The following is a 72,089-nucleotide window of genomic DNA, read 5'->3' as shown; positions in this document are numbered from 1 at the left end:
AGGAGACTAGACAGTCCTCTCACTGGGGTCACTTGACCCTAGTTGTCTTCCTGCCTAGAGTGGGGAGGGGGGCTGTTCCTAATGATTTGCGAGGTCTCTTCCAGCCCCTAACAATCTATGAATACAACATAAATATCCAAGACTGCAGGGGCCACGGTTATGACAATGGTGCAAATATGAAGGGGAAAAACATGGGTGTACAATCAAGAATCACTGGTCAAAACCCAAGAGCATTTTTCATTCTATGTGCATGCCACTCACTCAGTCTCATGGTAGCAGATGTTGCAACTTCTTCAACAGCATCTAAGTCCCTCTTCAGGATTCTGCAAAGGATCTATATTCTGTTTTCTGCCTCTATTCATCATTGACATCATCTGTGAAAATCTTACAATGTCATTGTTAAACCAGTATGCGAAATATGCTGGGAGTGCAGAATTGAAAGCATTAAAGCTGTTTCACACCAAACAGCCAAAATCCTTGATGCCGTCATTGCATTGGCTGAATCAGTGCACATCGATGCTGGTATCCATCATGAAGCATTCGCTCTGGCATGTTAGCTCACAGATGTTTTCAAGGGCACTGACAGAAAGCACCATGAGTTAGAGCACCCACCCCTCGACCCAAGTGACCTTCACTGTTTGGTTGTGGGGCCAGAAATGGAGCTCCACTTTGGAGCCATTCTGGGAGAGGTGCTGGGAGAACCACAGTCTCTCTCCCCTAGCCCCAACCCTGTCTTCCAGCTCTAGTGCTGACTGCAGGAAGGAGCGGGGGGGGCGGTGAGGGAAGGGGAATGTGCTGCAGGCTGGAGTTTACCCGGTCTGAGCTGGAGGAGGAGGGCCAGGGGGCTGGGGGGCACAAGATGGGGGGTCTCCAATCCACCCACTTTCCACTACAGGAAAGTCGGGTACAAAGGAGCTCTTACAACATCTAAGGAAATACTGAAAATCTTGGTGTTGATCTAGTGTTAAAACCAGCCCCCACATGTTCATCATAAAAAATGTCAGTTTGGCTAAGAATGTGAAGATGAAACCATTAAGAATCCAGAAGTCAAGTTCAAACTTACATTTTTCAACTGGCTTAGATGGAGTGAGAGTGTCCGTGAAAAAACAGTTCGAGTAAATGAATCAACATGTGAACCTTAGGGCCTTCTATATAATGTGAGGCAACTCCCTGACAAAGAAACTTTGAAGAAACATTGTAAGGACCTTCATTGTGCATTGACATATGGAAAGAGCTCTGACATGAATGGCATTGACCTCTGTGAAGGACTTGGCTATCTTTGTAGACTTCTTCCAATGGATAATAGTACTCCTCAAGAAGTTCTACAGTCTATTTAGAATAATGAACTTCATGATAACTTCCCAAACATGCACAACATTTAGGATCCTGTTAACCATGCCCATATCAGTGGTGAGCAGTGAACAGAGCTTCTCAAACTTGAAGCTCATCAGAACATAATAGTGATTGACCATGGGAGATGATAGATTATCTTTGGTGGTCATCCTGTCTATCAAGAATACTATGGCTCAAAGTATAGACCCATCACACACAGTATCAGAGCAGCACAGGCATGCAGAGTTGTCTTTTGAATCTTGAAATCTTGGTGTACAAAGTTTTTTTTATTTGTTGCTGTTTTATTAGTAATTATTTATTTGTTTAATGTTCAGTTTGTCACTTAGCTATAATATTATTTTATGACATTTATTATTTGAATAAAATTCAAAAAATAAATTGAATTTTGTGTCATTTCCTGTTTTGTATTTTTTTAGTAATTTATAAAAAACCTTTTGAGAGTACAACTTTATTTCTGAAACAAAGGTGGGGAGGAACGGGTGCTAAAACGCAAGTTTACCAAGGGCACCATTTTCTCTAAGGCCAGCTCTGCCAGGAGAGTGTAACAAGAACATAGTTTTCTTACCAAACTGGTACCAGTTGAAATCCAGACTAGAACAACTTCCCTGAGTAGTTTGGGGTTGTTATAACAGTTAGGTACTAGTTGCCAATAAGGTGATCATATGTCCATCCTGATCATGTGTCCATCCTGTTCATAAGCTTTCGGTTTTTAGCATGCTTTTTGTCATATGCTCAGGGCTACCATAAGGCTACAGTATGGCTTTGTTGCTTCATTTTCAGGAATTGGTATACACAAAGCAGGAGGAAATGGGTATGATGTCCCTCGCAGCAGCACTCTTGCCTGTAGCATGATGGCAGGGTAGACATATCTTATGTTTCATTGCTGTTGTGTCAGTCCCAAATACCTTTTAAAAAATGAACCTCTACCTTGGCCAGAGCCCAGTTCTGTAAGGTCCAAAGCGTTTCAGTAAACATCAAAGACTGATCATCACCTCAGTGGAGCAGAAGCGTGACAAATTACAGGTGGCAAAATTCAAATAAAAATTTTTAATCAGAAATGTTGTTTGCATTTTGAAAAATGAAATTTTGCAACTCCAGTTATGCCACCTTAGTTTTCTGGAATTATTTAAATTTAGACTAATGAAGCAAATCAGTGCCTTGCCCCTACTTAGAAATGCCACAGAGTCAGAGAAGAATATACTCCTCATAGCCATTTTCTGGCTGTCCATTTTGGACATTTGGGCCAAAAACAAGTTACACAAATATTTTCTTAAATTATTCCACTTTTTAGAAAAAATATGTAGGGAAAAATATGCAACCAAATATTTTAAAAAGGTAACTAATATTTCATTTAAAAAGTAAGTAATATTTAATTTTTACCATTTATTCTTACATTTTCAAAAGAAAACCAGTATTTCCCTTGTTTGTTTGAAAACAGCATTTTCTATGATGGCTTTTAGGGACAGGTAAAGATGCTCTTCTTTTGCCTGCCAGAGCAATTTGAATAAGATAGAAGTAAAAGCAAAGTAATAAAGAGACATGTTCACTGGTCTCTGGTCAAAACTGTTGGCAGACTGCCTAAAACATATTGTACCTGCACTTCTAGAGAAAGGTTTCCCTATAATCATTTCTATTTTAGTCTCTACATCATTCCAAGAATGTCGTCCCTGTTTGAGAGCACTGTACATCGTAAGTGATGCCCAAAACTCAAGTAACTGAAACTCAAAAGTTAATGGAGGTTTTATAAAGTTCAGTTCACCTTTCTCTGGTGCACTGTAACCACAAATACCACAGATTATTGGGAAAGGTTTGGATTCATTCTTAATGAATGAGTGGTGTGCAGTTGCTGTCCTAATAAGGGCATAACAGGACTTCCTTTTAAAGATGTGCTTCCAAATTTCACTTAAACTGTGATTGCAGGAGATGTAGGTTCTGTCCTGGGCTTTATGTTAGATCCATGATATGATGCTGATCAAGTCTTTTAAGCCACTGGTTTAGTAGGTAACCACCATTCAGAGGTTTGTGTAGAAAGCCTACCCATCCTTGTCAGATACAGAAAGAAGAATCAGCTGGTTCCAGCTGCTGGGGTGGTATTTGGAAACCAACATGCAATTCCCAGCTCACCTACAGGTCCCAACCAGGACACTTGGGGCCAAGGCACACAAGCAAGTTACTATGTCAGGTTCTTCTATCACTATTACCGATAGATTGATATACTGTGCCTAAGGACTTTTACTCATGGACTTGGATCTCATCCTGAGACACTGAACAAAACACAGATTTAAAAAAAGCTGGTCTCTACCCACAGGTCCTTATAATTTAAGTAGGAGACAGCAGCTGGATACAGTCTGATGGAGGAGCAGGGGTGGATCCATGGGAGGTGCAGCATAACCATTACACCCCTCTTTGGCTGTGTGCCACATGCACATTGAACTCTCTGAGGTCACCAGCATGTTTGCTCCTGCCAGGACACCGCTCACCGTGAGCTCTCTGAGATCACCAACTGGTGAGTGCAAGGTCAGCCCATTGTCCTGCAGACCTGGAGCCCGGGAAGTGGGCACTGCTACTGTTTTTCCTTCTCCTCCCCTATTCCCCAACTAAATTCAGCAGCAGGGGAAAAGAGGGGATAATCAGTAGTGGCCCTTGGGTTCTGGAGCTGCTTGAAAGCAGAGACTCTAGATAGGAGGTGTGCAAAGATTTTTGACACCCCAGGCAAATGAAATTCTGCCACTCCCTTTTCTCCCTCCCCCAACATACCCGGGACCTGGCGAGGCTGGGTAGCAGACAAAGCCCTGGAGTGATGGCTCAGCAGGGCCAAAACTGCTTGCTTTTAAACATGCCTGGACTCCCAAAGTGGCCCCCAGTAAGCATGTGCAAAGTGTGTACACACCATTTTTGCTTCAATATGTCACCCTGCACAGCTGCCTGTGCTGCTGGCCCTGACTCTGGACAGACCCTATGCCAACTAGCCGGTGAGCTTATCTAGCTCATGGCACATATGGCAGCCCTGAGCAGGAGCTACATGGATATGTCAGTAACCTCAGAGACATCAGTGCAAAGTGAGCTCCTCTGGATCTGCCTAGGTGAGGAAATACAAGGAAACAGTGAGACAGTACTGGTTAGCATGCTGTGTAAGGGACTCAGTATATCAGCAGCCTACTAGTTTTCAAGTTTTTGCAGACATCAAGACACAAGAATTTAAAGAGAACAAGAAATTAGCCTTGCATAGAGACATAACCAGGTTTTGTGCCCCGGGCAAACCTTGTGGGAGAGTGGGGGGGAGTGGGCTTGGGGAGGTGCTCCTGAGCACTGGAGGGGGGGGCATGGGAATCTTACCTATGTTGGGGACTCAAAAACAGTCTCCAGCTGCAGCTGCTGTCACAGCCACACCATGGTTTGCCCACCCCGATTGTTGCAACTATTTACCTGGATGCTGCTGCAAGAGCAATGCCATGGGGCTGCTCCTGCTTTCAGGGCACAGACTTCACAGGAGTTGGGGTGCAGTTTCAGGACCCTTACTAGTTGGCTTCTGTGGGTAGTGCCCCACCTTCCCATACCAAGTTATCCTGCTGGTTTTATGGTTACTTCATGGCACTGCTCCAAAACATGAGAAAAAATATGAAGACGATTGTTTGAAAATGTAACATATTTTAGCATATTGACTTCTATGTCAAGAGTAGACATCTCAACAGTGAATGAAAGGTGATGGGCAGGATGGAAAAGGCATGGAAAGTGAAACCAATTCACAATTTGAAATCATTCTACTGCTGGTTACCCATCTGTAATGTAGTTTGAAATGTTTTGCATACATACAGAAGCTAATAGATGAGGGAATGTTCTGTTGAGTGTTACATAAACTAGACAAAAAAAGTAAAAAAGCAGTGTATTCAAATGACATCTAAATCATTGTGAGTTCCCAGAGTTCAGACAACTTATTTTTTATTTTAGGAATGCTACCTGGGAAATCCCCCCTTTCCTACTTTTCAGCTTTATGAATAAAGACCTACCAAACTTGCAATTTTGTGGATTCTACAAAATCCAGCATTGCCTGTGAAATCCAGGCAATGCTTGCAAAATCCGTAGGAGGAAAAAAAACTTACAGAAAAGAAAATGCTAGCTCCTCAAATGATGGACAGCCCTTGCAGCCAATCAGCAATGAGGAGCAAGGCCACTGAGGCCCCTTGGCCAATCAGATGTTTGCTGTGCTCTGCCCTTGAAATGGCTGCCCGGCCTCCGCAAATTAGGTAGGTCACTATTTATGAATTTGGTTGTATTATACAATACAACTTAATATATATTAATAATAGCTACAGAAACAAAAGGTCTAACAGGGTATAATCCTGTTCTGTCTTCCACCTGTCTCAGAGACATCCTTCTTACCTGTATTAACCAGCTTCTTCATTTTGTTGGCCAGTGGTCCCCTATGTCGGAGTTCTCAATGGGTACTGGTCGGCTTTTCTCCCATAGCAGAGTTACAGCGAAGCATTGCTAGTTAATGGCAATTATTCTTTCAGAAGGACTCAGGAGCAGAGAGACTCCCTCTCTTCCTGCATTGGCAATAAGTCATAGAATTGGCTTGACTTCCCTCCTTTCCCTGGTACTAAAATTTTCAATTAAAACAAAAAAATGATTCTTAGAAAAGCTAAAATACAAAACTGTTTATTTTCTGGTCTGAGATTTTTTTCATTGAAATCCTGAACTTTTCTAATGAGTACAAGAGTCTTACACAAAAAAAGTAATTTAACTGATCATCACTTTTCAACAGCAAAATAATTTTGCTGGAAATCCTCCTAGTAAATAGTGCACAGTAATCTATAACAGGGGCTGGCAATCTTCTTCGAGCTGTGGGCTAAAACAACCTGTCTCTGGTTCGAGGCAGGGGGTGGCGGGGGAATGGAAGGATGCTGGGGAGCGAGCAGAAGCAGCACCAGTGTAGGCATAGCTTCCAGCTCCTCACTGATCAGTCCCAGCACAGGCAAAGCCCTGTGGCTCTGTAAGTTATTCTCTTCCTCAACTCTGAAATGAACCCTCTTGATCAGGTTAAGAAATGCTGCATTATTTCTACCCATATTCTGCCTCTTAAATGGCAGGATAAGGACCTTGGATCTTGAGGCTGGCCAAACCAACACATTTCACAAGCACTTACCATAGGTGAAGAGAGAAGAGAAAATAAATGCAATATGTTAATGTACATAGAATATAGCAGTGTAAGAGTTACTTGCTATAATATCTGAAATGAAATGGATGGAACGTTTACTGAAGGTGCAAAATAATATTCTCTGTATTGCAGTTTATGGAATGATAGAAACAGCATGTGCTCCAGTTTAGCTCTTTATTAAGAAGGGTTATAATTTATTGTGGCATGCTATGGCTAGACTTAAAGACTGCATTTTAATTTATGCTTATTAATTTTATATCTTGACATTGTACCCAGTTGTTCAGTTTATTATTAAGTTGTTATTATTGCTCAGTTTACTATTAAGTAATCTTGGAGGAACTTTTTTTTTACTGCTTGTTTGCTTTTTCATGTTTTATGTGGTTTGTGTGATTATCAGACTGAGCCTCTACTGCACCAAATAAGCTGCTTTTAATTTATCAAAAGCACATGTTTGGGTGGAAAGTTACATATGGCATTACATTAAATATTTATGTAGCATGTACTACAGTGTTTACAGTTAGACACAGATTCACAAAAGCCCATGTCATGTTATTAAAATATAAGTTTGGGGTAAAGACTGGAAATAGGTAAACTAATTCAAACCAAATAAGAATGTTGGTTTCCTGAAGTATCATCCAACTTTAAAAGTGAATATAAATTGGAACTTTCAGGTTCTGAAATGTTTAAATATTTAGGTTTAGGTCCACTAATCAGATTTAGGTCCACAATATGTAAAGAAGAAAATAAGAAGGAAAACAGCTTCCTAGGATTTTATTGAATATTAAAAGAATTCATTATATTGTATTTGAGGAAGTCAGTCTATTCTATGCAGAGTACCAAGTATAGAAGAAATAAATTATTGACATTTTCTAAGTTTCTGTATTCTTAACTGTCTCTAATTTTATGTGCAGAACACCTTGCAAATCAGTATAATTACATTTGTGCTGTTTGTGATTCATAATTATATGCTTCCCTATCTTACAATTATTTTTAAGATTGTGTCTACATGATGTAGTCCTTTTTTCCCTTTCTTCTAATCCAATCTGTGTGGTATAACATTTTTGTAAGCTAATTCTTTGAAAGGAAACAAACATCTTTCAGCAGCTGAACATGCTTATTTGTAATGAGTAATAGTAGAGAGGTTTTCACCAGCTGTTTAAATTACACACACACAGTTTAAAAAATGAGAGAGGTAAAATTTATTTGAATGAGCTTCCACCATCTGCAAATCACTAGCAATGAACAGTGATTTTTTACATCATCAGTCATTATGGGTCATCTAATTGATTAAAAACCACAAGAGTTTCTCAAGACTATTGTTTCCTGATTCTCCACCTGCATGCTTCCCCATGGACCTCATCACCCTTGACTTTGACAGACTTGGGAAATGCTAGGTAAGTATTAGTTAGATGCATCTTTGCTAAAAGACGACACATGCTTATAATGCAAGGTGGTAGTGTAATATGAAGTTGTGAAACATTTGCTCAGTCAAATGATGGTATCAGCAAATATGCCTCTTACAGGTTTTTTTTCCCATTCAGCTGTGAGAACTTGAACTGCTCACCAAATTATCTGAAACAGGAAGAGCAACAAGAATAAATACGTTGCTGGTAGACTCGGGGAAATTTGGTCTGTGAGTTACTCCAAGTAAAGCAAAATAATATAGTAACCAGCAGATTCTGTTCTACCTATTGGACCTCTGAGTGAACTTGCACTCCTGATCAGCATGTACCTGCAGAGGGGCACATTTCCTATGGGACAAATAGAAACATATATGTGCAGCTCCTACTTGTCTCCAGGCACACCCCTGCATGTGTGCTCCAGAGTGCTGCAAGATTGGAGTAGGGGAGGCTAGGGTCAGCTTTTGTGCTGGCCCCAGCAGCCTTACCTAGGGTCCTGGGGGCCTGCCAGGGCAGGAGCATCATGGAGCTGGCTGCTCAGGACTTGGCTGACAGCCAGAGCATGGCTCTGGCTAGCCAGGCTCCTTTTCTGGCTCCACACATTGATGCCACGTGTGCCGCACCACTTTTTTCAGTGGCAGGTATTTTTGACACTGGAATCTCTCTGATTTTTAGAGTGAATGGTGATACTTGAATTTCAAGCTTCAGAACCAAAGGCTGAATATTATGGGTGTTTATTCCCATGCCATATTGTATGTCTAAAAGAATAATCTAATTCAAAATTCTTAGATTTTTGAAATCTCTGTAGTCCTAACTCAGCAGTTGCTGCAAAGAAGATACATTTTAGAGATGTTAGCTAGAAATTCGCCTAGGAGGTTGAAAGCAAGTGGATAAATGTGAGGTTTACTTGCTTTTCAGCCTCACAAGACCTCTTATTTATTCCAGTTCATCTGCAGTATGATTGATTTGACATTTATTGTATTAGCATGTTTCTATTTTTAAGTATTTTTTCTGTCCTTGAGATTCCTGTGAAAATGAAATTTGTCATCTTCTTCATGCAGTCCTGGAGAGAATATTTTCATTGAAATGATTATCTTTTCATGTGATTAGCAGAGTACTGTTTTATCTTCTTTGAGAGCTGATGCCTTGTGCCAGTCTTTTTGTGCATATAGTACTGAGAAGTTTCTCCATTGAATTAATCCTTTCTTTTTTTTTTCTGGATAGTGATCGGAGAGTTCCTCTCTAGTTTCCCAGCCCTACAGTTGTTTATACAGTTGCTTAACTTTAAAACACTTACACAATTTCATTGACTTAGCAGGATTACTCAAATGAGTAAAACGATGTACATACATAAATGTTTACAGGATTGGGGCTACCTCCTTCTCTGCAGCCTGCTGCTTACCCTTGCTCTACTCAAGTAGGCTCTTGCCCAGCTCCAACCTGGGGCAAAGAGCATGATCTCAGACCAGCCTGGTAGCAGCAGCAGGGGGGGCCTTTGTTGGGTGGGGGAGGCAGAAGCATTGGGGGATCAGGCACAGGAGAGCAAGTAGTGCAGGAACAGGTGTCAGAGGACAAGGTATGGGGAGCAAGAGGCAGGAACCAATCCCCTTGACCTCCCCCTCTCCCCTACCACTGCCTGTCCCACCCACTGACGATCCCTTCACCGCTTCCTCTACCTCTTGCCCCTCTACTGCCTGGCCCACTGATTGCCCTCCTACTGTAGAGCATACCATCACCTGCCTCCCCCTTGCCACTGCTTTCCCTGCTAGAACAGAAAAGGGGATGAATTTAAGATGACCCTCCAATAATTAAATTCTATACATAGGAAAAAAATAAGAAATGTATAGATTTTCCATGTATAAAATCTAATTTCATTGGGGGGTCATTCAGGGTCATCTTGGATTCAGGTCATTATGGTAATAACAATATGACTGAAATCAGCTAATAGAGCCTTAGAGCAAGAACCTGGTTTTAGGAGTAGTGCACCCTGATGGACTTTGGACCATGCATGTAATAAAGTGCAGAACTGAGAAGGGAGCATCTTTGATCCTTTCTGTATTTTCCTATTATAGGTCATGCAAGTTAGCTTTGCAGATAAGAACATTAAATATCGATGAGCCAAAATCTGTGGTTATTTACAGCAATGTAACTCTGTGAGAGTGAGTCTCATTGGTGCAACTAGGAATGCAGGGCATTTATACACATGCTCTGGGAGTGGTTATGGCTGGGGGGAGTGCTTTAATTAAAGAGGATCTGAGAGCTGTTCTAATTAAAGCACCCTGAGCATCTTGTGTATCAGTATCCCTGCCATCAAACAAGTTTTAGATAATGCCCACTGGCATTTTGAAGCGTGGGGATGCTGATACACAAGACATGGGAGGCTTGTAGAATGCAGTAATTGCCACACTCCAGTAGACTCAATTAATCCAATCTGCTCTGATGTGCTGGAATTACAGTGTGTCAGAGCAGCCTCCATGCTCATGTATAGGCACCCTTAAGTTTTACTTCCACGGTTATTATTACACATAAACCATGTCCACATAATAGTTGGGTACTGTATTTACTCACATACTGCACATACCTTTTCCCCAAAAAATAGCCATCTCAAATTAATGTGCATTTGTTTTAAGTGAGAAAGCCGATTTGCACACTGGAACAGAGGCATGGGGATGCTAGAACGGTCGGCTTCTGTGCTGCCTTCCTCATGGCCACAGGCAGAAGAGGCAAAGCCTGATGATCTGACAAAAGCTTGGTTAGTTCAGCAGTGGCTGCTACAGGGTTTAACTTCCAGCTTTTGGCTGAGCAGTAAGGGGAGGGCAAGTGGCACTGGCAAAAGGACTCTATCCTTGCTCCAGGAGGCCAGTATGAAGCCGTGACTCTGGAAAAATATTTTTTTGTTATTTTGCCTTCCCAAAACTAGGTGTCACTAGGTATTTAGGGGCATGTGGTATATGGTAGATACCTGAATTTTTTTACACATTTTTTGTTTGTTTTACACAGTGCAAAGTTAATGCATACAGTGAGGAGCTAAAGATTGGTAAGCTAGGGCAGTGTATCACTGAAGAGGCATTGACTGATGAATTACAAGTGTTGAGGAACAACAGACTCCAACTTGAGCAGTGTAGTCAGGCCAAGGCAGCAGGAGTATGACAAACACTTAAAAATCAAATAATCAACAAGAAACAAGTGAAATTGTAAACACACACCCTAAAGCAATTTATTGAGATTGAAACCATACCCTGCAAGTCCCCGTTCTATCAATGTGTGGCAAAGTTTTTGTTTCAATGGTTTACACACACACAAGAAATCAAACATATAAATTAAATAACAAAGCAAATAAAATGAATAAAATATATAAAATAAACTAAGTACAGCCAGAGTTAAAAAGTTAAAAATGTCTCTTTCATGATAATGTGTAAAATATGTTGATGATTAACTGGTTTTGTTAGCGAGAAAGAGCCTGCATCTTATCTTCGTGATATACCAAAATTGAGTAAAGCAGAATAAAAGCCTTGAAAAACTGAAAGCAGCTTCTGTTGATGGTTGGTAAGCATGCAAAAGGAACATTATCAGGTATAACTGCTATACCCTTAAACATTATTTTTTATTGCAGCATTAGCAGTTTGTGATTTAGCTGTGGTATTACTATGTCCTGGCTCTGTTCACAAAGATATGTTATGCAGGAGAAAAAACCTCAGGTGTTGCTTTCATTAAATCTAGTAGAGTTATCTCATATACATATTTGTGTAAAACCAAGGATGTAAAATAACAATGATGCCCACTATGCATTTTTAATACATATTCTACAGAAGGAAAACATCTCAACCTGAACCTTGCCATCTAGTACCATTATTAGTTCAAATAGTGTGCTAAACTACAATCCACTTCTCCATTAATTTGTCATTTACTGTAATATTCAGTATCAAATTTGTGTTTTTCTAATTATTTAAGTTGGTCTAATAAAAGATATCAGATTCACCCGAAGAAGCTTGTGCATCAAATTTGTTGAATTTCAGTTTTAAATTAACATAATGAAAAAACTCAGTCTTTGGTATAAGTACATTAAACTAATTGTAGTTTATGCCAGGGGTGCATTTGGCCTGCTGCATTTAGATTTTCTTTCTAAACTGGTAGATAGCATATACTTAGCTGAAGTTATTCATACAGGGTTTTTAAAATATTTAATATCAAATTACAAGGGTACTACCTGAAACCACAAGGAAATCTGAATACAGGGCAGGCAGGTATCAGAGTCCTTTATTTTTCTGTAACATCAGCAGGACCTGGATAACCTTGCACTTCACATTAAGTGAAATCTTAAATTACTGTTAGGTGATCAGACTAAGAGTTTAACATCATAGGGAAGCAAGGCAACTTTCTAAGCATAGATTGAAATATGCAAATATATACCATATCTTTTTTTTTCCCTTTAATGATTTCAAAAAGCTTTTCAGCAATTTAAAAAAATATTTTTCATTAACTATTTTCCTTGTTGCTTTGGTTTTGTTGTTTACCATATTTTCTCACTTATAACATGCATCTCTGTCCCCAAAACCAGCTAGAGATGATTAGGAGTGAGCAAGAGGGGAGCGAGGAATAGAAGTTGGGGTAGTATTATTTGCTGTAGCTGTGGGAGCCATAGTGATTAATGCTGCTACCACTTGTAACCCAACCATCCCCTCCCCCTGCTACAAAACGTCCAGACTTTTGGGGAAACTCCCCCTGCAAAAAAAAAATTCTAGATTGTATCTGTGCACAGGCTTGGCCCTTGGCCAGAGTGATGGAACTCACCCAACACACAGTATTAGACCCAGGATGCTGGGTCCAGCCGTGCACACTGACCCAGCCACCTGCTGGGGTGGATCTAGCACACCAAGTCCAAGACCATGTGCTGACTCTGAGCCACCCCGTGAATTAAACCTGACATATGAATTCAGAGCCAGTACAGGATCCTAGACAGCCCTTCTTCTTGGGACCTTCCAAAAATAGTCTGCATGTTATATAACCATAGACAAGCTGCCTGCAGCTCCATCCCATGACCTGCCCTAGCCTGTCCCTGCCCCACTCCCTCCCTTACCATGGGGACCTTGGTCTGCCCCCCCACCTCTTCTGTTTCCTATCCACCTTTTCCCTCCACAGACTTACCTGCTGGGCACTGTTCTACATGCTGCCCAGCTGTGTTCCTGGCCACGTGTATGCTGCGACTGGTCGTGTGTCTGTGTCATTGTCCCGTCCCTGCCCTGGGCCTTCCTGTTGCAGCAGCCTGGAGCCCATGACTGAGCTTCCCTACAGTCCTTTGCACTGTCACTGCTGCCCCACTGGGCAGCCTGGAGGCAGCAGTGATGGCAGCAAAGTAGAGCCTGGGTACAGGCTCCAAATCCACATGTGCAATTAACATATTAAAAAATTAATGCAAGAACCAAGTAATGCATTAATCGTGTATGCTGATGGCGATTAACTGACAGCCCTAATAGCACCCTCAGTATATTAGACCAAATTCCTGTAGCAAGGGATGCTAGGAACTTACAGTCACTGAGCGAGTAGGGAAATTTAGTTCCCATTTCAAATTTTTATTACTTTAATTAATGTGCTCTCTGTCTGTCTGTCTCTCTGTGTGTCTTTCTCCTCCCTTTCCATAACACATGCAGGGATGGGGATTAAGTTAATGGGCTATCTGAAAAAAATGAGTTGTATGTAAGGATTTGAAAGATGGAGGAAACAGCACACTGGGTCAGACACTGAGTTATATGTGTAATGGAAGATAGCCAAAAGCAACAGAAGAAGATGATAGATAATTATGTAGTTAATTATGCATTTTGGCTGGCAACAAGATGAACGGAAAGAGAAAAGACCAGAGAGATTGGCAGGAACTGGCTTGCGCAGAACTTTGAACCACAGAGTAAACGGTTATATTTAACATTGAAAGTTAAGGAAGGTGGGGAAGGAATTTGAAGAATGGCTGGACATGATCTTGCCCCTACTTTCTTAATATTTCCACTTCTGCTCATCGAGAATATTAATTCTTGCCTTTTCTCTAGATACTCATGTTTTTCTCTGATCTCTACCAATTAGTTAAAACAGGAATGCAGGAAGGACTACATGGCTCTGGAGATTAGTAAGAGGATATATAGAACCTTTCAGTTCTGCAGTTAGACAACTTCATACCTAGGCCAGTTCAGCAGTGGTTGAAAATGTAACCATCTGACAGTTGTTTGGTGGGCTGTGCTAATTCAGTAGCCCAGTCCACATCACCATAAACATCACCACATTGGCCACAGGATGGCACTTTTGTGGCAGTTTCAGTGGCGACTAAAGGTGAAAACTTGTCATTTTAGTGAGGCTGGATTCCATCCCAAAGACAGCATAGGCTGGGAGACTGAATTACCCTTTCATCCCTAGAAGCAGGTCATTTGGCCAATTTCAAGGCATTGTTGGGTCTGTGCCACTATTTTGTTGTAATAGAGAACCTGAGTTTGTTAATCCAGAATTTTTCCTAAGAATCACATACATACTTATGCGAAATATAAGTGTAAACTTCTGATTTTTTTCTTTGACAAAAGGACTAAATAGAGACAATAAATTTCATTAAAAAAAGAAATAGATGAAATTCGAAATGTTTGGTTATTCCACATTCATTTTGGGTCTGTAGGTGCTGTGTGGAAAAGGAATTACACTTGATTAGTTAACAGGAATGGTAAAAGCTTTCTATTCATGATGCAGTGTTAATGATCACAACATCAATCACCTTATTGATGAGGAAGACATTTAAGCATTGGCTGTTTAAAAATGAAATGAAGCTAACTAAAGAAACAGAAGGCCACTGTCTTATAACTTTGCATCGTCAATGGATTTTGTATATATACATACAAAGGAGACAATGCCCAGTCTTTGGGGAACAAATAGACACTTTTTTACCCTGATCCTTAAAAATAAATAATATTCAAGCATATATTTCAAAGAGAACTGAAAATATTGCTAATCCCTGAAAAATAACACCCACAATGTTTCCCTTCAGTTTTATGACAGCGTAGATGCTGACAAGAGACATGAGACAAAATTCTCCTTTGATCTAAATTGAGTCTTTTAACCTCAGTATTCTACTAGAAGTGTAAAATATTGGAGAGAAGGCATTTCAGAAAAAGTGGACTGAAGTTTTTCCCAGTATGCCCCAAATACACGTCATCTAAACTGGATTTTAAAAATGGCACCTCATCAACCATTTTCTCAGAAATTTTATCAAAGTTAAAAGGAGTTTGAATAAAGACAACCAAATAGTATTGGGACTTGACAATGTAACTTATTATTTTAAAAGTTAAAGAAGGTTTAAAAGGTTAAAGAAGTTAAATGTAGTTACCTGTAGAAGATAAGTCCTGCATCTCTGACTCAGCTTTTATTCAGACGTCATTCAGGCAAACATTCATTACTTCAGTAGGAATTTGCATGAGTCAATAATGTGTAAAAACTAAGGATGAAATTATTGTGAACAAAAATAAAATGATGTTTACAGCTGGGTTGATTTTTTTTAAAGAGTTACAATTTTTTCAAATTCAAAGTGGGAATTTTTTAAATGTTCTTATGAGTTCTAGCAGTGATATGGGAAAGCAGAAAAGACTTTTCATATGGGTCAATGACAGTAAATCAAGAAGCAATTGGGCATTAATTCAAAAGAAACCAGAGCAAGATTCACTCATGAGCTCTAGCAGCTTTATTCTAGTGATGCAAACCAGTCATAAACCCAGTTTTAAAAGTCCAGGTAAGCCAGTTTTACAGCTGTTTTGCATTATTGGAGCATTTCATAGCAGAGTATACCATTTATTTGGCCCTCTGTGTAGCTACTAGGAGAATGCTTTCCATTGGTAAGGAAAATCTCTCTAAACTCATGTGTAAATGGCATAAAAATAAATACATAGATTTACATTTTTCTTTTTTTTAAATAAAATTATGCAAATGTCAGCTCCCAAAAAACTGATGGAATTGATGACATTTAAAAAATGTGTGTAGCTCAGTCAGGTTCTGTTCAAACCTCTTCACAGCAGCTTACTGTGATTCAGTCACTTCCTCCTAACAAATCTAACTACCTGGCATATACATTTGTACCAAACTCTGTGTAATACATGTGTGACACAGGTATGAGTCCCAAAGAAGCCAGACTGAGACCACCACCTTAAATATTTTATTTGCAATTTAGAACCTGAGTCTCTACATATTAAAGTCTAGTGTATTAAAACATTGCATCCCATTATCAAGGCTGTCATACTATTTGAACTCTTTTATCTTAATCTAATTATTTTTCCAGTAACATTTTAAGCTTCCATCAACTTTTGTAGGCATTATTAATCTCCTTTTCTTGAATGGTTAAAGATATATGCTTGCTTTTCCTTTCATTAGTTATTACAAAGGAAGCAAATTGCATATTTACAGATAATTGCCATTACCTTTCCAATAGCTGTATTATGTGTAGTTTTAACTTTAGAATCCAATGGTATTTATCCTATAATACATATAAGTAGTGTCAGTACTGGGTAAATTATAAACAGTACAGTTTCTGTAAGCAGTCTAATTTATGTTCATTTTTAAAATAAAGGACCAGATTCTACTACTTATAGTAGTCTACTACTACTACTTATATTGAATTGTGTCACCTTTGGTGAGGAGACCCACTGAAAGGAAGGTAGCAGACTTCAGCCACACACAATTTGGGATTCATAGTGCCTGCATAATATCTGTTTCTTACTTTACCCTGAAAGTATGGAGGCTGTTGTCACTGTTACATGTTCCACTGCTACTATTGCAGTTTATTAGAAAATGGGTTTAATAGGTATCATGCTTATTACACCGAATCTAAAGGTGGGTTATCAACATAATATATTTTAATGCCCCATAGAAATACCCAAGATAGCTCCAAATAAACTATCTCAGGTGCTAGAAACTGTTTAGCCACTTCAGTCCAGGGCTCTCCCCAGGCTAATATGCCCTGCCACTAATGTGGCTTCCAGTATACAAATTAATTAGGTCAGAACTAGCTTTGGTATCCCTGCATCATGCTGCATTACACCATGCTGATACACCCACTGTGTAAAACCCAGTAACAAAAAAATGTGTAAAAGGTTTAACATTGTGAGTCCTGTACATAAAAGAGAGAAGCAGGAACTTTACAGGCTCACAGCTTGGGCAAATAAAAGGAATTCTCCCAGAGTAAAATTGACTAGCAATGACTTATCTCTGCCTTGGACCCTCCCCCACATTTACACATTACACTTAGGGTGTGATTAACCAATTTGTCACATCTTAAGTGGTCACCCTGCCACAGGTTTACTCAATTAATGGCATGATAAAAAGAGGAATAAGATACAAAATTATTCCACAAAATATATGTAATAGTTTTGTAGCTGCTCCTATCATGCCATTAATTGAATTTGTGACCAGGGGCCCCAGTGGCTGGGAACCTCATCAGCTGGTAGAAGCTTCCAACTGGGCATGTCCACCCCCAAGCCTGGGAGCTCCTAGGTGATGCTGGCTCCTAACCGTAGGAGCACATTGTATGGCCCCTAGCTGGGAACCCTGTCAGCTGAAGGGGCTCCCAGCTGTGGGAGTTTGCTTCTTGCTGGTGCAGGGCAAGCCCAGGACCATGATCCTGAGATCCTCCTACACTAACAAGAAGGCATGATGGGATCTGATTCATGATCCCAGAGTCACACCTCCTGTCAGGTACATGTAACATTGCCGGTAGTGCTATTGTGTGGATTATGCATCAGATCCCATCACACCTTTGCCTGTACATGTAATGGGGCCTTACACATCTTATTGTGTGAGAAGTGCATTGGAATGAACTGGGTAAGTAAATACTCAGTTTTACAAAAAAAAATCAATTACATGTTATAGAATAGCATGGTGAATATGTATTTACCTTCTGGCAACCACTACCTTCGATATCTTTAAATGATTAGGTATTTAAAATTAAGATTCCTTAGATTTATAGTACTTAATGGCAATTCAGTGCAAAGTGAATGATGCTTTTTGTTTGTGTATGTGTGTGTGTGTGTGTGTGTGTAATATTTGGGACAGTTTCTCAGCTCAGATGTGGTGCAAATAGACTGAACTTGCATTATATCCACAGCTCAGGATACTTTCCACCAGCTTGGGTATATTTGCACTAGGCCACACTTTGCAATGTAGACATACCTATAGTGCCATCAGAGCTGGCTCATGCCTTTCCCTCTCTGGCAGAGTGTGAATCAGTTAAGAGGCAGTTTGACTGGAGCCATGTGTGCTGGTAATTGGCCTTTAGGTGAAGATGCTCAGCCATCTGTTTTCCCCTACAATGCGACTGAGCCTAAGGCAGACCATGAGAGTGATATAAGTGGGATGACCTCTGATGGCACTTGCACAAATATAGCTTCCTCTACTGCAAGCTGAATGTAGTAGAGAATATAGCTAAATATCAATCCATTCAGTTTATCAGACATGGATTTTCAGAACTGTTATTATACAACTGCTTGTCATTTTTGTTTAACATAGGGTTTTGACATTGAAAATGAATGATGGAAACATTCAGGGTTATTAATTTTCCCCTGATGTTTGACTCAGCATGTGTCTTTTGGCCAGGAAAATACTTAAAGGCTTGCAGTTAGTAACACTTCTCCAAGAGACTATACTAATCATACTTTAGACAGTGAGTCACAGATGTTTACTAAATCATCATCACACACTCTGGTTTATAAGAATTACACAAGAATGTTTTGGTAAAGCTCATTTCTTGAATGCCTTTTCCTGATAATAGACAATCCCAGGTAAAAAGCCTTCCTATACATTTTCCTTCAGTTCAAATTCTGATTTTTGATTAATTATTTCCATTGAAGAGAATACAGCCTGTATGTAGAAAGAATAAGCAGCTGGACACATGTTCACTTTCTTTCATGGTCTTGTTAGCTAATTTTGCTCTACACGTTCACAAGCATTTCAGTACTAAAATGTGTTCACAACTTTCTCTCACTGAATATAGTTAGTGCCGTCATATTTAATGCAAATGTGAAATGAGCTTTATAGGGCCAATTCCAGCCCCATTGAGGCCTGTGGGAGAATTGCCTTTAACGTCTCTAAAATTTGTTTCCTGATTTCCAGTAGTTCCCATAATCCCTATAAGATATGCATGTTTATTCCTTCACACTTTTTAAAAAAGAAAAATGAACAAGTTAAGAAAAGGGCATATTATATATGAAAAATAAGTGTAACATCTCTTAAGTTAACTAGGAGAGGATTTTTTATATATCAACCTACAAGCTTCAGCACATAAGCTAACCACTAACTGAAGGGTTAAGGAAAAGATTACCCCATGTAACTGCATAATTATCTATTATCATGTGGTTTTAACCGTTTTCTGAAGCCTCATAGTGCTAGTGTAAGGGAAAGGGTACGGAAATTGGTCAGATCATCTGAGCTGGCATAGCAATACTCCTTTTCCTATAAAGATAGATCAATGAGCCAGAGGAAATTAAAGGTTAAATTCCTTGTGGACAGGGGACAGCATTACTTGAAAAATCACCCAATCATTAATTACAAATCTCTGCCCAGAAACCAAAGACTGAATGATCATGATGAATAAAGTAGTATGTCTTTGCTCCCTACAAGTCAGGACTCAGTGCACAGCAGGGCAGCATCAGGAAATATGCCTGCTGTACTTCTTCAGTCCATCTTTTAGTCTTCAGAACTATCAATCACCATTCATGGACATGAAAACCCAGTTTTTTTTCCATCAAATTTCATGTATGCTTTTCATACATATCACATTTTTCCTGTCAAAGAGCATCTTCCATATTGAACATGTACTGTAGAAAGCAGGGTTTAGGACTCAAATTCATTAATATAATCTGATGAATAACATCTGCTAAACTACCCTGCTGCTAAGTTAAGGCCTATATTAGTTGGAATTTACCTGTAACTTGACTTAACAAGAGACATCTATTCCTGTATTTGTTTAAGGAGTGAGTCTCACTCTTTTCATTCAAATGGGGTTTTTATTATCTTAAACATTGCATGATTTTGTTTTTCAAGGAAACGATGAATTCAAGTGGATTTCTTTAAAAAAATACCATGAAAATATTACAAAAGATTTCAATTATAAATATTTAAGATCTGTAGAATCTTCACAACTCACTACATATGTATATTTTTTGAGAAATATAAAACAAAAAATTGGCTGAGGAGCAACAGGAATATGGAGGTTTACTATTAATGGGTAACTTTTAACTCTCAAATTAAAAAAAACAACAACACAACCCCCCCTTTTACTTAAATATTTCTTTCCCTGATTCTTAAACTGGTAGGAGAAAGATAGTATAACACTGCGAAGTCTAGGATTAACAGTGTTTTAAAAAATGCAAAAGCCTACTCTCAGCACAGTAAAACACTTCGTCCATACTACAGAAGAACAGGCCAGAAAGTTGTCAACATTGAATAATTTATTCATCGGAAATATCCTTAACAGTTCAGCCTATCTTAAGTGGTAGTTTTGTCCCATAGAGTAGTTACAGCTCCTTAGTTGTATAGGTTGAAAGTTTGTAAGCTGCTTTGTGAGGTATGATGATATGGCCAGAGCCTTGGAAGACGCTTACAGAAGGGTTTTTTTGTGTGTGTAATGAGGCCCCCGAAAGCACTCTACAACTGTTACATAACAAACAATAATGGCAGCAAGACGCTTTTTAAATGGCCTATCATACAAGAAATTGACCCCGGTTAAATCAGCCAGTAGATGAAGGCACTCTAGAACAGAGCACTGCGGGAACCCTGTGTAAAGGTTCCCTGTGAAGGCTAATTTTGGGTGATTCCACCCACAACCCATGCACCTTTTCAGGGCTGGGCTGGCGCTCATGCAGATGAGCAGCAGCCGATCCCCAGAGCTGTCACAGGAGTAAAGAGAGAGAATCTCTTCCTCACAGTGGGGAAGGGGGGGAGAAGGGGGTAGGAGAAGGTACCCCTGCTGGGGGGGAGGGAGCTGGGCTGCTTCCCCCCCCCCCAGCTTCTGGCATTAGTGTCTTGACAGCAGTCCTGGCTGCCATGCAAGGAGGTGGGGTAGGGGGGAATCTGAGACCATCCCCCATCCCCTTCTGTATAGGCCCAGCCCAGCTACGTGAGAAAGAGAGGCTTGGTTTTCTCCACCATCTCCAGCTCCTGGTGCAGCAGCCAAGGCTGCTGGAAAAACACACCAGCAAAATCATCCATCATCCCCACCTCCTGCAGGATGATCCCTACCCCCCCGCCACCAGCTGCCTTCTTACTCTGCCCAGTGGGTGACCCTCCTCCTGTGGAGAGAGCACCCCCCCTTCCCCTACACACAGGAAAATCCCAATGGAGAGGGAGTGCTCTGGATAGGGCACCACCAGGCACAGTCGGTAAGCAGTCAGCAAAATCATACTACAGGGGGTGGAGATGCCCTTACAGGTTTCCCTAAGCAAGACACAGGGAAGATTGTGGCTTCGCTGCTATCTACCCAGGACCGGGGCTAGGCTAGTAACCTCTCTGCTGTCTCTCCTTGGGAGCCTGCAGAACACGCTGTGAGGTGTGTGACAGCACCCTCCGACCTCTTGTCCTTGGCCAGTGCATGGAGGCTCTGAGCCCCCACCATCAAATATCTGTGAAGTTCAACCACACTGTAACTTGAAGTGCTTTGTGTAAAGTGCAAAAGTTACAGTGTGTGTAAGCACCCTTGGTATGCATCCAGAAAACACCAGCTCTGCACGGTCTGCACCATTTTTGCATGGTGTAGATGAGGTACAGGATTCTCCTCAATTTGTGTTAGTTCAGAGCCCAGAAAGAAGAGTCCTTTGTAACTAGTCCAAAGACGCTGCTATGTCAATGCATACCACCCTTTCAGAAATGCCCCAGCTCAGGAATATGAACGAATCTCAGGAACAGGAGGATTGGCTAAAATGTTCAGCTAATCCCTGACTGCCCCCAGAATCGTAGGGTCCGTTGCAGCCTTATCACAAGTTAAATCAGACCTCAGGGCTGCTTTAACTTAAATCCAGAATGTTTTATAAATTAAGTTAAAGAAACGTGGAGTTCAATGACTAATGTAGTAATTTGGTGCATTATGTTAATTTTCATTCATAAATTTAAGTTCCCAGAAGTCACCAAGAATATTTTCTTTAAAATGTATGAACATTAACAGTCAAGCTCTGGGACATGAGAACTGGGTTCAGATTGTTGGTTTATTTAGCACAAAATAGAATGTCTGGCAACCAAATAATGAAGGTATTGCCAACCTGTTAAGTTTGATGCAGGGTATCTGATCTCTGTGAGTGTTAAAGAAAAAAACACTAAGTCAAACAGAGCACGTTATTAATTCTTACACGTCAGATAAAAAGAATGCCGAAGACTATAGGTCTATGTATATAGCTGACTTTTTAAAAATTATTTAACAAAAAAGAAGGATGGCTAAAATAATTTCTACCTATCACTTGACAGTGTATTTTCTTTTAGAAAAATCTGGGAATCAGAGCAACATTTATGTAAACTAAGCAGATGTTTATGATTAGTTCTTAGTTAACATCACCCAGCTGGCTACAGATGATTTTTATGGAGGGGAGAGCATTGCAGAATGCCACATGTTTATATAAATCACGAATATGGCAGTCATGATACTGGGGCAAAAGTGCTACGTTTACCATTTTAGGTAACCTCTTCAAATCGCACCATATAACACTAGAATAGACTATACTCCCCAACACAGTATCTGTTTCCCATTTCCTGTAATGATTTGATGTGTATCATTATGCATAAACCAGTATTCTGTGGCTTAAGTGTAGCAATGTAATATATACTTCTGTATCTACTGCAAATGTCCATTATGGCCCTTAGCACTGAAATCAGTATGTAATGAAATATTAGATGCATGTCCTTGTAATTATATTGCATAAAATATATTCCTTTACAAGTTCTGGAGTTGTTGGTACACTGATTTAAATGTAATTTGCTGAAGGGTAACAAGTGATTTAATATTTCATCTAAACTCAACCATTAATTCACCAGTTACCTTCTGAATGTATTTCATAATTATATTCTTCTCTTCTGAATTAACATATTGAAACATCTTTGTGACTGGAATACTTTACTTCTGATTTTTTATGGGCTTCTTTCAAACCTAACCTCAGGTAGTATATCTAGTGTGAAAAATCATTTTCCATGCTTGTGCTCACATGTTCAATGATGTATTTTCCAAGACCCCCAGCCCTTTTATTGGAGGTTACAAATTGAGGGCAAAAATGTTCTCTTCTACACTTTATCATAAGATTTTTAGCTGCAAAAAAAACCCCCATGCACATGCTTACTTTGCTCATGATTAATACCAATAAACAATTAAACATATGTGCACAAGCATGAAAGTGTTTATGGGATTTGTTCCTTACAACAAAATTGCATTGAGAGAACTCTGAATATGATTATTATATGTGTAATAGAGTTCTGGAAGAAATCTGTCCAACAGTACTAGATGATTTTATTTATATAGTGTATCTTATAAAAATCGGGTTATTGATTCACTCTAAATTCACTGTCTCTGCTATTATGAAATAAAAATTATATTGTGAATATCAAGGCTTAATGGAAGAGTAGGTTGCAGAAAACATTTGCATCCTTGAAGTGGGTATTGTAATGCCTATTTACCACTTTGATGAGCAATTCCTTGATACACACAAAATGTTACTTATTTTGTGCACAAGGCACATGACTTACAAAACTCCAGCTATAAAGATATGAAGAATTCTTGCCTGGGGACATTTTTTTAAGAACCTTATAAAATATATTTCTTCCCAATTTACAGTAAAACTTAAATTCAAAACTTTGATTGTGCCTTGAAGACACTAAATGCACATAGGATCACAGATCCAAAGAGGCGCTTCCTCCCCCAGCTGGAGTACTGCGTGCAGTTCTGAGCACTGCACTTCAGGAAGGATGTGGATAAGCTCAAAATGGTACAGAGAAGGGCCACCCATATGATTAGGGGCTGGGAGGACAGGCCATATGAGGAGAGGCTCCATGAACTGGGAATGTTCAGTCTGAGTAAGAAAAGACTGAGAGGTGACTTGATAGCCGCCTACAAGTATGTCAGGGGTGAACACCAAGACCTAGGGGAGCAAGTCTTCAGAAAGGCACCCCTTGACCAGTGGGCTAATTGAAGAAAAAATTAGGCTGGGCATAAAGAAAAATTTCTTTTCTGTCAGGGTAACTAGATTCTGGAACACAATGCCAGCAGAGGTGGTGCAGTCGCCATCCTTGGAGGTGTTCAAGAGGAGGCTAGACAAGTACCTCGTTGAGCTCATTTGAGCCCAGTAACCTCCTACCCATGGCAGAAGACCAGACTTGATGATCTTACAGGTCCTTTCTGGTCCTTCAATTCTATGAAAGTAGGACTGAAAGGGATCATGTGAGGCCATCTAGTCCAGCTCCCTGTTCAAAGCAGGATCATCCCTGAATAAACCATCCCAGTCAAATTAAGTTATATGTAACTTAGATGGCTCCTTGTTTGTTTAGAATATTATTATTGTTACTGTTATTTTTGCTCACTAAATGCTAATTGAAAAAATATTTCTCAAAGCAATCATTATTCCACATACATATATGGTAATGTGGCCCAATCTCATGGTCACTAATGTAAAAGTGAACTTTTTAATTGACTGCCATTGACCCTAGGTCAAGCCCTATAGTTTATTGATTCTCTTCGTGGCTTAGACCCTGATTCATGCTTTTACCTTGGGTAAATCACTTAAGCTCTTCATGCCTCAGTTTTCATGTCTGTAAGCCAAGGTTAATAATATGCGTCTATAAAACAGTTTGGAGTACTGAAAACATGCAAGATATTATGATAGGTGTTTACAGAATGAAAAGAGGGGAGAAAGAATTTTTTATCTCATCTTAAGTGAAGGATCTTACAATATTTTGTTTGTTTTAAGATTTACTTTGGTTTCTTTCAAGTGAAGCTGGGGAAAATTTTCATCAACACATTTAAATCAAGACTGCCTGATTTTTCCTTTCATATGGCTGAAACTGTCATTTTTGTAACACATACATACCTTTTAGTTCAGAGATATTGGTTCCAGCATCTTAGTGTGAGATACCATTTATGTAGGAGAAATGTTGGATGTTGTTGGATTACAATTTAAATAAAACACTGTGAACAGATTGTTTTTAGGATCGTTAATTAAAAAAAGGAAAGAAAAGAAAAACACCCAATAATCTTTCCTTTATAGAAAGCTTGACCTTTTTTTCAGTATCTGTTATTCATTCCCCAGACTTCATGAATGCACAAGCACTCCAGCATATTTTGATTTATAAACTTGGACACCAGAACTATTGTGAAGTAGCTTTGCAAATGAAGAACGTTCTGAAGAAATGGGTATGCCAAGCATCCACCCTTCCTGTTTCACGCATTGCCCCCAGAAGTAGCTTTTATGCATGAAACAAGGAGTCATACATGATAGATATGTAATCATGGACAGAGGAATCATTCTGTTAAAACTCACCAGCGTGTTCATAATTTCACCTGTAGACACCTGTTTACAAAGCTACTGTTTCTTATCAAATAATTGGTAGGCACAGAGTGGTATTTACCTAGTGTGGTTATTTTTATGAAAGGCTCTTCCTGCTTAAAATGTATCACCATAGTTCTGCAGGCAAAGAAGGGCATTGTCTAAAGCAGAAGGTTTAGAACCAATAGTACTTGAGTGTCTGATGTGAACTCAGACTTTTCCATGTTTTACTAATCACTTTTTCTATAGGCCTTGGTTTCCTTATATATCAAATGTGAATGCTACAAGCTTAATTCATGTATTTATCTTAAGATACTGTTTTAAAGAGCTGGTATTTCAGAGTTAGAAACTAGAGAAGTTAGTAGAATGAATAACAGATATGGAATAAAATATCCAGCTTTCTATAAAGAAGGATAATTGAGTGTTGTTTTTCATTTTTCTTTTGTTTTAGCAATCCCAAAAAATCTGCTTAACTTCTAGTCTAATAACATCCACAATAAAAATTGTATTTAAAAATGCCTGACATTAAGGCACTGGAAAGATGTGCTCATTTGCATGTGTTTCAGTACCCATGGACTTTATCCCTTACTCAGTATACAACTGATGCTTCCATTGAAGCCAGCAACTTTCTTCCAGCTCATAGATATTCCAAAGTGATGGCATATGAACTCTGGAAACAGAGTAAGAAATGTTGATATGTTTCTGTGATCAAAGAATTCTCCTTCAAAGCGTGTTCAGCAAAGGTATGTTCATCTTTCTGTCCCTCTGCCTTTATCTCCAGGGGGGTCAAAAGCTTTTTTAAAGGCCTCTTTGAAAAGAAAATCCTGTGAATAATAACACTGCATAACACTACTTTGGAAGAGATTGTACAATATGAATAATCCACAGTGGCCACATCTACATGAGACACTGACTGCGCAATAGCTCATTACTACTGTGCAGTAGCATCATATGGCAGGAATGATGCTACTGTGTAGTAGTAACAAGCTACTGTGCGTTCAGCATCACCTAAAAGTCATTCAGCGATGATATTGTGCAGCATCTCTAGTCACAGCGCAATCATTTAGTACTTGTTTAGTAATGACTGCAAAGTCAGCATCTCATGTAGAAGTGGCCAGTGAGTATTTGAAACAAGAGCTAAAGGCAAGAACTGTCTCTTCAGAACAATAGTGCTTCTAATCAAACATCACATCCTCAATGGTGGCTTATGCCAAATTATTTAAATTTTCAGTTGATATTAATTTGTTTTCTTTCTCTTTATATTTACTAGACAATGTGGCTAATATCCAATAATTTACAATAAAGAGCTTTTTACAAAGTAACTGTGTAACATAAATATACAAAAGGCAGGAAATAAAACCTCAGAATGAGACTTACCTACATTCTTATCATGTGAATTGCATAATAATATATTACTCAGTGGGTGCATCTACATGTGCCCCCAACTGCAAAGTTGTTACCACGCAGTCATTTAGTACTTGCTACCAGCCTTATGCACCTTTCTTTGTGAGTAGCTATGCTGCCTTCAGTGGACTACTTGAGGAATTATTACAATTAAACCACAAACAGGAATTCATAGTAGCCAAGTATGAATCAATGTCTCCTTATATTGTGCAAATATTGTATTCCTATGAAAGCCTAAATATCATGTCATGAAGTAATGGGATATTCTTTTGTCTGAAGAAATATATTATTTATAGGTATTTTCTTTTTTCTGAACTAAGTAAAAATTGATAGCATATTATACTTGCCAAATTATTTAGTTTTGTTTTTAAAAAGACTTACAGTAAATTAAAGCAGCTATTTTAAAGCACTTGAAACATCTGGATGGAAAATTACTTTTGGTAAGTGCATAGTTATGGGATTAAAGCATTAATATATCATGGCAGAAAAAAAGTGGTTGGAGCGTAGAGAGACCTACATTTGCCTCTGAAATTTTTCAAGTGTTTTCCACCCAGAAAGTTAAGCCTAAAAGAAAATTTAATTATTATTTAAATCATGTAATCAACGGGCCAAATAAGAATAAGATAGAAGTACAAGCCACAGTGCTGAAAAAGCTTAACCTTAGTAGGAGAGGTTCTGCCTTAGGCTTTAGTACCAGCTGCTAAAATTTGTCTTCCATCTTCCCAGCACAACACCAGCAGCCCAGAATGCATTTGTTATACTTGTTACATAGTTTATTCTTTCATCCCACCTTAGTTTTTCTAACTTTATAGCAACATATTCAAAGAACTTTAAGCACAGACTTGTGAAGACACCATATTTACTCTATTAGAATCATTCTAAGATTTAACATGGGGGGGAAGCCCCTCAACTTACAATCAAACAGGAGGTGGTGTGGAGTGGGACAGGGAGGCAGCTGCTGTGGCTCCTGCCCCAACCTGAGGCCAGAGCCGGAGCTGCAGCTAACATCTACCCCACACCACTGCCTCTGCATGCCCTGCTTCCCACACAGCCACCAATCTCAACCCCTTCCCCGCCGCCCCCAGTGCCACATCTCCCTCTCTGTCACATTCCTCCTTACCTTTGCTCTGCACTGGCAGGCTCCATCCCTGGCCCCATAACAGCAATGACTGCTGCTCCAGCCTGACCCCATAGAAGCTGCACTGGCTCCCCTGCCTGGTGCCTGCTGGTGCAGAGCAATGGTAAGGGGGAATTGAGCAGGTGGGGGTGGGAAGATGAGAAAGGTGGATAGGGACCTGAGGCTATGGATAGCAGAAGTGGAGAGGGGAGGAGGGGTGAACAGGGGAAGTGAGAATTGGAGCAACCTGAGGGGGGGGGGCAGACAATGGGAGATAAGTGGGGGAGCAGGCAGCAGAGACCAAGCTATATGCATCACTGCTTCCCCCACCTGTCCTACAATATGTCCCCCATACTGTATCCCCCACTGTGTCCCCCACACCTGCCCCATTATTGCCCCACCACCACCTTTTCTCCCACTACCTGTAGTAGGACAAATTTAAGATGATCTTCCAATAATTAGATTCCATAATGGAAAATTATACTAAATGTTGTGTGCGTAGAATCTAATTATCGGGGTGTTGTCTTACATTCAGGGTCATCTTGTATTTGAGTAAATACAGTAATTACAGAAGAGTGAGAAAGTGCTGAATGCTATAGAATTGAAGGGATGTCTTGATTATTGGCAGGAGCTGTGGGGTTGAGTTTTTCCAATCAGGTTTGTTTTGGTGTGTGATTTCTGTTCTGTGAATTACTTTCTGCATGCCCAAGGTCCTTCTCTCTTGATGTTTATGCAAACATATAATTTCTTCTTCCTGAAGTAGAAATTGCTGAGATTCTTTGTGACTTTTATGGCAAGTAAGAGGCAGCTGATTAGCAGCCAAGAAGGGGATTCTTTTCCCAGAACTGGTCCCACATGAACACATCCCTGCTGAGCAGGTCATTTACTTGGTCAGTATGCAATAAATGGGGTTTGAGTCCTTATAAATAAATATTCATTATGGATGTAGTTTTAAAAAAAATCGTCCAGGATTTTTCTTTTTTTCATCAATTAATTTTCAATTTGTATAAATACATTTACTTTAATTACCAGTGAGGATTCATATTAGTTCAGTAAACAGAATGTGTCTAGCTAGCAATAAAACAAAGTACAAATGCTTTTAACTTCATATTTTTATATTTTTGTGTGTAGCTGAAAAAGGCAAAGTATTTCACGAAGTTCAAAAGTTCATGGAGTTTAAATTGTGTTTGTTAATTTCCCTTATAAAAAGGGATAAGGACAAAGTGACCTTTTTCTCTGTCAGGTATAAGGGTCATTGGATTCAGTCTGATTTCTACCAGATGTTGTTTGTTTGTATTTTTTTTTGCTAAGCCAAAGAGCTTGTTGTCTCTCCCTTTAAAATCCTTGAGAATTTTGCTATTGGCTTCAGTGAAAGCAGGATTGGGCCTGTGTTTTCAATGCTTTTTAACATGTTCAGGAAAAAACCCCCAACATATAGGAAACGTTTAGATTCTAGCGGAGACAATCTTTTACAAATGTTTATGTTCCTCACACAAATATTAATTACAGACAGTGTTTGGTCTGTAATGTTCAACAGATGGGATTTCAATTGTTGAAAGAAGTCAGCAGATATATGTTTTGAACAGTTAATTGTTTTCCAAATTTGCTCACTTTGTCTTGCTGATTAGCTTTAACACTTGAACAGACCTGAGGTGCCAGTGCAATCCAAAAACTAATAAAGCTGAGGGGAAACAAATCCACCTCTGACAGCTCCTAGTTTAGAAGAATCAGAAGCTGAGGGTTCCCTGCCCCAATCACATAATCGCATTTCACAAGGGGAATTGGTGTACCACCAACCATTTTTCAAGGGACTCCCATCAAAAGTTACCACTTGCCCTTTGAGAAGTCCCATGTTATGGATATTTGTTTGCCCCCCAAAAATGAAGGGAGATGGAGCGAGGCACTCAGGGAATCTATTCTGTGTATTTCCCATTTAAACACAAGCATTTTCTCAGTGAAATGGTAAGTGAGAATTCAAGCAGTCTTTCTCTTGGCAACCTGACTTTTGTGCAGAGCATGACCTCTCTCATCACCTATGAGATGTACCACTGGTGGCCACCTACTGGGCAAATTAAGTATGATTGTATTTCACCCTGTTTGAGTCCCTGAAAAATCCATGAATATGTTGACTTTTGTAATTGGTTGTCAACTTGGCCTTAAGACTAGGTCATACAATATCAGTGAGGAAAAGTAGGACCACCCACCCTTTATATTAATAGGATGGAATAGGATCATACTTGGGTACCTAAGTCCACTAAGGCTTCTAATAGGTGGAACAGGATTGGACCAAAATATGTGCTAGTTAGAGGAGTTAGCTCAGATACAATTAGCCAACCAGGAGCAACCTTCTTTTTAGCACCACCAGAGACAATGTAATGATGTAGTCCATATAGCTATGAACTGGTTTGAAAAATATTATATCCCGAATACTTGTGTAGTTGACACAGGGAGATGTCTGTGAATTATTTACCTTTGGGAGAAAAAATGATGACCACCTTAATCATTTAATATCTGAGAAACTAAGAGGACAGATAAGTTTAGAAATGTACATTGTGTTTACAAAGTCTAATGAATATCTCTCTCAAATCTATAAGCCCCCCTCAACTCAGAAGCATTGCTTCCAGGCAAAGGCTTCAGTCTCTCTAAATCATGCCTCTGGCTTATTCTCTGCCTCAGGGAGAATAACCAAGATGCCTTAAGAAGGATTTCTCTGATCTAATGGAAACCCAGAATTCCATCTTTTTAATTTATTTTGCTTAGGAATACATTATAAGCTCTAGTAATTCATTAAATTCTTTTTGTTTCTGGACAAGAAGTTCCAGTTTCAGGTAGGAAGAGAACTGAAGGATACACATATACAAAGTACTTGCATAAATGCACCACGTTACCCAACTTTCCTCATCTAATTGCTCCAATCCACTACTCAGTTTGTGAACACAAAAGCCAGTCCATTTCCACATACCCTTTCTGACCTAACCACTTCCATGTCCTAAATCCTACCCAATCTACCATCCAGCCTCACATTTACCAAGCCTTTCTGTATCATGTATATTCCATTTATTCCTTTGGGCATTACACAACTCACTTCCTCCTCTCAGTAAGAAAATAACATGCTGTGAGAGTCATTCATGTGCTGCATACAGACCACAAATATGGGTCAGTCAAGATTATAAATAATCTTTTTTTTTCCTTTTTAAGGATTTAGTGAGTGACTAAGAGGCACTTCATCCAAAGTGCTGTATATTCCTTTTGGAACTCAGTAAGTTAGAGGTTTTTCCCTCCATTAGGGACCTTAAAAACTAATTTAAAAATAAATAGATTTATAATGAATATTAAAAAGCTTTCTGGCTACTGTGCCAATAATTTTATTTTCATTATATTATGCCTCTCTCTGACATCAGTAGTAAGACTCAAGTTAGACAGTAAGTTTGATACACAGGGACTGGTCCAACTTCAAAGCAACTAGCACAGGGAAATATAAACTATATTACACCGACACCAGTGAGATCTAGAGGAACATAGGGGTAGGATGCAATTTACCCCCATGGAGGCAAGATGGTTATTTATACTTAGGGAGACAAACCACTTTCTGGCAGGACATTGACTGGAGAAAGCATCTCCAGACTTATGGCAAGGAGAGGCTGGATCTGAATACTCTGCCTTAACCATCTCTCCCTTCCAGATTAGCATTATCTACTTGGGATAGGTGAACACCTATTCCCTGGCTGAAAAGATGACATGACTGCTTCATAGCACCACAGTTTCCTCCACTATTATTTTGGCCAACCCCTTATTGTACTTCAAAGTTGCTTGGAACTGATAAAAATCCCAGGTGCTAAAACAGGCCTTGGAATTCAGGTTTTTACTCACAATGTATCTTTAGGAGCGGCATCGTCTTATAGAAGACAGTTTATCAGTGTATAATGGGCATGATGCCTACCTGATTGGCTGATAACAGGGTTTAATTCATTGATGATTGCAACTCAGGGCATGAATAAGTGTTTGCCACACCTGGTCAAAATGTAGGCAGCTTAAAGTAAACTGCCTGCACCTAGATTTGGAGGAAATGCATGCAGTTCACTGATCCTGGGTATGGCATGTACATGTGTTTGTCACTTCCAGACAATGGGAAACCAAAGTAAGTAACTTGGGGTAGGGGTCTGTGGAGGGGGTGGTTCCCAGTTGGGGGGGTTGAGGGGCTAAAAATAGCCTAATCAAGGTTGGGAGTGGTGGGATTAGAATAGTCCTGGGGCTGGGACTAGTGACTGGGCTTCCCCAGCCCAGGGACTGTGCTGCAAATGTGTACAGGCATTCACAATATCAGGTAAATCTTTTCCTAGATCAGCTTAACCCGTCTTGATGTAAGTTAACGCTCTTACTCAGGTGAACTAACTTAGATCAGGCACACCATTTTGTGCCTGATCTGAATGCTTGCACACATGAGCAAATTATAAGCCATCTCTGTACATGTATGTACATGTGTGTGTATGTTTGTGTATAAAAGCTTATATTTGTGTGCATGTCTGTTTATGAAATCTGGCTAAATAAAAATGAAACTGGGTTTTGATATCTTCCTTCAAGCGGTTTATAGATGCAAACATCAATAGGAGAGAGGACTTTTTAGTGACCTTCAAGGAAGTAGAGTTCTGAGCAATTCTATGGACAATTTGGTTGAGTATTGAGAAAAATATCCTACCTGTAATATTTATAGGGGAATCTGGTTAACCAATAGCCAATAATATCTCTGAGACTTCATTCCTGTGTAGTTCTTTAGAGCTGAGGAACTGAAGCTTCTGGTTATATGAACCTTATGATTCTTCATATGTTTCTGATGTCCCCTGAACTATGTGGATAACTGAGATTCAGTTGCCTGTGGAATACACTTTCATAAGAAGTCTTGGAGGTTTCATTTCCTGTATTATTTAAATCTAGACTAGACAAAGAAGATGTGATAGTTGACGTAGCAGGTCTTTTTGTTCCCTGTAGTTTATTTATGATTCTGTCATCATGAATTGTGCTGTCCTCTAAATCAATATGAGCAATTGCACTGTTCCTCAAAAGGGAAAATCTTAGCAGTCTAGGCAAGATTCCTAGATCTTTTACATTCCTATCAAAATGACAGCATAGCTTGAGATGTATGCTTATTAATCCAGAAGGTAACAATGATGGTCTGGAACATACTGTTACATTTTTACACCAGTGTAAGCATAAATACCAAAGGATTCTAATTATCTCTCTCTCTCTCCAAGAGAAAAAAAGTTTAGTTTATATTCTGCTTTATATTCTTTTTGTTCTTTCCAGACAATGGATCTAGGTACAAGTAATCATTATAGTTAATAAATTTGGTTGTAGACCTAAATGTTGTACCTGAGTGGATGATGCCAATGTTTCCATATCCTGTGTATATTTATACACTAATTCAAAATCAGCCTAATTTTGTTACACACATTTTTCCATTAGACTCTAAAGTTAATGTACACCAATATGTTATTGCAGATTCTAGAGTAGCTCAAAGCATCAGTATTCAAGCATTTATATTAAGCAAGAATTGTAAACTCCAGGCTTGTGGGAACAGAGGCGGAAAACAAGTGAAGAAGAAATATTTACAATGTGTTCCACTATGCTGTTTATGCTGCTTTCTAGCTCCATTTATGTGTAAAAGGGGAAACTGAGGAGCTTTCTACCCATTGGCAGAAATATTTTCTATGCTTTGCAGAGAAGTTGTACAACATAGCTAAGGTTCCTCTGCTCCAGTTTCTCCATATTCTACATTCATGAATTCACTAACTGTGCAAGACGGGCTATAAGCAGGGGCCTACTCAGATGATGATTCTTCAGATTTCACAGTAATTGCAAAATTGGGCAATCTCCACAAAACATACAGAAAAACAAAAGCAAAAAACTTACTAAAAATAAAGTGCTGGATCTTTATTGGAAGCCAGCAGTCCTGGCCATTCAACCTAGCACCAAAGGTGCTTCTGGCATGAAAGTGAGCAGACAAGATGGCTGGCACTCCTCAGTGCTGATTGACTGAGAGGGCTCCCTGTTGTGGGGCCCCATCCCTCCACCAATGAGTGGCAAGGGGCAGGACCACATGATGGACAGACCTCTGTACCAATCAATCGTGGGGGAAGGGGGCACTGGGGCTTGTTGGCCAATTAGTGGGGGGAGGGCACTACATGAATATGGGAGCTGGCTCGACAATCTGCCTATGATATGGGCTGGCTTCCACCTCAAGTTGGGTAGATCCCTAGTCATAAGCCCATGGATAACTACTTGGGAGCAAGTGAAACCCCTAGCAAGGTACTTAAGTGGAGCCTGTAGGGAAGCTAGATATGTGGCTACTGAGAGGACTAAGCTTGTTAACCTGCTGAGTAAAAACCTCTTTTCCTGTCTGAGGGATAGAGAAGTAAAGTGAGCAAAACACTGGCTTGCATTCATAGATGCTTCTCAAGCAAATCCCAGGATGTCATTCTCCCCTTGTACTCGGCCTTGGTGAGGCTGCAGCTGGAGTACGCACCCGGTTTTGGGCTCCACAATTCAAAAAGGATGTGGAGAAGCTGGAGAGAGTGCAGAGGAGAGCCATGTGTATGATCAAAGGTCAGGAAAATAGGCCTTATGATGGGAGGCTGAGAGCCATGGGACTTCAGCCTGGAAAAGCACAGGCTCAGGAGTGATCTGGTGGCCACCTATAAGTTTATCAGGGGTGCTCACCAGGATATGGGGGAACGTCTGTTCACCAGAGCGCCCCAAGGGATGACAAGGTTGAACGGTCACAAACTCCTCCATGACCATTTCAGGCTGGACATAAGGAAGAACTTCTTTACTGTCTGAGCCTCCAAGGTTTGGAATAGACTGTCACCGGAGGTGGCTCAAGCACCTACTTTGAATGCCTTTAAGAGACATTTGGTTGTTTAATTTGCTGGGATCCTATGATCCCTGCTGACTTCCTGCCCCTGGGGCAGGGGGCTGGGCTGGACTTGATTATCTTCCGAGGTCCCTTCCAGCCCTAGTGTCTATGAATCTATGACCAGAAGGAATGGAGCCCAAGAGTAGATAAGCCCCATTCTGGAGCAAGACAACTCAGCCTGACCCTAACCTCCAAAGGAGAAGGGGGAAATTTTGATTCTTTGATCTCAGTGTAATGTGGAGGGCGGGGTTGAAACTCTGGTTCATGTTTACACTTGGGTGTGGTTGGAAAGGAAGAAAGTTAATGTATACGTACAATGTTTGAGGTAGCTCAAAAGTAGTCAAATGAAAGGAAAAGAGCATGTTGTAAAAGCCAGAAGGAAATTGGCTAGTACATAGCGTGAAAATAGAGTGCCTCAGTTGATTGTGACTCTTCCTTTGTGCTTGGTATTCTAGTTGCTTAGTAGATACTCTCAACCCAAATTCACCAAATTGTAGCAGATCATTTGATAATTCAGAGCAAAGGAGGCAAACATCTATTAGGGACTTGACTGACACACTATAATCATTTCATTGTGATCTGAGCCACACTTGAACCCTAGGGGTGAGATCCTGGCCCCATCTAAGTCAATGAGAGTTTTGCCACTGATTTTAGTGGGAACTGAATTTCACCCCTGGTCTTCTAATGTGAAAGGTTAATGCATTAACCCACTACAGCATTTAGCTCCCCAGCCATGGTACCTATTTCAATATACTTTAGTGCTAGTCTGTAAATATGACATTCAGAAGTGGTTCCCAAGAGAACTGGGGACATCAGAAATGGTACTGGCCTGAATAATGCATATTACAAGGATTTGTGAGCTAGACGAAAGGGAGATGTGATTTATCCAGAACCTTTGCTTGAAGTAGCATTCTAGGAAATAGAAGTTTCTGGATATGTAATCTTCTTACAATTCATCCTAGACCTCCAGTCATACTTTAATCACATTGTACCAGATACACAATCATAAAGAGAGAGTTTCTTACCTAAAGAACTTGGGTTCTTTCCTGCACTCTGGCTAAGTAGGAGACATAATGGGTCCATCTATACAAGATGCTTAACTTGCTTACTGCCCAGTAAAAATGCTTAATCATGACTAAATCTGCTTATTCATGTATCAGAAAGAAGGTAGAAAATTCAGGTAGCAAATTTACACATGACTAGTTACTGCACAGTTATGTATGTATGTATGCATAGATGTGACCTGGGAGCCAGTTGGCTTCAGGGTCAGCCCTGCTATTGGGGGTTGGCCAGGCTGGAAGCCTCTCCTGCCCCAGAGCTGGGCTGCCTCTATGAAAGCCCCTGCCTCATGCCTTTTAAAAGCCTGCAGGTGCTCAAAGCCCAGTAGGGAGCCTGAGGCCACTCCAGGCCCCTGTGTCCCTCTGGCCACAGGCCAGCAAACCTAGCCCGCCTGAACCAGAACCAACCTGCTCAGCTACCAGAACTGTGCCATCCAGGTCTGCAGGGTGCTGCAGACTCCAAGCAGGCCTGCCAATCCCCAGGCCCAGCTGCAAGCAGCTTCTGGCTATGAGGGCTGGCTCTACCTGCCCACATCCCACCTCCAGCATCCTGCCCTGAGCTTGCAGGTACTGTTGGGCATTGCTTCTTCTATGTGGCTGCCAGTCCCATGATGGACCCCTGTGCTGGATGCTGCAGGCAGCTGACCAGGCCTGGCAGCATGCAGACAGCTGCATGAGGGATGAGAGAGCCAGCGTGGAACCCATGATGGTGTTCTTCTCATCTATGGTCATACCCACACCCATGTCTCCCCCTGGGGCCCCAACTGGTCCATGGAGAAGACTGGTGGCCTTGTGGCACTGTGGAATGAGGTGGAAGTGTAGTGAGAGTTTGAGCAGGGCAGGTGCTCCAACACCCACATCTATGAGGGGTATCAACCCAGATGTGGGAGTGTGGGTATAACTGTTCAGTATGGCAGTGCCACATAAAGGTAAATGCCTTGTGGGCAAAGTGGATTTCCATCACTGACCACAGTTGTTGGTGGGAGGCAGGCTGCCCGTGGCCAGGTGGCACCCAGTAGCCCACCAGCCCCAAGGGATTGAGTGGGGCTGGTGGGGGTCAGATGACAGTTGCATAGGCCCAGGCCTGCCAGGCTGACTTACCATGGTCCCTGGCCACCTGTGCATGCCTGACATACAAGCTGAGGCTGGGCACTGTGTGGCCCATAGTACAGAGCATCTTATCTTTGAAATGGTGCAGACTCTCACAAACAGCTTCTGTCTTATGGCTCTATAGGGTCTGCAGCTCCACATGGGGGAGAGGCCTCCCCTGGCAGCCAGGATGAGACATCAGGGTCACTGCCACCTGCAGCTAGGGCCCTGCAGATGCACTGGCTGTATCAGAGGAGGACCCTGGACAAGACCCTGGACTCCTCATGGATTGCCAGGTCACAGCATTGGAGGACCAGCTAGGGGACACTCTGTCCTGGTGGGTGGAGGACATGGCCCCTGCCCTACCTGGGTCCAGCCCCTGCCCTACCTGGGTCCAGCCAGTGCCATTCAGCCTCCCCACCTGGGTCCAACCCTACTGCTTGTCCTGGCTCCATGCAAGTGCAGAGCTGGAGCTGCCTGAAGCAGGGCCAGGAATGCACACTGGCCCTGCTGACCCTGAACACTGCCTGCTGGAGGGAGGGCTGCCTGTGCCGGGGGAACCCCAGCCAGTATCACCCCTGGGTGAGCCCCGTACCCCCTCTATTTGCTGTAGGGTGTGCACCCACAGGGGAGTGGCCAGAGGCCAGGGTGCTGGCTGCCTGTTCCTGGGCTCTGCCCTCTAGTCACCCCCCACCCCACAGCCTGGGACAGCACACAGAGGACATTGTACATAGTTTTCATGGGGAAGAAGGTTTCTTATTGTTGGTGGTAGGTGAGATGGGTGGTGAAGGGGCTTTGTTTGTTGGAGAGGGAGAGGAGAGGGGGCTCTGGATGATGAGAGAGGAATAAAAACTTCTTCTTGTGAGTCATGTCTTCAGTGAGTGTTGTGCTGGGGGTAGGCAGGGGGTGGAGTCTATTGGTGGCACTGCAGGTGTGCATGGCATGCTGGAGGAGGTGGTCAGCCAGCACCTTCTGCACCCAGTACTGCTGATGGGTGCATGGCTCTCCTGGGCCCCTGGCAGGGGCAGTCACTGCTGCCACCATAGGTCATGCTTCCACTGCTAGGTGTCCTCCGCACACCTTCCCTTCTCCACCGAGGCCTCATGGAACAGCTCCCCACAGGCCTCCCAAATGTTATGCAGCATGCAGGCTATGACAGTGACCTGTGGGAGGTTGTCCTCGGCAAACTTGAGGAGGGCAGTGAGGGTGCACCAGCATCTCTTGAGGTGACTGAAGGTACACTCTACCAGGGCATGGATGCTTAGGCAGAGGTTAAAGTGGCCCTGGTGGGGGTCCAGGTGTTCATAGTTTCATAGTTGGTAGGGTCGGAAGGGACCTAAGCAGATCATCAAGTCTGACCCCCTGCCATGGCCAGGATAGAATGCTGGGGGTCAAAGGATCCCAAATGTTACACTCTATTGAAACCTCAGAATTTCCTCCACTTAATTCCTAATCCCTCCTTGTTCCAATTAGCAGTCAACAGCTAATTGTTGGATTTATTAAAATCTTATCTTATGGACAGGTTACTTCTGACTTGTCCCCTGTGGGGTTCCTTTTCTTCACTCCTGTCCATCCATAACTGTCTAATACCAGACAATGGATCCAGAGGTCACGGAGGTCCACAAAGACACCCTATTGTTCTTGGGCCTTCCCCCAGTTTTGGCAGTTTGTGATTCATCTGTGTAGTATACACACAGGTTGGAATTTTGCTCATTAGAAGCTCAGCTCTATGACTTTTTTTTTTTTTTTTTAAATTGTGTTCCTTGATATGACCCATGCTTTCGGGTGGGGAACTTGCTGGGGTGGGATGGGCTTCACCTCTCTCCTAAAGACAAGTGTGTTTTCTCTTCCAGGTTGGCTGATCTCATACAGTGAGCTTTAAATTACCCTCGCCGGGGGAGGGGGCAGCAGGAAAATGAGGAGACACCACCCGAGCAAGACAGGTGACAAATGCAAGGAGTGCCGAGGTAAGAAACAAGGGTCCAAACAGTTTCCCAAAATGGGGGGTGGTACACACAACTAGGCAGGGCCTTAAATGCCTATATAACAATGCTTGTAGTATGGGGAATAAACAGGAGGAACTTGCCCTCAGAATAGCCAGTTCAGACCCAGACATAATAGGGCTTACAGAAACTTGGTGGGAGTCATCCCACGACTGGGCAGTTAGCATTAGGGGTTATAGGCTTTACAGGAAGGATAGAGAAGGAAGGAAAGGTGGGGGTGTGGTGCTGTATGTCAAGGAGCAGTCCTCTGCCAGCAAAATGAGGTCAGAAGGGCAAGTGAAAGTGCTCTGGGTCAAGATGCAAGGGGGCCATGGGGAGAGGGATCTAACGGTGGGGGTCTACTACAGACCCCCCCAACCAAGGGGAGGAGCTGGACTGGGAATTTTTGGGCCACCTTGCAGAGGCACTTAAGGCAAGGGATGTAGTTGTCATGGGTGATTTAAATTAACTGGACATCTGCTGGGAGGAACAGTCAGCCAGGTTGGACTGTTCCAGGAGGTTCCTGGCTGAGATACAGGACCTCCACTTAATTCAGAAGGTGCACAGTCCCACCAGAGGAAATGCCCTGTTGGACCTGGTCCTGGCCACAGGCGATGACCTGGTAAGGGGCCTCCAGGTCCTTGACAACCTGGGTGATAGTGATCATCACTTGCTGGAATTCACCATCCAGCGCAGGGTGTCAAGGGCCTGCAGCAAGGCGGTAGCCCTAGACTTCAGGAGGGCCAACTTCAACGAGTTGAGATTAGTGGGAGAAGCACTGGGGTTCTCGAGAGCAGGGGAGCTCAGTGCCAAAGATGAGTGGTCGTTCCTTAAGGAGACGATACTCAGGGCCCAAGGGGTGACCATCCCAACAAGAAGCAAGGGGGGCAGGAGTGCCCGAAAGCCCCCGTGGATCACCAAGGGTGTACGGGAATGCCTGATTGCCAAGAAGGCAGAGTTCAACCGGTGGAAGGGGGGTGCTATCTCCAAAGAGGAGTATACCCCCTCTGCTTGGGCCTGTAGGGGGGCTGTCAGGAAAGCTAAAGCAGACATAGAGCTAGGGCTTGCGTCCAAAATCAAAGATAACAAAAAATCCTTTTTCAAAAGTATAGGGAGGGTGAAGAAAGCACTGGGAAATGTGGGGCCCCTGCAAGATCCTCTGGGCAATCTAGTGGTTGCGCCAGAGGAGAAAGCAGACCTCTTTAACCAATTCTTCACCTCTGTTTTCTTAGGCAGGAACCAGGACTTCCCCACTGTAATGCAAGACGGACTTGAGGAGAACACCTCCAGACCTCAGGTTGGAGAGGACCGGGTTAAAGAGCTTCTGGAGGGGCTGGACAGCGGGTCCAGATGCTCTCCACCCCAGGGTGTTGAGGGACCTAGCAGGGGTTATTGCAGGGCCCTTGGCACAGCTTTACGAGCGCTCGTGGTGCTCGGGCCAGGTGCCAGATGATTGGAAGATAGCCAACGTGGTCCCCATCTTTAAAAAAGGGAGGAGGGAGGACCTGGGCAACTATAGACCCATCAGTCTTACCTCAATCCTAGGGAAACTCTTTGAGAAGATCATCAAGGAGCAGATCTGCGATGGGCTGGCCTCAGAAATGATGCTCAAGGGCAAGCAGCACGGTTTCATTAGGGGCAGGTCATGTCAGACCAACCTGATTGCCTTTTATGATCAGGTCACAAAAGCATTGGATGCAGGTGTTGCCTTGGATGTGGTCTTTCTGGACTTCAGCAAGGCCTTTGACACAGTCTCCCACCCCATCCTCATTAAAAATTTGGGCGACTGTGGCATTGATGCCTACACAGTCAGATGGATTGCAGATTGGCTGAAGGGTCATACTCAGAGGGTGTGGTGGATGGGTCATATTCAACCTGGGGAGAAGTGGGCAGTGGAGTCCCCCAGGGCTTGGTCCTTGGGCCCGCGCTGTTCAATTTCTTTATCAGCAATTTGAACAGCAAGGGTGAAAAGCAACCTGTTTAAATTCGCTGATGATACCAAAATTTGGGGTGAGGTGAGCACACTAGTAGGGAGGGAAAGACTGCAGCAAGACCTAGATAGGTTACAGGGGTGAGCTAACAAAAACAGGATGTATTTCAGTACTGACAAGTGCAGGGTGCTGCACTTGGGCAGTAGTAACCAGCAGCACACTTATAAGATGGGAAACTTCCTGCTTGAGAGCACAGGGGCAGAAAGGGATCTTGGAGTTATTATTTACTCCAAGATGAACATGGGCCGACAATGCAAGGCCATGGTTGGCAGGGCTAACTGGACCTTGTCATGCATCCACAGCTGCATCTCAAGTAGGGCCAAGGAGGTGATCCTCCCCCCATGCAACACTGGTCAGGCCACAGCTGGAGTACTGTGTGCAGTTCTGTGCGCCCCGCTTCAGGAGGGATGTGGACAACATTGAGAGGGTCCAGAGGAGGGCCACCTGCATGATCCAGGGACAACAGGGCAGACCTTATGAGGAGAGACTGCGGGAGCTGAACCTGTTCAGCCTTCACAAGAGAAGGCTGAGGGGGGACCTGGTGACCGTCTATAAACTCACAAGGGGGAACCAGAAAGGTTGGGGAGAGACCTTGTTTCCCCTGGCACCCCCGGCATAACAAGGAATAACGGCCACAAGTTGTTGGAGAGTAGGTTTAAATTAGACATCCATAAGAACTACTTCACAGTCAGGGCGGCTAGGATCTGGAACTAACTTCCAAAGGAAGTGGTGCTGGCTCCTACCCTGGGGGTCTTTAAGAGGAGGCTTGGTGCCTACCTAGCTGGGATAATTTGAGCCCAGTTTTTTCTCCTGCCCAGGCAGGGGGTCGTACTTGAAGATCTACAAGGTTCCTTCCGACCCTACTTCTATGATTCTATGATTCTATGACCCCGGCTAGGTGATTGTGTAGCCTCCTTTTGAAGACCCCCAGGGTAGGAGCGAGCACCACTTCCCTTGGAAGTTGGTTCCAGCTCCTAGCCATCCTAACTGTGAAGTAGTGCCTCCTGATGACTAGCCTGAATCTACTCTCAGTCAACTTATGACCATTATTCCTTGTTACTCCTGGTAGTGCTGGAGGGAACAGGGACCCTCCCATTGCCTGCTGGTCCCCCTGTGCAAGTTTATAGACAGCCACCAGATCCCCTCTCAGTCTTCTCTTGTGGAGGCTGAACAGGTTCAGGTTCTATAGCTTCTCCTCATAGGGTCTGCTCCACCGTCCCTGGATCATGCACCCCTCCTTTGGACCCTCTCAATGCTGTCCTCATCCCTCCTGAAGTGTGGCGCCCGGAACTGGATGCAGTACTCCAACTGTGTCCTGACCAGTGTCACATGGGGGGGAGGATCACCTCCTTGGACCTGCTCATGATGCATGACAAGGTGCGGTTAGCCTTCCTGATTGCATACCTACATTGGCGGCCCATATTCATCTTAGAATCAATAGTGACTTCAAGATCCTTTTCTGCCTCTGCACTGATGAGAAAGGGAGTTCCCCAACCTATAGGTATGCTTGCTGCTAGTTCTTCCTCCCCAGGTGCAATACCTTGCTGTGAGAGGGCCAGGACCACAGGGGACCTGGCCCGAGGGAGGAAGCCAGGGTTTCCATCCAGCTTCCGGGACCCGACCTGGAAGTCTGGTCGGGACTTTGGAGGCTCCCGGAACGTAAACTGGGCCGGCGTGGGACCGGCCCGGGTAAATAAAAGGAGCACCCCTACCCCGTGCAGAGGAGGACGGAGGCTCCGGCGGGAGCCCGACCCGGGAACAGCAGAGCGGGGAGCGACACGAGAGAGGCCGGCTGCAGAGGAGTCAGCGGCGGCAGACCCAGGGTCAGCGAAGCAGGGAGCGGCGCGAGAGACGCCGACTGCAGCGGAGCCAGCGGCGGCAGCTCCAGGAGCAGTGGAGCTGGGAGCGGCGCGAGAGACACTGACTGCGGCGGAGCCAGCGGCGGGGATACCGGTAGCAGAGAAGCCGGGAGGCGCGGAGCCGGTAAGCGCAGAACCGGGAGCAGCAGAGCCGGCGGCAGCAGGGCGGGCAATCGCGGGACCGGAAGCCACGCAGCGAACCCCGGCTGCAGCGGAGTGGACCGCCGCGGAGCCGGGAGCAGCGAGGCATCCCGCCAAGACACAGGTAGCCAAGGGACCGGTGGCGGTTCCGACGGAGGAACCCGGGAAGGGAACCTCAGTCGGAGGGACCCTCCTCCGGCAGCTGGTGGCCGGTTGGTCACGGAAGAAGACCCGCAGGCAGGGCGGCGGACTTTGTAGCCACCCCCGGGTCTAGAGACTACGGCCCGTTAGGGCCGGAAAAATCCGGACTAGAGGAGCCCTCAGTCAGGGACACCAGGTGCTAGTGGGACTCCGGGGCGGGCTCGTCAGTGGGCAGGTACCCCACCGGACTATTCCATCAGCAGGGGCACCCCAGCGGGGCCCCATATCCCGGAGGCTCGGGCGAGGGTGTAGGGGAGGAGGAGCCCTCAGGACCCCTGGACTTTGGAGTCGGGGTACCCTTTTCCGTGGACCATCAGCGCACCGCCCGGGTGAACCCCTTTTTCCATCAAGTCTTGGCAGGCGAGATTGGCGGCGACGCAGGTGGTCCGGCGCATACCCTCTCCTCTCCAGGGGCCATTCGGGGAATTGGGGAACTCACTATCGGGTGACCTACCCCAACCCCCCACACTTGCATTTGTCAGTATTGAAATCCATCCTATTCTCATCCACCCACCTTTGTAACCTGTCCAAATCTGGTTGTATCCTGTCCCTCTCTTCTACCATGCCCACTTCTCCCCACATCTTAGTGTCATCCATAAATTTGAACAAGGTGCTTTTCACCCTCTTGTCCAAGTCGCTGACAAAGATATTGAACAGTGCGGCCCCGATGACCGAGCCCTGGGCAACCCCACTGCCCATGTCCCTCCATGTTGAAAAAGGATACCACCACTCTCTGGGTGCAACCCTCTAGCCTATTGGCAACCCATATGACTGTGTAGGCATCGACACCACAGTTGCCTAATTTCTTAATGAGAGTGGGGTGAGAGACAGTGTTGAAGGCCTTCGTAAAGTCCAGAAAGTCTACGTCCACCTTAACACCTGAGTCCAAGGATTTTGTGACCTGGTCATAGAAGGCAACCATGTTGGTCTGACAGGACCTGCCTCTAGTGAACCCATGTTGATTGCCCCTAAGCATAATCTCCCCTGCTGGTCCCTTGCAGATGTGTTTCTGGATAATTTTCTCAAAGAGCTTTCCCAGGACCAAGGTACGACTAATGGGCCTATAGTTTCCTGGGTCCTCTTTCCTCCCTTTTTTGAAAATGGGGACCACATTGGCCCTTTTCCAGTCCTCTGGCACTTCTCCATAGCACCAGGAGTGCTCATAAAGCTGTAGGAATCCTGCCAATTTCCTCACCACTCTGGGGTGGAGATTATTAGGGCCTGCTGATTTGAACATGTCTAGTCCCACCAGGAGTTCCCTGACTAGGTCCTCACTGACCCTGGGCCTGGCTGCGCCTCCCCTGGGTCTGTCCAGAATCCTTTTTTTTTCAGGGGGGGGTTGTCCCAGTCCCTGCTCAGAAAAATGGAAGCAAAGAATCTGTTAAAGAGGTTAGGTTTGTCATCTGGTGCGACCAGCAGATTTCCAAACGTATCCTGCAGAGGCCCCACATTACTCGGTACCTTCTTTTTACTCCCTATGTATTTAAAAAAGGACTTCTTGTTATCTTTGATCTGGGTAGCTAGTCCCAGTTTCATCTCCGCCTTAGGCTTTCTAACAGCCCCCCTACAATCTCGAGCAATGGAGGTATACTCCTCTTTGGTGATGGCCCCTCCCTTCCATTGGGTGTATGCCTCCTTTTTAGCTTTGAGGCATTCCTGGATGCTTTTCGTGAGCCATGGGGCCATGCCTACCTAGCTGGGATAATTTGAGCCCAGTTTTTTCTCCTGCCCAGGCAGGGGGTTGTACTTGAAGATCTACAAGGTCCCTTCTGACCCTACTTCTATGATTCTATGACCCCGGCTAGGTGATTGTGTAGCCTCCTTTTGAAGACCCCCAGGGTAGGAGCGAGCACCACTTCCCTTGGAAGCAGGTAGGCAGAGTCCCCATTGAGCAGGAGTGGGACCAGCACAACACCTGGCTGTAGATCTGGCACCCCTGGTGCAAAGTGCCCATTCTCCAACTGGTCCAACAGGCCAGAGTTCTGGAAGATGTGGGCATGAATGCACCTCAGTGGTCCACAAAGCCTGTAGCACCACAGAGTGAAAGCTCCCCCAGCTCTAGAAGGTGCAGTCTCCACGGGGTGTGTAGGTGATGGGGATATGTGTCCTGTCCAGGGCCTCAAGCACTGGGGAATCCCAGGGTATGGAACCCCACCACCACCACCAGGGGGTCATGCACCTGAAGCATGGTGTCCGTCAGCACAACCTGGAGAGTGCCACACACCTCCAGGATGGCCTCCCTGGCAGAGTCCTTGCCCATGCCAAACAGGTGGCCAACATACCACAGGCTGGTGGGCATGGCCAGCTTGAGCAGGGTAAGGGCCAGCTGGGTGTTTGTGGGGAGCGGTGGCCATATGCTGGTGTGCTACCACTCCAGGTGGGGCTGAAGCTGACCTGGAAGGTCCTGGAAAGTGGCCTGGGTCATCCTGAAGGCCTCTACCCACTGCTCATCATCCCAGGTGTGCTGGGCAATGTGTCACCACCAGTCCTCGTTGGCCTGGAGGGCCCAGAGGCAATGGATGCCCCAGTGGTGGCATCCTGGAGCCCAGTATCAGGATCCCCACCAGGGTCCAGCCAGGCAGATAGCGGCAGCCCTGGGATGGTGCACAGCAGGCAGACAGCAGGCAGTCACTGTGTGTAGGGGAGCCAGAAGGGGTGAGATGGCTGTGGGCCAGGTGGTGATCAGCACAGCAGGTCATCAGGATCAGTGCAGCAGCCAGAAGGAACATGCAGCACTTGGTCATTGTTGCCAGGTGCAGGGACTGGAGCAGCCATGGTACAGGGAGGCACAAGTGGTGAGAAGACTGCTGCTGCGTGCTGTACCTACATTGGGCACACTGCTCCTGACCAGGGAAGTGGCTGGCCAGACAGCAGCAAGCAGGACTGCTTTTTAAAGAGGCCTGCTGGCTGCTGGCAGCTGCAGCTGGAGCCTAGAACTCCCCCTGGTGGTGGCAGGGGCCCATTGCAAGACCCCAGGAACCAGGACCAGGTTGACAGCAAATTTTGCCCCACTTCCTGCACGTGTAGACATGTGACCAGCATCATTTACCTGCAAGTAATTTACTCGCAAGTAAATTAGTGCTGTAGCAAATGCACATGTAGACACACCCAACATGTTGGAGGAATGCCATACTATAATTTCTAATTTACACATGGAGAATTAATAGACAGAGAGGCAAGTGGCTTATCCAGGTTCACACAGAAAGCCTATGATAGATCTAAGACTGAATTCAAGTGACCAGAATCTCATTGTAATGGATTAATGACAAGACTATGTGTGTTTTATGTATGCAGGGCAACGTAACTTGCAGTCAAAAAGATCCTTTTCTCAAAAGCATAAGCTAATGCCAACTGACAATTAAGATTGCCAGTTCTCTCAACTGGATATGGTTGCCTCCTAAGAAAAAAAGATGACTACATGATCTAGAAGTGATAATCTCACTGTAATACTTGTTTGCACAGAGTCAATCCCTCACATAATTTTTTTTTAAAAACCACCCATTAATTGCCCAGAGTGAATACAATCTTTTTTTTGCACTGTAGTTATTGCATGCAGGTTCACAGTTAATATCTGACACCCAGAGCTAAATTAAAGCCACAGGAAAGTGTAACACAAGGTAAATTTAAAACTTTCTTTAGATCAGTACCCCCAGTTTGCTCAATGAGGTAAGATGAAACTCCAGCTCACTCTGATGTCATTCTTTAATTACCTTTTTTAAATGTATAGTTGCTGAAGAGGTTTCTGCAAAAATGTTAGTGCATTTAAACTAGTAGTCAGTGTCTATCCCACAATATGTTATGATCATAGGTCTGGAAGCCTAGCTAAGAAACCAGAAGCTATTACTCTTTCTCAGGGTGTGGTGAGTTCTGGAGCTTTAGATTGGAACTTTAAAAAAACTGTATTAAATCCAGGGATCTATTTTATAATCTCTCCAGAGACCCATTGTTTCACTGCTTTCTAAGACAAGAAGAAAGACAAGAAGGAAAGAAAGCATTAACTCTTCCATTGCTTTCTACAACTGTATAATATTATGTTTAATGAAACCTAAGTGGTTACTATAAAAATGGCACTTCTCTTTAGAACTATTTAAACTTCCATTCATTGAAGCAACACCCAAGATTTTTTTATAACCAGAAGACATCAGGCACAATATTTTGACAGTTGTTGTGATTTATTTATTTTGCTCATTTGAAAGCATTTTTATAGCCTGAAGAAAATGTTGATTGTAAAACTACAGACAGTACCAGGTCAAGTGTAGTGTTTGAAATGCCTTTATGATGTTTTGTTAAATTGTTCAATTCCCATTACAGTTTTAGTGTAATGGGATTCAGCAGGATATGTTTTACTGTGTTTTAAAAAGTTAGGGCCCTCTCTGAGGTCTTTCACTTCAATTTTGTTTTTCACTAGCAAAACTTGTAGGTTTGTTTTCACAGCCTTTTCAACCTCATTCATTATTAGTGTAAATTCTAATAAGGAATTTTGTAAGCAAGAAACCCAGCAGCAGGGGCCAAAGGATTTTATTTAGCTGGATATGCAGGGGGGATCTACTCATTTGGATTCTGAATGAATACATTCTGATGATCCCACAGGCAAGTATACATAGTAAGCACTCAGACAGTCAGGAGCAGGGGCTTCATTATTGACTTGCTCTCTGAGAAAAGAATGAAAGCTTTGCAAGGTATTTGGTTTACTGGTTTACTACTTAATTGTCATGTTGAAAGAAAGAGAAGGAAAGGAAAATTTGTAAAAAAAAAATGAGTGGTACTCTTTACAAGTTGAATACATTCTCAAAATTAATTGTAGCACTGTACAAAATTAAGGCCCCAAACCTGCAAACTCTTCAATATGTTAACATTAAGTGGGTAAGGATGTACTCAGGGTACAGGATCAGCGACTGAATTTGTGAGAGAGAGCATACTGAATACAACTAAGAAATGCTTTGTACGTCTCACTGATAGTGTGTGTTTTTCATGAATCCCTAAGAAAGCAAACAAAAACTGTCATGCCAAAACCTTTGGCTAGGCAGGAAATTGGTGCTTTTCTTCAGCAAATCTGGATGACAGCATTATAACATGCCACCATTTGCACTACAGTTAACAGTAGTTAAGTGTTTTGTTTAAATGTCTTTTACCATGTTGTGAATGACAGGACTTTGTAAGAAAAAAAATTCTGTTGATTACAAATTGATTTATATCCGATACTTATAGAAAATAAAATGCATGTTTGGCCCTTTCTATGCATTACATTTATGCTGCAATTAACATGTTAATCACAGCACAAATATAACAAGTATAATACTTGTGTACCCAATTTAAGGTGCCCAAAAATGGGAAACTAGTCATAAAATTGTTCCATATATAATGTAGAACAATGCTGTGGCTGGTCTTAAATTGAATGTGTGGCTGGGCTAACAATTAGCTGATTGTCGGCTCAGGCTCAGGACTGCACCACTGTCTTGAACTACCCCCGTGTGGTTTCTGGTCTGAACTGACAATCAGGTGATCATCAGCCTATGTGATCATCAGCCTGATGGGGACCACATTGGGACCCATTCCATACCCCAGGGCAGTCCCTGATCTGAGATGACAATCACCTAATTGTCAGCCTAGTGGGGACTGCACTGGGGCTGCTTCCAAAATCCCACAATCACACCTCCTGTCATGCATGTAAGGCAAGGCAGGAGGTGCAGCTGTTGGGATCAGGGATATAGAGATGCCATGGCACATTTAAATTAACCTCTGCCAGGAGCCTACATGTCATCAAAACTACAGGGTCACAAGATTTAAAAGAATCAGCAAGATTGTGATTATCTTCTCCGGTGAAATTCTTCTTTGTGCCAAGACTCGTGCACCAAGTGCAACTTGTGTGGCAAATATGCTATGGCAAATCTGGGCCTCTGAATTTCATCATTTGAGAATATGAAAGAGTTTTATGGGTGCTCATGTATTGAGCACTCAACTCACTCACAAGAGGTTTCATTTTCTCCGTGAAACAAAGGCTCAGAGAGAGATTAAGGTGCAGTTCCAGTCAGGAAAGATACATCACTATCTGGTAATGGCACCTTTTTATTCCAGAAATCTGATCCTTGAACATAGAGCTATACCTGATGACTTCAGTGGGGAAAATCAGTTTTTACTACATTTTAATCCTGCTCAGAGCCAATGCTGCTTTTTGTCAGGGAGTTGGATCCTGCATTCTCAGAACAATTGTTTACTCCAGTTATTGACACTTATATGAGACCACTGATAGCAATAATGTTACAAAGCTGTCACTGATGGCTTAGTTTGGCCTGCTGAACACTGACTAGAAGGAGTAAAAGAAGGACAAATCCTAGGGAGATCTTCAAGGCTGACAGGAAAAGTAATATTTTTTTACTGGTTAAGGGTACAGTTAATATTGGAAATAGATGAGATCATAAGCCTGGGTACCCCCAATGCCACTTTTGCAGAGTAAGAGCAGCACTTTGGTTTCTGTGAAATGCACAAGATAACACATGACCTTTGCAGTAGAATTGGGATTAGAAACCCAGTCTCCTGACTCCTGTTGCTGAAAATTTTGGTTCATCTATCCCACTTTTATTTCCATGCTGTGTTGGAGAGGGAAAAACTAGTTCTGCAGAGAATGCCTTACTGAGATACTCTTTTGAAGGACCATACAAGTTCTTGAATGTAATATTCACTGGAAGCAGTGGCTTCCCAGTAGCTGAATTTGACTGAGGTTCCCCCCCACACCCTTTAATTAATACCCGAGTTGTATTTAAAAGCAGTCCTCACAAAGGCTTGTTGAATAAAAATGTCTATTACTGAGTTTGGATACAAATATCAAATGTTTTAAGAACTTGGCTAAATTGTGTTGTAAAATCCAGGTATGTAATTCAGACTAAAATCTCTCTTTCTTCAAAAACAGTGACTCTCCCCTCAGAAAACTTGAAACTAAATCAAAATAGATTCAAGTCTTTTAACTAACCTCAAATAGTTTAATGCAGATTTTTCACTTACCATCCTGTAATTTACAAGTCTGCTTCTTGTTTTAATGGAGAGTTAATATTTGTTGATTAGTAAATGCATCAGATATCAACACTATTTGGAAATGAAGTTCACAGTGCATTTACTGCCTAGCTACCATAAATTCAGCAAATGCATGACTTTCATTTCTCAGATAAAAAGGGAAGTGTTATCCGCTCTATGTAGCACTTGGAATACTGTAGTTTTATGGTGTGATAATCATTGCTTCAAAACCTGTTTCCAGTTAGCAGTAAGGCCTGAGTCATCTGCTGAATATATATCAGCCATATAGTGTATAGTATAAAAATGGAATATTGTGTAATACAGAACGGAAACTAAACCAATCTGTGTGTGAAACATCAGACAATTTTCCAGATTTTCAACTCTCTAATCTAGTACATGAGCATTCAATAAAAGGCTCTCTCTTTCAAAAACTTAGGGTCTGTGATATGAAGCTATTGGCCTGTAGATCATAATTTCTGCTTTCTCGTCTCACTTATCATTCTTTATTTATTTGCAACAATGTGGCAATCAGAGGCACCCTATCTACACTAAGTGCCACATTATAAGAAGTACAGAGCACTTGACAGTGTTAGATTCTACTGGTGTGTCTGGACAAGCCTGCACATGCCTCTTGCAGCATCTCAACCCCTTTTGGGAGGCTGCAAGAGGCATGTACAGGAACAAAAAAAGTTCCCTGCACTGCAAATTTGCAGCGGGGGAGCAAAATTAGACCCCTGGATATCCAGGGGTCAGACAATACCCCAGGGGGAAAAAATGGGTCAGGGCAGGGTGCAAGCTGCCCCGTGTGGGCCAGGCAGTGGTGCAAGTTGCAGGGACCTGGACTCGGCTTCTGCCGGGTAAGTAGCAGGTTGGGGGGGCTGGAGGAGGGGGGAGGGGAACTTCCCCAACTCTCCATTTGTTCCCCCCACTCCCTGTTAGTTCCCCTGCCCCCAGTTTGTTCTCCCAGATCCCCAGTCACTCTCCCAGCCCCCACACATTCACCAGCAGTAGCAGAGAAGGAGCAGGAGGCTGGAGAGAGCAAGGGAAAGCCTTCAGCTCATTTCCAGGGGCTTACCTCCAGCCTTCTGCTTGTTCGCCTTCTGTCTTCAGACTCCAGCAACTAGAGACAAGCAGGAGAAAGAGCAGGAGGCTGGAGAGAGCAGGAGACTGGAGACAAGCCCCTGGAGATAAGCTGGAGACTTCCCCTGCTCTCTCCAGTCTCCTGCTCATTCTCTGCTACTGCTGGTGAGTGGGGGGCGGGGCTGGGAGAGCAAGTGGGGAGCTGAGGGAATGAACAGAGGGTGGGGGGATGAATGGGAGATGGGGGAATGAATGGGGGGCCAGGGGAAATGACTGGGGAGTGGGGGGAATGAATGGGAGATGGGGGAATGATGAGGGGGCAGGGGAAATGAATGGGGGATGGGGTAATGAATGGGGAGCAGGGGAATGAACAGGGAGCTGGGAGAACCAATGGGGGTGTGGTAACAAGGTAACAAGTCTCCTGCTCATTATCCTATTCTCTCCAGCCTCCTGCTTGTTCTCCTGCTCTTCTCCATCCTCCGGAGGCTGGAGAGAAACAAAGGAATGAGCAGGGGGCTGGAGACCAGTGGTGGGGTCTCGGGTAGAGCTGTAGCCCATGGGGATGCCTGGGACCCTGCAGGCAGGTTATTCCATTTGCTGTGGGGGGTGGGCTCTGCCCTGTGGGGGGCAGCTGGCCACCACTGTTGCTGCAGACGGCATCTGCGGATGGCCACTGTCCCCTGGTCGGCACTTGCCATCCCTCACCCCACTGCCAACAGCACCGACAGTGTCTGCAGAAGCTTCCTGCTTACCACTGCCACCACACTCCCACCACTGCCAGCACCGCAGTGCCCCCCCTCCAGCCATCAGGGGCACACCCCTCCTAAGCAGCCCCCACACCCACAGGCATTCATGCAAGGGACCCACCCCTCCTAAGCAGCCCCCACACCCACAGTCCCCCCACACCTACCCACACACTGACTCACATCCCTTCACATCCCTCCACACCCACCCACACATACACCCACATCTGACCACCCCCTTCCCACCCTCTCCTGCAAACCCCACATCCCCCCATCATGCACCCACCATGTGATAAGGAAACCAAAAGCAAACATTAAAACGTAGATATTTAGGATTTATTTTATTATGATGCTATAGACATTGGTAGGTTTCCTAATTTCTTTAACATTGTAAATATAGCAATAATACATTGCCCCTTTTGCATGTTCTTTCTGCACAATGGCATGCCAGCCACAGCAGATGTCATGGCTTAATTTTTAGAACAAGTCCAAGATATTTCCATCGTCTTTTCTGGAAAATGTTGGAATGAAGGAAGTGTTGAGCTCTCTGATGAATCTCTGCATTTATTTTAAGTTTATTCACTTTGATCCCTAGCTTTTTCCTGAAGCATTTGCTTTGAAAGGCTTTTTGACATCCTTCTGAACTTTTTCATTAATTATCAGCTTCTACATCCATGCGTTAAAGTGGAAATAACACTGTTTGGTTATCAAGTATCTATTTACTTAATAAATGTTAAGTGATAACAGTGTATCAATAGGAATTTTGCTTATTTTAGAACTGTAAGAGCATGCTGTATAAAACACAGTTATAAAATAACTCTTAGGTATAAGTGCTGTGTGTAGATTGCCCTACCTGAGGTCTAGAGCATTCTACAGTCTTTAAAGGGCTTAGTTCACCCTAAAAATGGCATACTTGATTTAAAGTTAGTTCACCTAAGAGGTGAACTAACTTTAGATTTTTAAATGGTTAACCTAATCTAACAAGGATTAACCCAGTCTAATGAATGCCTGCACATGTCCAGCCTAGCCACTTACCACAGCCCCAGGGCTGTGCTGTTCTTATACTACCCACCTCTACTCCCTGGTCCTGATGGCTATCTTCACCCTCCCTAGACTGGGCAGCCCCCTGCCACTCACAGGCCTACTAGACAGTCTTCCCCACACTCCCCCACTTACTTACCTCCAGCTACCCGTGCTTCTCCTGGCAGGCAATGAATACTTGTAGGCATCACTCCCAGTTCAGGTTTAGGTAGCTTAGTTTAAGCCGTCTAAGCCTGAGCTGTGTGCCATGAATGCTTGTTTGCATCCCTAAACAGCATGAACCATGGGAAGCAAACAAATTTAGCCAGGTCAAGGATATTGTTCATTTCTCAGTCAATTTACTCAGTCATAATAGAGTATGCTTAGCTTCTGTCTGAACCAAACTGAAAAATGACAAATACAGCAATGTGAATAAAATAGGTAAAATCCCCACTATCATACAGCCTATTTAATCTCAGTGTCGATGAAAGAGGAATTTGATTTTGTGGCTTATTCATCATCTATTATTGTTTGCCAAAGAGAATATCTACATTGTGACTCAAAACTAACTCTTCTGGATAGTTTTACTGTTATGAGGACAGTAAAACATTTACCATTTTCACTGTAAATCCAAGTCTGTCTGCTGTGGGTAATAAGTGATTATTAGGTATCGTAGTACTGGCAGATGGCAGTCTACAAAAATCTTTGAGCCAACAGGTTTGCCTTTGTAATTGTCAGGGAGTACACAGGTAAAAACAAAAGTTTTAGCACTCTCCCTTTTTAAGGATTATAGGATTTATTTCTGAATTAATAGAGTATTAGGCATGTAGGAACACAGTGTAATTGATTCAAGCATTTCCAATTGACTCTGTGTCAGGAATTGTTAAAATTGAAGTGTATCCATAAAATTACTTTCAAGGAAATGTTACAGTTGTTTAGCCATAAATAAAACCCATCATTTTTTCTTTTACTTGAATGTGAGAAAAAGCAACCAGTAAAAGACATTTTTCCAGCTTCTGAAATAATCTGACAGGTGTTTCCATTTACAAAAGACAAAGTAAATAGCCACAAAAAATCTGTGTGATTAGAAACAAAATTAATGCATTATATCCCACTTAATATCCCAGTTAATGTATACCTAGATATAGTTAATACCAATAAGAATTCTTCAGGTGCCAGATGATGAAACAGATTTTTAAAAAACAGAATCTAGTGAGTAAATGGCCTGACTAAATAGATTTTTCCACATCTATTTAGCTAAGCTGGGAGTTATAACCATTATTAGACTTGAGAAATGAATAGCTGTTTCTATGTACTACTTTATATTTTCCTTATTTAAGAAGAATCACTTGTTACTGAAGTTCTATGGAAAAACAAGTATCTGTGAAAGAACATTGGGTTTGATAGTCCTTCCTCTCCCTTCTTCCCCTACAAGTCTTTCCCCCACAAGTTAATTGTTGAAATTATTTAAATAGAACAATGGCAGCATTTTAGTACCTCTTGTACCTCATTTTATTCAACTTAACCAAAAAAAACCCTTCCAATTTGGGGATTGGTTATCATCAATAGCCACCATCTCCATCAGTTGAAAGTAGCTCTTGTTGAAGCCAAAAAATCAGTATTTCTTCTTATACGGGGATCTGAGCACGAGTGATGTGCTACCAAAATTTTAGCAAAAGGAGCCTGCACAAATGTTCTGTATCAATTGATGATATATGTCCACTTTGGTGGTAGAAGGAGAAACTGGCTTGCAAATCTCTGTTTGGAAATTCAAATTGAAGTCTTCTATCTGGCACATTCTATCTTGTCACGCAACCGGCGCCCCTTCACTGGCGCCCCTGGGCTTGTCACACAACCGGCGCCCCTCTATCCACTGGCCCTCTCGGGCCTACTAACTATATCCGCCCCCCTCCTGGGGTCCGCTCAATATACTTGCCCCTCCTGGGGCCTCTCCACGTACAGACGGTGCCCCCACTGGGGCCTGTCCCTCCGTGCACTCACCCTCTCCGGGCTCTCTACAATCGTGGACTCGCCCTCTCCGGGTTTGTCTCAATGACTTTGAATGGAACAGTAGTCATCCTTGACACAAAAGCAGGTTTTGAAGAGGAAAGGGGGTCTTTGATCCTTTTTAGTACTAATTCATCCGACAAGGTAGAACTGAGGAGAGAGGCAAAGTGAATGGCTGCAGGACTTTCTTCCATGCACCAGCAGCTTGACCTTGCTTCCTCTCTCTCAGGGGTGGGCAATTATTTCAGCTGAAGAGCTACTTAATAAGTTTGGTGAGCTGCCTCAGGCCACAAGGGTAGCCTCACCCCTTGACAGGTGCCCCACATCATGGTCACCATGTTGGGGCCAAAAGTCCCATCCCTAACCCCTGACTTTTGCCCCCAGAAGTCCCTTCTCTTGCCCCCAGAAGTACCCCTTTTGGGAGGGAAGGGTTGACATCTTGGAACTGGAAAAAACCAAATCATATACTAAAAATCAAACATCTACTATAACATATTTTAATTCTATTTCAAAAAATATTTTTGTTCTGTTTTATGTGTGTTTGTATAGTGTATATAGAGGTGATTGCACAATAGCTAAAAAATAAAGATTTACTCTTGTCTAGTGTGTGTGGAGTGTGGTTGGGGAGAGTTGATACGTGTGTGGTGGGGTGTGTGTGGGGTTTGTGAGGGGATGTGTCTTTGTGTTGGGGAGTGTAGAGCATGTTAGAGGGTGTGGGGGATTAAGGCGGGGGTATGGACAGGGTTTGGGTGTGGTTGTGGGTGTGTGCAGTGTGACAGTGTCACAGGAGCACTTGGGTGCCCTGTTCCTATGAAGGAATAAGGGTTGCTGAAGCTCCTTGAGACAGCACAAGTGTTGGTTGCCGGAGCAGCCAGGCTGTTCACATGACCAGAAGGGGGCAGGGCCGGGCCTTTATAAACAGCCCAGGCCAAAGCCTAGCAGCAGTTCCCTTTGGGCAGCCTGAGGTGCAGGAGTGCCAAGCAGAGCAGAGATGAGCGGTGCAGCCTGAGCACCCAAGGGGCTGCATCATGGTAAGGGTGGAGAGAACCCTGACTGGGAGGCCTTTGCAAGAGAGCCAGGTGGGCCTAGATCCTATGTTATAGGCTTATTCTTGTGTTACAGCTTATTGGCTTATGGTTCTGTTTAGTTATTGTTAAACCGGAGGACCGGGCGAGGCTGTAGGGGTGGAGGAGGCCTCATCAGGAGCTCCCCAGGGAGGTGGGGGTGCTCCCAGCACCAGAGAGGGGTGCTGTATTGTGGGGCGTCTAGACCCCGGCCCCAGAAGGGGCGAACAGATTGAGGAGCCCAGGGAGGGCATGTTTAGTGAGAGGAAGCCCAGCATGGGCGTAGGTAGAAGCCCCAGTGGGGCAGGACCCAGAGAAAGGGGTCAAGCCGGCCAGGTAAGGCTAGGTCCGCCTGAGCCCCAATTAGGAAGAGTCCCCGAGGGGCTCCACAGTGGTAGGGACCCTGGGGTACCGCGAGGGCACCGCAGTAGGGTTGTACTACCCCAGCCCCGAGAAGGGGCAAAGCAGATTTTCTGTAGTTCGGGGTGCAATACCCCAGCCCTGAGAAGGGGCAAAGAGGATTTTGGGGGCCAGGCATGGCTAAGGCCACCTGAGCCCCACTTGCAAGGAGCACCAGTGAGAAGCCTGAGGGGCTCATGTTAGGCCCAAGGCGGGGCACACAGGAAGAGAAGCCCAGGGTAGGGTGCTACTATAGAGACAAACCCGGAGAGGGCGAGTCCACGATTGTAGAGAGCCCGGAGAGGGCGAGTGCACGGAGGGACAGGCCCCAGTGGGGGCACCGTCTGTATGTGGAGAGGCCCCAGGAGGGGCAAGTATATTGAGCGGACCCCAGGAGGGGGGCGGATATAGTTAGTAGGCCCGAGAGGGCTAGTGGATAGAGGGGCGCCGGTTGCGTGACAAGCCCAGGGGCGCCAGTGAAGGGGTGCCGGTTGCGTGACAAGCCCAGGGGTGCCAGTGAAGGGCGCATACAGGAAACTGACCAGATAACGTCTGGTACATCTGCGAGGCTTGGGGCGTGCTAAAGGGGAGGTTGGAGGCACGCATAGCCCATAAGGCTGGGGTGCACCAGGTCACTCCCTATGGAATAGGGGACAGTGTAATCATAGCACGGTGTCCAGGGCGACAAGAGGCAGCCTCCCTTCTAGAACCATGGGCGGGTGAGTAAGAGCATGCTGGACCGCCTACTTGGCATGGCAGGGGGCGCTAGAGAGAGATCACGGCCGCTCTTGCGCCCCGCTCCATGACAGAGAGAGGATGGGAGAGGTCTAGGAGCTCCCCACATGACCTCTCCATCATGTACAGCCCCTGCTGCCAGCAGCAGCAGGCAGTGGGCCCTTGAGGTGTTCATGGCCCGCACAGGTGCAGCCGCCCAGCGGTGTGTGGCTCCAGGCAGTTCCAGGAGCTGCACGTGGTGGCAAGGAGTGTGGTCAAGTTGGCCTGCCTCTATCATGTGGGGCTCCCCACAGCTCATGTGCAGCTCCTGGAACTCCTGGGCAGAAGTGCAGAGTATGGGGGTGGGGCTGGCAGGAGCGCAGAACCCAGGGCCTGGAGCCCACACTCAGTGGGGCAGCAGGAGCACAGAGCCTGTGTCAGTCTGGTTCCATCATATGGGGCTCCCCAGGGCTCATGTGTAGCTCCTGGGACTTGCGCACCATCCGAGGGGCTGTCTTTCCTGCTCCCTGCTGCCATTTACAGCTCCCAGGACTCTGCTGGGAAGTAGGAAATGGGGCTCCCACCCACTTCTGGTGAAGCCCTGGGGGTACCATGTGGCATCAGGGAATGGAGAAAATAGCCAGCTCCATCATGCGGGGCTTCCCCCCAGTGGCGCACGAGTCCTGGGAGCTGCACATGAGCCATGGGGAGCCCCATGCAATGGAATCAGGGTGACCCAAACTCTGCACTTCTGCCACCCTGCTGGGTGAGGGCCCCAGGCCCGAGGCTCTGCACTCCCGCAGGCCCCAGCTCCATGCTCTGAATTTCTGCCCAGCTGCAGCTTCCCCACACCCACCATCACTTCCCTACCTGCTGCTTGGAGCAAGTGCTGCAGCAGGACACAAGGAGGAGCTATTGGAGGCTGGGGAAACCAAGCAGGTCCCCCGGCAGCTGCAACAGGGGCACCAGTAGCCCTGCATGGAAGCTGTGCTTGCTGGCCGAGCCTGGCCTGGCGAAGGTAGGAGCAAAGTGTGCAGGCTGGGTGGAGTACAGTTAATTGGCAGGCACTCATGGGCCAAATGAAATGACCTGGTCAGCCAGAGCTGGTCTGCAGGCCATGTTTTGCCTGACCTTGCTCTTGTCTCCTCCTACTGCTTTACAAAGGTAGCTGGTATGTGTATGATGGTGACAGAATACGGGAAGAGTTTGGCTGTCATAAGTTCATAGCAGCTTGTGGGGAGTAAGAGGGGTTGAGAGTGAGTGAGTGGGGAGCTGCCAGCTACAGAGGCCTTTGAATTCTGGAATGGGATGATGAAGCAAATCTTTTGTAAACATAACACATTCCAGTCTACTAGGATCATATCACTGTATGCGAGTCTGGCTTGAGGATTTGGTATGATTGCTCATGAGATGATTCTATCTGGAACATCCATACTTAACTGACATATTTTATATAAGAAGTGTGTAAAGATAGGAAGGGGCCATTTCCTTGGTGCACCTCCAACCCCAAGACTTTATATTCTTCTCCCTGGCAATTTGCTTTCTGTCAGTTAGTGTTTACAAGGGTCTCCAAAGGGGAGAAGTGCAGAAGTTTGCCTTTCGAGGGACCCAAAGTCTAACTCTGTAAACTTAAGTACTCCTGCAATTCTATATGTGATCAAAGTATACCTCTAGGTCACTTACTAGTTAAAAGCTGAGAGGTGGCTAGCTGTGTTAGTCTGAAGTCAAGCTGAAAGCAGGGTAGGGCAGCACCTTAGGCCAGATCCAGACAAGCAGGCATGTTTGGTTTATTGTGCCACAAGCCACATGCCCAGCATGTTCAAATGTGCCCCATGCTGCAAATATGCAGTGCAGGGGCAAAGTTTACTACCAGGAAATCCAAGTAACAAAAACAAAAATGCTGAAAAATAAAGCGGCGCAGTGCACACCACTGGAGCATGTCCTGGCAGACACAAAGGGTCAGCCCTCCAGTGAGACACTTCGGCTGCTGGCCAAAGCATCTCCCCTCCTTTAGTGCCCACCCACTTCTGGTGAAGCCCTGGGCGTAGCATGTGGCATCAGGGAATGGAGAAAATAGCCAGAAGCAGGAAAAGGACAGTTTGCCTGAAAAGGGGCATTTTCCCTCACACCAAAGCACATGGGCAGGGGTGTGTGCAGTGGCAAAAAGTAGTGACACAAATTTGTGTCATTACTATTTTTGACTCTGCAAGTACAGGCCCCTGCGAAGCATTGGGGGCTGATTCAATTTGGAGGAGATTCAGCCCAATTTGGTGGCCGAATCTCCAAATCTGAATTGAATCGGGGGACCAGTTAAAAGGTCTGAATCAATTCAAAGCTCTCCAAATCTATTTGGAAAAGATTCGGAGAGCTTCAATGATTTGGGCAGTCTCCACCCACTGCAGCAGGGAGCAGGACTCTGAACTGGTAAGTAGGGCATGGAGGGCGGGGCTGGGGGCAGGAGCAGTGGGGATTGCCCCCCCGCCGTCTGGCAGCAGTTCTGGGAGCTGGGGCAGCCATTGCCGGGGCTGGGAGAGCGGGTGGGGAATGGACCTGGGTGATTCAGAGATTCAGTAGCAGCCGAATCGCCAAATCAGATTTGGCCAAATCAATCTGGGACAGTGATTCGAATCACGGAATCAAATCACTATCCCCTGAATCAGCCGAATCCGAATCTAAAGTGAATACTAGCTGCTTCACACAGGCCTAGAGGATACCTTGTAAAAATGACTTGATTAGGCCAATTCTTCAGTCCAAAATTTATGTAGTGCCCCTTTGTCTGGCACTGATACAATAATGTCAGTAAGTAAAACATGCTTTCTCTTGAAAACATTTTTTTTCCCCTAATGTATTAGCTATGAACAGATTCCTTCATGGTTTTTGTTCCACCTTTTTTTTTTCCTCCCTTAAGCATATTCCTATTGTTTCAAAATCAGGAAAAATTCCAGGCTTCATTTATTTCTTTAGTACTCTAGGACTTGCTCCTTTGTACAGATCCCTGTACTCTCTGGCTGTGTCCAGACAAGCATGGATGTATGGTATCTGGCAGTGCAGCCCCATCTGCAGTGCCATACAGTAACACACAGGCATTCCCCATGCTGCTACCTTACAGCATGGTGGGGTGCGGGGGGGTTGACCCCAGGATCTTCTGCGGAAAAAAAAAACATGCCAAAAAAAGCAGGGTAGCACACGTGGCTGCAGTGCATGACATGCAAAACTGGAACCTTGCTGGCTGGAGCCACATTTCAGCTGCCAGCCAGGCTTCCAGGTGCAGAAGTGCCATGGCTGCAGCTCCCCAAGGCCTCCAGTATCCCATGTAAGGCTGCTGGGGCCAGCACAGTTGCTGGTCCCAGCCTCCCCTACTCCACCCAGGGTAACCTGCCACACCCCAGAAAGCACGTGGCATGGGTGTTCCCTGGGGACAAGCAGTAGCGGCACAAGGTGTGCTGCTGCTACTTGTCTGCAGGGAAACAAATGTCTCTGCTCATGTGGATGCAGCCTCTGAGGTTACTCTGCACTCACAAGGTAATCCTGTTTGGAATCCGTGCTTAATACGTGAAATAGGTTCACTCTTTAATATGCTCATGCAAATGAAGAGCTATTAATGTTTTTGCTATGCTTTCTGCCATACTTAACTCCATCCTTGGAGCATCCAGAGCAAGTTTAGCTTACCACAGCAAGATTCAGAATGTGCCTCTAGGAGCGCTGGCAAATGACAAGTGCAAAAGTAGGCATCTCCCTTTTTTACTTGTCCATTTGATCCTTAGTTGCACCTGTAGCCTATCTATGTACTGCTGAATGCAAAACATAAACATAAAATCAACAACGAGTATAAGGATTAACAGACAGATTTTTCTAAAAAATACCTGCCAAGCTTGAAGAAAGCCTTATTTTTTTTTAGGTATGACAGGTTTTGATAGCTTTTAACTTGCACTGGAAGTGGAAGTGACAAAATATTAAAAGAGCGGGGCTTTTGTCGTAGAAGCACAAAGTCCCTGAAATTTCCCAAGAAGGTCCGTATGATTCCAATATGATTTCCGGCCTGACTGTTCAAATCCAAGAGGTTTGAGTAAGATTAGAATCAATTTAACCAGATTGAATCTCTCAGTCTTTTAAAACTCAGCTTTCTCTTATTGAGGTACCTGGTTTGATGCTGGATCACCTGTTCAAAATGAAGAGTAAGCTTTTCATTTCTTGCATATTTGGAACTTGTACTCACAGGGTGTGTCTACACAAGACGCTACAGCACAGAAGCAACAAGTTACTGTCCAATAGTTACTGGATAGTACTGGACAATAGTTACCACAGAAGCAACAAGTTACTGTCCAATTAGTACTGTGCAGTAGCATTGCTGGGCACTAACCATATGGTGGCAGTACTCAGCAGTAGCCTTGGAAAAAAAATATGTGGTGATGGTACTGCACAGTTTAGTACAGTCATTTCATATTTATTCATGCAAGTACTAAAGGATACAATAACAACTGTGCAGTCCACCACTCAAGTAGACACGTGGAACACATCTGAGACTCAGACCACAGGATACTGATCAGCATCTTATGGCTAATGCATCTTATGGCTTGTTCTACGCAGCAAAATAATCAATGGGGGAGGTGCAAACATAACTTAAATTTTAATATATTCCTAAGAATACATCATCAAGATGATTTAGTGTTGAGGTTAAAAGCCAGCTGATCTCATTGTTTGAAGAAGCACTGAACTGAAGACTATCTATTACATCATTATTCAAGTAAAGAGCTAGAAATGACCTTGTCATTTATTTTTTTTTAAAAACAAAAGTTCTAAGATCTCAAATATAGAAGGAAACTGAGGAAAAAATGTCCAGTACATTTTACCTTTGAGCCCTTAGAATAGGAAACCACTCCCCTTCCCTTCAAAAATCTTGATTAAAACAAGTGCTCTTCTCACCCCGTCATGATTCAGCAGCATTCTTTTCTTCTGTCCAACTTTTTGTCCATTTGTCTAGTGAAATTTAAAGCCAAAGACTTTAGCATAATTGTAATTTTGGCATTTTCCTTCACTGTATTTATTTGCCCTACATCTGGTTGGGCCTGCACTCTTTTGATGCATCTTATACAAACCACAGGGGTCTTGTTCATAAAAAAATATTATTCAAGCAACTTTCTGACAAATGCTATTATCTTTACAAGTGTGGAATATGTTTGTATTTGGTGAAATATGCTGGTTTGTAGTTCATTTAATCACATTTCCATTAAGAAGAAGTGGGAACCTCTTGGTTACCCAAAGGATGCATAATTCCAGTGGGAAGTCACATGAAAAAGAGGCACTAATGTACAAAATATGCATAGTCAGTAAACAAGAAATAGAGCCATGGTTTTTTTTAAACAGAAGAGCACATTCTGCAGACCCAGATTGGGAATGAATTGCCTACAACTAAATAAGGTTTATGAATCAATTTGCTCAGAAACTGAAAATGAGATGTATTTGATATGTGCTACTTCTAACTTTAGACTATGACTGATTCAGCACATGGTGGCTTCCTTTCTTCCCTCTCTCTAGCAAACATTTGCTTATACATTTTTAAAGCAAATATGTGCATCGCCTTAAAAAACAGAAGTACCAATAAGACATGTAAAAATTCATAGGACCTCATTATTCTGTTCCTCAGGAGTGTAACTCAGGAGTAACTCCACTGAAAATGGAAGGCAATTAAAACTAGACGACCAGAATGCTTTATAAGAGAATAAAGAATCAGACTGATAAAGGTGTACAAGTTTCTGCAGTTAACACTGACCCTCATTACCTGAATGTAGCACTTTTCTAATTAGTGATTAATGAAGTTAAGAAAGTTCAGTGGATCCATTCTGTTTAGCTCATGATTTTTTGCTAGACTGCTTGATTGATTCTGATCCCCCTTCTGATTTAACCTGATCGAAAAATAATAAAACTATTTTTGGGGGAAAAAAAACATTCATCAGTATTAAAAATAAATATCCCTGTTGTATTTTGACAAGACTTCACTGTTGTTACTCTTAATTTACTTTGGGGTAAAAAGTAAGATCTGGCCTCAGAGGATATTTATAGGTATATATTTGATATATACATGCTTACATAAAGGACAAGACGGCGCTCTGCTGAAACACTGCACTGCCATGCTGCACATGTCCTGTGCACACAATGCCTTGAAAATGTAGCCATGTAGCTATATAAGCATGGTGTGGTGTACACCATTAACCTCTGACTCTCAAAGCATCAGTGTGACTACACTATTTCCATTCTGGGTGAGAGTAGGCATGTGGTATCTCAACAGTGCTACATTGGCCATATATACCTATTTTGAGTCTATATATTTGGAAAATAGACTTAACTCAAATGGAATTCAGGGTAGATACTCCTAGCCCAAACCAGGAAGTGTAGAAGTAGGCTAAAAGTAGTAATATTAACAAGGATGCAAATGATATTAAATGAACTTCAGAACTTTCAGAAACATCTGCTTTTTTTTTAAAGCTACATTTTGGATATTTTTCGTTGTGGCTGAAAGAGTTTGCCCATCTCCGAGTAGAAGAAAACTTTGTGCTCCATTCAAATTTACAGTTAATTGAAGATTGGTTAGATGCTCCATTGTCAATGCATGTAATACCTTATTCATTCCTTCCTTCATCCAAAACTACATAGCTTTACAGGTTTGTTTGTTTGTTTTTCCCCCTGTAATACCTAAAATGAGACTGCAAGCTTTTCAGGGCAGTTTTTCAGTCTTCTCTAAAAGCCAGCTGGGCTAGGGACAGACATTACACATAAACTGGTTTAAGTGATCAGAAATTGGTTTAAACCTGCAACAGAACAAATGTTCAGACCACGTAAATGAGTCTGAAAATGGCTGAAACCAGTTTGAGATAATTCTGATGCTATATTCAACCAGGTTTAACTGTTTTGGGTCAAACTGGTTTTATCCAATGTCTGTCCCAGACACCTTACTGGTTTAATATAAACCAAACTCCTCCCCAGCATCCCGGCTCTCTGGGCTGGGTGGATCACTCTGCTCCACAGCAAGGCTGGCCTCTTCCCTCTGCTCCCTGGCTGCAGCTCCAGCAGAGACTGCAGCTGCTTCCCCCCACCCCTTCACCACTCCCTGCTAAGCAGGAATTCCTCCCCCCCCCGCCTTGCTGAGGAGGTGTCTGTGTATTAGCTGCAGACCACATGGTCGCTACGGTCCATGCTGAGTCAAGGGTTAGAATCAACAGGCACAATCAACAGGTAGCTGGTAATGTCCCTCTGTTGTTTTCTTAATAGGGTGATAAACACAGAGTTAGGGGTAATAAACACTGTTATCAATTCCCTGATGGGCTAATCAGAGTGTGCTACTGGGGCCTGGCCATGCCCCACCTCAGCTCAGTACTCTGGAAGGGAAGGAAGGGCTGCTCTAGCACCCCCCAGCTTCTTGCCTGAGCCACTGTGGCTCAAGCTTGCAGATGCTGGCAAGTGGCTGGCAACCACTGTGCACAGGACCTGGGCAAGATCGAGGGGCAGTTAGCCCCCCGGTGGGAGGCCAGAGGCCCACATAGGGCCCCTGAGAGCTCATAGAGACCCAGTACTGAGCAGGGCAAGGAGAACAGGGAAGGCTGCCTTGGTGCGAGGTGGGTGGTTGGGAGCCCAGCAACCCCACTGGGTGAAGCAGCTAGCCTTTGGTGCTCAGATTGGGCCATAAAGCGGTTTAAAGCAAATTTACAGAGGGCCATGAGGACCGAAGTGGCATTGCAATGCTTGGGTGCCCAGGCTGGGGGGCACCAGGTCACCAGCGGAGTCCAGAGGCAGCATGGGAGAAGAAACCTCAGCGGGGAGCATCATGCTGGGACAAGCCAGACCATCAGAAGGGCCATGAGTTATTGGAGCACTGGGGCCCTGAAAAGGAGGGGACGTATTAGGAAAGCCTCACTAGAGCTGGGTGGAAGACCCCCACAGTGGGTGGGTCCTGAGGCCCTGTTGGAGGTGCGTGAAGGGACCCCTGTTCTCCAGGCTCAGAACAAATTCATAATTAGACTTCTATGTGGTTGAGGTTCTGAGTTTGTTGCACTTTATGTTTTATAAATCATATTGTTCTTATTATTTTAGTGTTGTTTGCTGTGCTGTTGATGGGTTTGAAAGGTTGAAGAAATCTTTGGGTCAGTTGAGTACATATTTTTAAGTACTGGGTTTCTGCTGTGGTGAATATTATTGGATTAATTGGGTTGGGTAACTCATTTTTTGACTTGGAGATTATGAAAGTTATTTTGTAATATCAGGTATTAAATTATTTCTGGCATGTAAATGTTTTAATAATAAAACTATATAGTTAAGTGTACACTCATGGTGTTGTCTCTAGGGAAACAGAGGGATCTGCATGTAGGGCGGTGACATCCCTCCCTCAGCACTCTAGACTGTCACCACTTCCTCTCCATTTGGATGGGAGGGCACACCCTCGGTGTACCCAGGTTACACTTGCATTATACAAGAGGTTAATCTAAGGTCCCTTCTGTCCTTATATGTCTGAATGTATTAAATAACAACAAAGTCATCGGACAGATTACATGAAAATGGGGCTTAGCACTCCTGTATGGAGTTTCTACATTATCCGTTATCCGCGTAGGGGTGTTTTCCCACTAAGAATAAACAGCAGCACCCACACCTAGACTTAAATAAGTTCAGAGGGTCTCAAAATATCAGGTTTACCTGTAATGGAGTACTCTATCTCTGCATCAGTTTTCTGCTTTGTCCTATAACTGCTCCATTGGAACTAAGGTCTCCCAATCCTGCTCTCCCCTGTAATTCCTGGGTGTAAGGAAGATGAGGTAAAATAATTATGTTCCAGATTGTTTCTTTTTTTACCTGAACTCTATGGGCCAGAAGAAGAATCATGTATGTCTTCAACCCAGTCCTCATAGCTCCAATAAAACAGGTAGTATTTTTTTTTGTCCAGGACAGTGAATTAGATGGTTTGAACTTGTATTACAATCAAACCTCCCAGCTGTGCCATACCATTCTCCATCTTCCTTATTGCCTATGCTGAGGTTCCTTATCAAGTGGCACCTCACCAAGGCAGACAACAACATCCTGATTGGGTAGGAGGACAGAAGAGAATTTCTTTCTGCACAGCTGGTTCCCTGATTCTCTCTGTTCTTCTTCTCCAAGAAGCAGAGAGGGCATGAGGGAGGAAGCATAGGAGCTGATCAATTAATATAATTAATCATATTGTAGGGATAAAGTAGGCTGAACAAACTCTAATCAGAGCAGCCTGCAGGGGGCCGCAAGCTTCTCCCCAAATCTGTCACTGAGCAACCAGGGCAGGGACTCATTAGCAATACCACAACCCTACCCCACACCCCAGTCAGAAGCCATAACTTATATATTACAGTCACATAACAAGAAAGTATCCTCAAAACAGCTATACAGTGAAATACACTATAATTTGTAAATTATGCCACTATAAACAACAAAGCACAAGTATTCCATGTAAGGGCCATTTGTCATGTATTTTGACATTTTTCTTCACATAGGTCAAGCTGAAGGTTGAGGGGTAGGTCTAATTCCAGTATATCTTGCTACTTTGAAAGAAACCATGGATTTTGCCCAATATCCTTCACCAAATTTCTCTCCCTTCACTTTTGCGCATGCTGTTTGCCTGCCAGCTAAATCGTACGTCTGTGCACTGCACTGCAGCAGTGTTCTGGAAATATATAATATATGAAATTCTGTGGGGTGTTGCATAATTGAATAATTTTATTTTAAATGTTCATATATCACTTTAGGATAAGAAATAAAGGTGCACATAATTTTGTAATGCATTTTCTAGTAGGCTATTAGTTGTTTTTATAAGCATTTAAGTGACAGCTTCTTTATCACATTAATAATCTGCATAATTTCCGAGTATTCATCAATACAGCATTCACTATGCAAGGCACAATAACTTTATCTCATATTTTGGGAGTTTCTTTCTTCTAAGCTAATACATTCCCAAATCAAACCTGATTCAGAATTACAGGAATAACATAAAGACTTTCAGGAATAATAGTTAAAGATCCACAAGTCTGGTGGCACATTGGGCTAGCATAATTAAGGTATACCAGTTTCTGCATTCAACATAACACAGGAGAGAAATGTGGTTAGTATCACATCTAGAGACCTTTAATTCTTCAGCCCAGATGGCTCAGTTCCCATTCATTACTGGGGACATAAAAACATAGAAAACTAGGGCTGGAAGAAACCTTAGAAGGGCATCTAGTGCAACCCTCTGCTCAAGACAGGATCATCCCTGTTTAAACCATGCTAGACGGGGGTGATGCATAGGGGGTGCATGCGGGTGCACGTGCACCCCCTGAGTGTGGCAGTGTTCATCCCCTACAAAAAGGTGGCACCGACACTGTCAGCAGTGCCTGTGGGCAGCCGGCACTCGCCACTCTGCTGCTGACACCGCTAGTGGCATCTGTGGGTAATCCACAATCCCTGGATCCATGATCCCTGCTAGATGCCAACGACATCTGCCGGTGGCATCTGCGGGTGGTCATTGGTTATTTTGGTGAATTATGTGGACTTAAGTAATGCATAGGCCTTGTGTTATTCCTCTTATTGGCAACACGTAGGGAGTGCATGCGAGTGCATGCGCACTTCCTGAGATTGGTGGTGCATCCCCTAACAGAAGGGCTGTCGATGCTGCCAGCGGCACCTGTGGGTGGTCACTGTTTGCCTCCCCGCAACCCTTGGCCGTCAACACCACCAGCGGTATGTGCTGGTGGTTGATGATCACTGCTGACCACCGCCGACGCTGCTGGCAACATCTATAGGAGGTCGCCAACCTCTGGCCAGCGCTCGCCCACCCTCCCCCCACTGGTGACACCGCCATGGCTGCCTGTGGGAGCTCGCTGCTTACTGCTGCCATGCCCCTGCCACCCCTACCACCGCCACCTGTGGGCAGTCACTATGCTCCCTGGTCTCCAGGGCTACGCGTCGTTCATGATTCCTCTGGAGCAAGATTAATTTTACTCTGGTAGATCTGTGGAGGATCTCAGAACTAGGCAATGCCTACTTTAGTGCTATTAAATCCTTCTAAATTGACTTTGAAATTAGATGGGGAAAATAGAACTTTTCTTTCAATTATTTTTTGTTATAACTGTTATAAAGTGGTATATTTATGGCTCAATACAAAATCAGAAAATTCAGAAACAAGAGAGCATGGAATCTACAACTGCTGTTTGAAAAATTGACAGTAGTTCCAGTGTCCCCATCATTTAGAACCCTCCACAGCTATATCAGATAAACATGGTAGGAAATTCAAATAAATATTTACCCATTGCATTAAACATTAACCACTTTTCAAAGCACATCTCAATGCATCCCATATTGCCGTGTAACCACAGTGCTGTGATTTGACTGTGGAGCTGTTGTTGCCATCTGGATGGGATAGAAGGGGGAGCTGAAAGAGAGAGAGGGATATGGGAAATTACAATGCATCATCTGCTCAGGTCATTCAGTGTCTTGCAAGCTTAATCAGGCTTTCTTCATCCTCCATTACACTCATTAGGTCCTGTTCAGTTAGTGCTCAGTGTTGATCTCTATCTTGGTCAAGACAATTGTTGCTGATTAACTATAATTACTGGTAATGATCCCAACCTGCTTTCAGCGGGCACATGCCATCATCTTGTCCAGGCGTCTGTTCTGCGGTGAGTAGTCCCAATCTGCTAGCCATTTACTTGCTTACTGTTTGAACCAACAAGTTGCTTCTTGTGTGGGCCCATCTCCTCATCCCAGTATGTCCCCCTCATAAACATTCTTATGTTACAAGAAGCAAGAAACAGACAAAGAAAATGGGAACTGTTGATAAAAAAAATAGTAAATGCAGTATATAAAATAAAAAGATAATCAACAGTGGCAAAAAAATAACCAAGGTGGAACAGGATAACTGAGCACCTGGGTACTTTCATCTTTATGCAGGTGAACACAGGAATCGAATGCTTCTGATGCTTATGGGAAAATGTAGTCTTGTAAAGTAAGGAAATGTGAAACATGTAATGTACAGCCCAATTATGAAGCTGTCTGGTGAATCTACACACACACAATCAATGTGAAGCAATGCACTCTGGAGCAGTTTGAGCTAGAGTAAATTACTCCTAGACTTAATTGTCTACATGTGTGCCTGGGACAGCACCAATTTGAGTTAGGGCAGACCAGGCCTAGGCTGGCAGGAGGCATGGGCAGGGTCAGCTCCAGGTGGTGGTGCTGGGCAGTGGAGGGTCTGGCAGGGACACGAGGGTACTGAAAGTAGGAAGCTGTGTGGCTAGGCAGCAGGCAGGAGTCTGGGCCCTGGTTGACTGGGCTGACTCGGTGCAATTTATGCCCATGGTCAGTGTCTATATGTGCATTTAATTACAATAAATTACCTTGGCATAAAATAGTGCTCTCCCCAACAGTACTTTCTTGCTGAGGTGTTAATTAGTTTACTGTGGCCTAATAGCATTGCACCTATAGACAGCAACACTTTACTCCACAGCTAATAAGTCTACTCCACAGTTAAGTGCACGTGTAGATGTGGCCCTTGTGTATGTGAATAGTCCTTATTCAAACAGTCCCATTGACTTCAGTCAAATTACTCAAAGGCGTAAGGGTTTCTTATGCAAGTAGCTGTCTGTAGGATCAGGTCCATGGTACACCCTGTTTGTGTTTTTTAACTATTGTGCAAAATAGTTTGAAAGTGACATTCCCCATTAAAGAGTTTTGTTTGTATCTCTGTTCACCTTTCTCTTGCTTTTGTACAGACTGAAGTTCCTGATTTACAGGCACAATCAGGACATTAGACTCCCAAGTGACATTAATTGTAACTGCAAATAATTGTGGGTATGAAGCTGAACCACAGTTATTACACCTCTGCTGTGCAAGCACCCCATGGTGGTTAACCTTTTAAAAATTTAGCCCATTAAGTCTGTCGGTATTATGGGTGAGGCTTTCAAAAGGAACAGCATATAGGTCTGGTAATAAAATTATGACACACCTGTGTATCTGTTATTGCCATTTTTTTCTATGGTGGTAAAGCAATCACATCTTGAAGGGTCAATCTCAGCCAGGGTCCTATTGTGTTAGACACTGTCATTGTATTAGGAGACTAATAATGGTCTGTTGCTTTAAAACAAGCAGCTATGCTGTAGTAACCTGAGAGCCCCAACACTGTTTGAAATAAGTCTAGCACTGGAATTGTTAAGAGAATAGCAGACTGCTGCAGCGTTACTAATAAAACATTAATCCTCTACCTGTATGCGTGCCTCAATTTACTTCCACAAGACACTACAGGCTTTCAGTCTGATGAGTATATAATTTAAGACAAGAAGAAATTTAAGAAGATGGAAGACAGAGATACAATGTCATATGCACAATTTTATATGCACTAAATACATGTGACACAAAAATCCCCAGGAAAAAATAATGCAATTTAGGTTGCAAAATCAAATGCTTAAAAGATAGAGAAGGCTGAATTTATGGCTGCTGGCCCAACCTTAATTCTGCCCCAGGTGCTTCCACCCTGAACAAGGCAAGAAAAAATAGTAAGTTATCAGGTAATAGAAGGATGTATCAGAGTGCAAATGCACATGAGGCCACAATTTAGGCTGCACAGGGAATAGTAATCTGGCATTTCATATTTTCAGGTGCCTGGCTTTACAACCAAAATAACTGCTTTCTCCATTCTTTTAACATGTCTATGTATATGTGTGTGTAAAGCATTAGCATAAAAAAATGTAAAAAAACCCCAGTTCTATTATATGCAACAGTAATATGTCCCAGGAAATCTGTAATCTCTTGACTAATTTAACTTTCTGCTTGCCTTTGGGTTCTGATACAGATGTTGCTGATTTGGCTTAAAGCTTCTTAGTTACTTTATTTGGCTTAGTTACCTGATTTGGCTTACAGTTTCTTAGTTGCTTAACTGTACTGATACAATTTTTTTAAGGGAACACTGGTAAATATATACAACAAAGTTGTTATTTTAAAACACATTTCTGCATTTTTCACCCTAAGCTTTTGTTTGTATTTGGGCTTTCTCCAAAGCAATGAAAACAGAAATGGATTCACCAGCACATTTTGGTTTCTTCAAACTTCTTTGACAACACCAAAGAGCCATAACTTTGTGAATGGTGCCAACCAGCTGGAATCTAGTGGTGTGATGCTGGTTCCAGATTTCCAGATCACATGATAAACTCCATGCATCCTGAACTGCCTTACCTGAACTCTGCCCACTAATCCACTTCCTGAAACTTATTTTGACAGCTACTATTATTTTAAAAGTCCACCTGACATAGAAAAATGTCTTTGTTCTCTCCTTAAATGTGGATTCTTCTTTACAAATTCCTTACCCACTGAGGTCTTGGGTGGTCAATATTCAGCCCCAAAGCCAATGCCTTTTTTGACTCATCCCTTTAGGACTTGAACAGGAAGGAAGCCTGTCTTGTTAGGAGGTGACTTCTAGCTCTAGAAATCCTACCCATTTTGGATTTTAAGCTGAACATATTTATATATAGTAAAGTTATTTTAGGTCATTTTTAGAGATCTTTAGGGTTCTTCCAGGGCTAGCTGGACTCACAGTTATTACCCGCCCATTCTTTATTCTATCTTAGATAATATGTAAAACATCATTCCAATATACTTCCTATTTAAAAAAAACAAACCCTAGAACATGCCCCAAGTTTTTTTCCTCTAATACACGTGGAATGCACAAATATATGGTAGTACAAATACATGATAGTGCTATGCTATACAGTACAAATGTTTTAACAGCATGAACTTGTTTGGGATGACTTGGATAATTTATTCTTGATCTTGCTAATGGAATATGACCCCTCTATATCCATGTTGAAAAAAAACATTTTATACCACAGCC

Source organism: Crocodylus siamensis, chromosome 2 (genome assembly GCF_052110815.1).
Source record: "Crocodylus siamensis isolate JL-2025a chromosome 2, ASM5211081v1, whole genome shotgun sequence".
Taxonomy (NCBI): domain Eukaryota; kingdom Metazoa; phylum Chordata; order Crocodylia; family Crocodylidae; genus Crocodylus; species Crocodylus siamensis.
The sequence above is the reverse complement of the archived record's forward strand: the minus strand, read 5'-3'. Positions refer to the sequence as shown.